Source organism: Gymnoscopelus microlampas, assembly GCF_963454915.1.
Source record: "Gymnoscopelus microlampas genome assembly, chromosome: 14".
Classification (NCBI taxonomy): domain Eukaryota; kingdom Metazoa; phylum Chordata; class Actinopteri; order Myctophiformes; family Myctophidae; genus Gymnoscopelus; species Gymnoscopelus microlampas.
In genome coordinates, this window is record NC_139951.1 from 8,826,314 (window position 1) to 8,898,402 (window position 72,089).

The 72,089-nt window shown below is 39.9% G+C and overlaps 1 protein-coding gene, 1 long non-coding RNA gene and 1 pseudogene across 4 annotated transcripts; all 3 read left to right on the forward strand.

Moving 5' to 3' along the window:
- The first annotated feature begins 7,582 nt into the window (after positions 1-7,582).
- Positions 7,583-8,852, forward strand: LOC311060019 (growth/differentiation factor 2-like; annotated as a pseudogene). The gene is made up of 2 exons: positions 7,583-7,665; positions 8,235-8,852. The product of its transcript is annotated as a growth/differentiation factor 2-like (transcript).
- Positions 8,853-9,982: 1,130 nt separating this feature from the next.
- On the forward strand, positions 9,983-14,589 carry LOC311060413. 2 transcript variants are annotated; one of them, XR_014602254.1, is made up of 5 exons: positions 9,983-10,066; positions 11,225-11,283; positions 13,719-13,924; positions 14,281-14,392; positions 14,535-14,589. It is a non-coding gene; the product is annotated as an uncharacterized lncRNA (long non-coding RNA). The 2 variants fall into 2 exon arrangements; XR_014602255.1 differs by lacking the exons at positions 9,983-10,066; positions 11,225-11,283 and having other exon boundaries at positions 12,129-13,924.
- Positions 14,590-26,283: 11,694 nt separating this feature from the next.
- LOC311060021 (uncharacterized protein) lies at positions 26,284-51,453 on the forward strand (the record flags this gene model as incomplete). Its single annotated transcript, XM_084078145.1, has 28 exons — positions 26,284-26,314; positions 26,409-26,573; positions 26,688-26,748; positions 26,923-27,119; positions 29,084-29,779; positions 35,252-35,953; positions 36,353-36,420; positions 36,517-36,595; positions 37,325-37,392; positions 37,905-38,040; positions 38,342-38,475; positions 38,948-39,049; positions 39,572-39,697; positions 39,938-40,079; positions 40,202-40,249; positions 44,087-44,137; positions 44,338-44,373; positions 44,620-44,669; positions 44,760-44,812; positions 45,016-45,242; positions 45,475-45,725; positions 46,451-46,570; positions 47,752-47,887; positions 48,009-48,101; positions 48,194-48,250; positions 50,155-50,196; positions 50,384-50,638; positions 50,736-51,453. 28 exons carry the CDS (start codon positions 26,284-26,286, stop codon positions 50,747-50,749), a joined length of 4,140 nt encoding a protein of 1,379 aa, XP_083934271.1. The 3' UTR covers positions 50,750-51,453.
- Between the last annotated feature and the right edge of the window lie 20,636 nt (positions 51,454-72,089).

Consider the following 72,089-nt stretch of genomic DNA (forward strand, 5'->3'; position numbering starts at 1 on the left):
ATTTCAATGGTCATATAAGAACTGTGTTCCAAAAATAAACAAATCCCCTCTGTGATTTTACTCATATGGATATGAAGCATCAACTGACGGTGAAAAACTGCTAATTTATCCAAAGTAAGATTATTAGTATGTTTTCTACAAACACAGATGTTATCAAATGTAAGTCAATATCATAAACGACACAAAGTCACATTCCTGACTAAATGTCTGAGGTGATATTTATTTATGGAACACAGTTCTTATGTGATGTGATCTAAGATTTCTCTATGGGATTTCCAATACAAACAACACCTCTGTGACCCAGGGGTAACGGGAGTGACGTCAGGACTTCAGTACTCTATGTCAGTGGTTCTCAACCTGTGGGTCGGGACCCCGAGGGGTGTCCCCATTATGTTAAACTAAATGTAATGCCTCAACTCCTACATTCAAGTGCTTATCAGGGTGGGGGGTCCCCAGTTGAAATATGATTATTTTGGGGGGTTACAGCCTGAAAAGGTTCAGAACCACTGCTCTAAGTAGATATTATTTAGTCACAAAAAGCTCTTGTTACAGTAATACTTTCCATGAATTGGATCAATACTTATAAAACCCACAGACAGACTATATTTTCACTAATAACATAAAATGTGTGTGTGTGTGTGTGTGTGTGTGTGTGTGTGTGTGTGTGTGTGTGTGTGTGTGTGTGTGTGTGTGTGTGTGTGTGTGTGTGTGTGTGTGTGTGTGTGTGTTTCAGAAGAATGGGTGGGTGAATTCTCATGAAACTGGGAGGGAATGATCAGTAGTCTGCTCTGAAAAGATGATACGAGTTTGTGTGTCAAAGGTCAAAGTGACATCATGGTTGATATGTGAGGAACAGAGACATGTAGAGATGTTGTGCTGGGCTGCAGGGTTTTCTCATCCAGGTGTGTTTTTATTATCATTGTAAATGTCTTGCTGTCTGTTGTCTTCTGTTCCAGTGAGTGGTGGAACACGCTCTTCAGGAGTTGGAACCATGAGTGAGGTTTCCAGCCTGGCAGACACTGATGTAAGTGTGAGAGAAGATGTTAATAGCATCTCCATAGATAAACAATGAAACACATTTTTTATCCTTTACTTTATGTTTTATTCTATTTTAAGTCTGTGGTGAAGGATCCAGTAGAATCAACCCTACCAGCTGTCAGGAGAAGGAACAGCATGCCGTGGCATGCCATTCCTCCAAGCAGTGAGTATATCCAGTTTAGTCACAAGCTCGTTAATACTTTTTATTTGTTCAATATTTATAAAACCAACGGACACACTATTTTCACTACTTATGCTGTGTTCACACCGAAGGATGCTGGACATAAAAAAAAAGCAGACATCCATTTGAATTCGCGTTTTTTGATCAAACTGGGCGTTTCCAAGTACCTGTCACTGAAGTCTCCGCAAGTGTGCTTGTTTGAGGCGAGACAAAACAGCGAGTTTGAACAGAAAAATGAAAAATAGCTGCTGTAGATGAGAAATAAGTCTATATTTACTTACTACTGTCAGGATCTGCATTTCTGTCTTGTTTTTGAAGTGTTTCTGGTTCTTATTTTGTAGTATCGTTCCAATTGTTTCCTGTCCGCCCCTGTAGTTCTGTACCTGCCTTGTCTAATCAGTCTTGTGATTTGTCTGTGTTTCCACCTGTGTCCTCTTAGTCCCCCAGCCTATGCCAGTGTTGATTGTCAGTTGAGTTCACCTGTGTCCTGTTATCCCTGTGTCTATTTAAACCCTGTGTGTGCGCGTGTTTTCTGTTAGTTCCTCATATGTCTTACATGTGTGTTCAGTGTACTTTTTCTGCCTCGTTTTTGAGTTTATTGATAAACTGCTGGATTTGACCTGCCTGCCTTCAGTGTCTGCATTTGGGTCCTCGTTCAACACTTAAAGGGACACTTCACCCCAAAAAAACTTTGTTTCAATGGATTAGTCACCCCATGGAGACTTGAATTCATGGATATTTTTAAATTTTTGTGTCATTCCTAAGACAATAATTTGATGACCAGCGGACCGGTAGGCAGTGGTTCCGGTAGGAGACACAACGACTTGTTGTGTCTCCTACCGGAACCTCTGCCGGTCATCAAATTATTGTCTTAGGAATGAGACAAAAAACAAAAAAAAATATCCATGAATTCAAGTCTCCATGGGGTGACTAATCCATTGAAACAAAGTTTTTCTGGGGTGAAGTGTCCCTTTAACGCTGACAACTACATAAGCTATTTATGGATACAAAAATCTATAGAATGTACATAACAAGGTCCTAAGACCATCGTTCCTGCATGGATCGCCCAGGCTTTTTTTCTTTTGTAACAAAAAAAAAAGCCATGGGTTTCCGAGGCTACTAAATAACTGAACGAGCCGTCTGGTCCGCTCCCCCCACTGCTGCTCTCCACTAGTCCGTCTTAGGAGACACTCTCACGGTGGTTCCCTATATATGCTAGAAATGACTTACAGTAACTTAATAATGTTAATAAAAAAGCACAAACTACTTCACAAGAACAATGTTGGTGTAATTAGGAGATTCAACAGGGAATCTATATTCTATATACACAAATTGACAAGTTAAGAGAAAAAATCATGTCGCAGTATTTCCTGTTTTTTGGCGGAGTGTCTGCCCCATCCTCCCCGTTCAGCTGCTGCTGTCTCACTGCAGAGATGACAACGGGAGCCCCGGTGCCGTCACTGCCGTGGTCCTCGCCTCTCCCCGGGGAGAGGGCTCGCAGGATTGATATACATGCATGTGCATAGCTAAAGTAGTAGCAGTTTATTTGCGGGGAGATCTCCACTTGCTCGCCGAGAGCAGAGCAGGTCAGAGCGATCTGTTGTGATTTGTCGGTGTCTCGGTGATAAAGGTTATAAAATCATGACAGTATGAAGTAACTTTAATATTCGTTTCATGTGGGGTCCACTGTGTAGTCCACTTCGGCCTCCGGCGTTCATCTACCCCGCTCCGCCCGGTGAGAACCGGGCAAGGGGGACCACGGCAGGCCGTGTGACAGTCCGCCCCCAGCGGGCTCTCCTCTCCCCCGGGTGAGCTGGTGGAGAGAGGGGCCTCACCGAACATAACCAGTTTGAACTGCTTTCACGACTTGTTGGTCACATATCCTTTTATTTCAGACCATACATATGCCACGAGCGTGCGTGCGTGCGTGCGTGCGTGCGTGCGTGCGTGCGTGCGTGTCTGTATGTGCGTTTGTGTGGATATATACAAATGACATAAGAATGGATGGGTGTATTTTCATGAAACTTAGGGAATGATCAGTAAGACAAACTTGTGTGTGGAGGTGAAGGTCAAAATGACATCATGTTTCGTATATAATTGTAAATGTCTTGCTGTCTGTTGTCTTCTGTTCCAGTGAGTGGTGGAACACGCTCTTCAGGAGTTGACGCCATGAGTGAAGTTTCCAGCCTGGCAGACACTGATGTAAGTGTGAGAGAGGAAGATGTTTCATAGATAGATTCATTTGACATCAATCACACTCATGTTTATTCTTATTTCTTTACCGTAAAGTTTTTATCATACATGATCCTTGTAACAGATTCATTTTGTATCGTTATTGTCTCCGCCAGGCCGTAAGGCATGGCGAGAGAGTATGTTTTACCCCCTGTCTGTCCGTCCGTCCGTCCGTCTGTCCGTCCGTCCGTCCGTGCGTCTGTCTGTCTGTCCGTCCGTCTGTGGACAACTAATCTCTGGCACCGTTGGCTTGATCGCAGCAAAACTGTGCACACACACTCCCTGGATGCCAATTCAGAACCTCTGCCCCAATTTTTTCACACGGCCACCAGGAGGCCGCTTTTTGAAAAACAAATTTTTGACAGTAATTATCTGTTGATAAATAAGAACTTTGGTTACAAATTATAATATATTTGATCGTATTTTTCCATTAGTGGTTTTATATAAAAGATCAATCAGATTTAAGTACAGATGATTGATATACCATCCAGCTGATATATCAGAGTGATATTTGTGTTTTTCAAGAATGTTGGCAGTGAATTTTCCCTCTCTTACTGTCGAAAAAAAATCACAAATCTGTCAGGCTCTGATCTAAACATATGTATGTCTAAATATATGAATTCCATATATCTATGTCTTTTTATATGCACTGCTGCTCTACTCTTAACACAAGGAACAATGTACAATGTACTAGGTCGATCAATCTGAGCGTTCTCTGTTTCGTGTTTTTACTGTTGTTCTACGTATGTCTTGTCATGGTGAGATCTGTAGAAACTGAATTGCCCCCCGGGGATAAATAAAGTCATCTGAATCTGAATCTGAATCTAAACATGTTATATTCAATACATTTACAACTTTGAGCTGAACTGAACATGTGCAGTATGTCAGCGTTATTACAATATTTGTACAAGCTTAAGTTTAGTGTTTTATGCAGTTTGATGGATCCTGTATTCATGTATACTGTTGTGTTTCAGTCTTCTTACAGAGGACACTTTGGACCTTCGTCTTCATCACATGAGACACGACAGAAGACACTGTTTAAAAGACGCACAGGAAAGAAAGCTTTAACACCAGAAGAATGGAAGAAGAGAGAGGAGGAGGTGATAGAGAGGATGTTGAAGTTTGTGATGATGGAGCCACAAGAACCAAGTAGTGAGTCTTGCTTTTTTCCTCTTATGTGGACATTAATTACTTACTAAAATAATATTTTATTGTATAATGTGTGGGTATGTGCGTGCATGCATGTGTCCTTGCATAAAATAACAAGCTGGAGGGAATGATCAGTATCCTGTCTTGAAGAGATGATTAACTTTTGGGTGTAAAAGGTCAAAGGTCAAAATGACATCATGGATCAACAGAGACATGTAGAGATGTTGTGCTGGGCTGCAGGGTTTTCACATCCAGGTGTGTTTTTATTATCATTGTAAATGTCTTGCTGTCTGTTGTCTTCTGTTCCAGTGAGTGGTGGAACACCGTCTGAAACAGGAAGTTTATACTTCTGGTCACCTGCCAAGGTCTCTGATTGGCTGAAGAAACATCCTGGACCGACAGCGCTCTCTTCAGGATATGACACCATGAGTATAGCTCCCAGCCAGGCAGACACTGATGTGATGAGTGTGAGAGATGAAGATGTTTCATAGATGAAACTTTAGGCTTGATTTATACTTTGATGCATGCCAGTGTCACACGCCAAAATAGTAGATCTACAAGCTTACACTATGTCATGTGCATTGTTGTTCTTCTCGGTTTATTGATTCCGTCGAATCAGGGGGGTCCCTGGAAACAAAATATTTTGAGCTGGAGGTCCGTGTCCAAATATATATAATTTTGGGGGTTCCTTGACATGACATTTTTTGTCAGAAAACTATTAGGATTTAGAAGACATTTGTAGAAGAGGCCTCAGATCGTAATGGGTTAATAAGAACATAATTATGTCTACATTGGTTGGTGTATATAATAATACTAAATTAGATGTAAGCACAAGTAGGACCACTTGCTGGGCATTGCTGCCTGACACACCTCCTCCAGTGCCATGGTGCTGCAGGGTCATCAGCCTTCACTGATGTTTCACTCCTTTCATCCTGGAACATCTCTGGGTGGTGGAGCAGAGACAGGGACGTCTGTCTGGTTCATGTTGATTTGGGCCTTTCTGATATCTAGATGTATCTGCTGATGACTAACACCTTTGTTTTCTCTTTGTTTTTCTATTTGTTTCTTTAAAAAAAGATATGTATACATTTATTTTATCATGTATATATTTCTATATGTTATATAGTAAAATAATCAGCTCTAAGTACGGAAGAAAATGTATCTAAACTAGAGCCCGACCGATACAGTATATCATCAGGCTGATGTTTGCTATTTCAGTGAAGGATGACATATTGCTGGTGAATTTTCCCTTTCTTATATCTCTATTGGTCTAAAAAAATCCCACATGGGTCACTGGGTCAGGCTCTGATCTAAACATGTTATAATTTATACATTTACAATTAGCTTTCATTGAAGAGATAAATGTATTTCAACATTATTACATTTGTACAAGCTCAAGTTTATCGTTTAATGTTCCAGCATCCTGTATATTAATGTACAGTGTTCTGTTTCTATCAGGAAATAAATCACTGCTTCATGTAAAAGTACAATACTGGAAATTATTTTGTTCTAATTCTAAGTTTCCTATCTATACCAATGATTAATAGACACATATATTTGGTCAATTAACAGACACAAAGGTGTGTGTTTTCATCAGGGTAATGTACATTACCCCTTCTGGTATAAAGGAGTTGTAGTTTGTAATAGGTGACATTTGCTTCAACCCAAAACGTCTTTAAACATGCTTTACTGCTACATTAACACCATAGTATTATTAACTATTACTGTATATGAGTTTATGGGGCTGCTGCTATGTTTGTTGTTGTGTTTACAGTTGGGAATAGTGTATTTACTAGATGAGTAGCTTTGATAGCACTGTTTTCAAGCATGGCATGTGTTTGCTAACACTTCAGATACAGATGTGTGCACAGCTGGGAGGGCCAGGAGTCAGGACATCTGTTCCAGTGCTGCCCGTCAAGCCAGCAGGCTCACACCTCAGTCTTTTAGCCTGGTGACTAGGTTACATATCCTACCTGGGATTGGAACCTGGGTCCCCCATGAGAGAGCTGACATTTTGACTGTTGAACTATAATGGAGAGCATGTCTGGGAATGCTAGTTTTCCTTTGAGTTGTATGCAGTACCTCTTGTCAACGAGTAGGTGTCCTACCTGACCACAGGATCTAAATGTCAGGGCAGGGAGTCCACCTCCAACCACTGCAGAAGTTCTGCAGTGTTAGATTGTATTATGATACAGATTGTTTAAAATAATGTGTTATGTAATGTGTGACAGTGTGACCACACACTGCCACTGTCAATGTTTTGTGCTGTACTTGGCACTTGCCTTTCAAGGGTACACACTTTCTGGGTAGTGTATAGACACAAACAGAAACATTTAAAGTTATTTATTCAAGAAAACAATAATACACAAATCACAATGAACTCTCTCACTGTGGCTCTGCTCTGGAACTTAAAAGAGTCAAGGTTCAGGTGATTATATAGATTTGCCCGTAAACACACCTGTAGCCAATCACTGATTGGGACCAAGTTGGGCCAAACCAACTGTCTGTGGACAAGGTTTTGAATGTGTCAAAGAGGGACACTGGACACTGAAAGTTCAAATATTTATGACTTAAATTATATCAAATGTATATAATGTATTTTTCGTGCCGGTTTATTTCTAGTGAACAGAAGTGACATATTGTAGATCACCCTGATTATTTGGTCTGTCTGGTGGGAGGGGCCATGGGGTATATAAAGGGTGAGCTGCTACAGTATACATCTGACAGTCTTCAGTGAAAAAAAACAAACAGTATATTGGGTTTGGTAACAAGACAAATAAGGGTGAGGGTTTATTTATGTATGGGCACTAAAAGAAGGATAATGGCAAAGGTGGCAGGTGGGAAAGGGAAAGTAAGGGAAGGCACAACTTTGGCATCCAGAGCAGTGTCAAGAGAGGGCGGTGTTACCTGGGGAAAGAAAGAAGGCAAACAGTGACAATGACAAGACTGGGACACTGCGGACTGGCATGGGACTTGGCAAAAATGGGGAAACATCCAGATGGACTCTGTAAGACATGTAGTAAGAAAGACCAAACTGTGAGACATGTCCTCATGGAGTGCAGCCGGTATGCGGAAGAAAGGAAAAGGATCTATGAAGCAGTGGCAAGTGAGCCAACAAGTAGTATAACACTCAAAAACCTCCTGAATCCCAATGAAAACCAGTCAAGGACGGTGAAAACAGTGCTGGAGTTCATCCCCACAAAATTAGTTCTACTCCTGACCGGTGGGAGTCAGCAAAGGCATCCAGTCTGTCGGAAATCACAAGAAGAAGAAGAAGAAGAAGAAGAAGAAGAAGAAGAAGAAGAAGAAGAAGAAGAAGAAGAAGAAGAAGAAGAAGAAGAATCTGACAGTCTGCTGCTGTCTGTCTACTGAGGTGCCCAGGAGCTGTCACTGTCTCCAAGGAGGTGAAGTTTTGTTTTGTTATATTTAGTTAAAACCATGGTTAAAATGCATTTCTGTTTCTTAGTATCGAATTGGGTTGGGCTATTCATTTGTTTTTATTTATTGTATTATAATAATACTTGATTTATTTTACATTTGATCGTTTGAAGTATTTGTTTTTGAATATTCTTTATTTTCTATTTACAGATATCTGATGGTCTCTTTTGTTTTTGCCACTTTATGATTCCACCAGAGCCGTTCTGAGCTGGGTGAAGTCGGGCCTCGTGGTGAACCAGTTTGAGGTGGTGGTGGACAGTAAGGACTGTGGCGCTTCTGGAGCTGACGGAGGATGTTCAGCCTGCGTGGACGTGAGCACGTCCATCGGAGACAACAGTTCGGCCGCTCTGATAGTCTTCTCGGACGCCCTGGGAAGCAGGAGGAGAGAGACGAGGAAGGAACTGAAAGAGATGATCCTCCACGAGGAGGCGGCCATCTTGTACTCGGGGGGCGACTGGCGAGAAGGGGGAGGGGAAGAAAGGGGTGGGGCGGAGGGAGGACAGCTCCCCAACGAGCTCCCGGAGGAGGCCCCGCCGCACCCGAGGAGACGGAGGAGGCGGAGGAAGGCGGAGCGGGAGTACTGCCGGAGGACCTCAAGGTCAACTTCAGGGACATCGGCTGGGACAGCTGGATCGTGGCGCCGCCCGAGTACGACGCCTTCGAGTGCCGCGGCCTGTGCTACCACCCGCTGACGGACGAGTCCACGCCGTCCAAGCACGCCCTCATCCAGACTCTGGTGAACATCTTGAACCCCAGGAAGGCCAACATGACGTGCTGCGTCCCCATCAAACTGGACCCTATCACCGTCATGTAGTAAATCTTGTAGTAAAATGACACGGATGCTTTCCCGGTTTTAATGAGTTAACAACAACAGGGTTGTAAAAGTATTTCCTGCTGGGAAACAACTGTTTAAATCATGTTTCATTCATAGCCTGTGCAGAATTATTATTATTTCAAAAACACTGAAGGGGCACTCCTCCTTGATGCCTAGACACAGCTGATGATCAGGAGCATGCTTCTGTGTGAAATGTGGTACAGCCTGTCAAAAAAACTGTTGTTGTCATTTGACAACCCCATTTTTATTTCAAACATCTGTAGGAAAATGTCATTGCTTTTCCGTACTTTGTATAATGTACAGTAGGTAGGTCAAAAATAACCTTTCGCCTTGCACTCCCAGTCCTGGATGACAGTGCTGCACAAGTTCCGAGCTACAGGGGAGAGATAGGGGAGGTCACAGATGGGGCTACGGGAGGGGTGGTAGCTGGGTTCAATGGTGATCATAAGTGTGGAACAGGGCTGAAACCTTACACAGTTAAATCCTGAGTGTTCATTTCACTCTTAGTGTGTACAAATATAACCAAATGGACCTATAAGGGTCCATTTGGTTACACTTGTACACTCTCATGAAGGCCTAGACTAGAGTATTGTCTCTCCTCATGCTAATGTTTAGTCTTGATGTACATTTTAGTTGTAAGTAGAATTTTGTTTTGTGTATTAACAAGTCAAGGCAAGTCAAACTTTTATTGTATAGCTGCACATTTCATACGCAGGATACTGACAGGAAATACATGTACAACAAGTGTGAGATGGCATCCCAGATAGCAAAAGTCATTAATTCAATGTTGGATTTTGGTCAGATTGGTTATTTTTGGTTAAGGTTGAAAAAGCTATATTGATTCAATGTTTAATTACAGATACCATTTCAACATTTGAAAAACTGTCATTGAATCAATTTAGTATAGATGATTGTTTTTCAATGTTGAAATGCCCAACATTGAAATGACATGGTTTCTACGTCTGATATTTACCCCCCCCCCCCCCCCCCCCCCCCCCCCCCCCCCGCCCGCCCGTCGCACCCCTCCCCCTCCCCCCCCTCCTTCGAGACGGTAGTCGCAAGCAACTCGCGAGACCAGCTAGATCTCACGGGACTTGAGGTCTTCAAATAAAACCTTGGCGCGAATTTCTGTCTTCACTGGCTTGACAAACACTACAGTACTGCTGTCCTAAGTCCTAGTGTGAGATAAACTGGTAAGTCCTTGACAATATAATAATATGATTGCCATTCACATATATGGCTGTCATGGTTTGACTACATCATGCTAAACTTTGTTAATTATTACCGTGGCAACTACAGTACAGAACGGAGCTTGTTAGCTTTTGTTATTAGCATTATTAGCTAGCATGCTAGATAATAGTTAACTGGTAAGTGAGTTCGTATATAATGTATTATCCCGTTCAGATACAATCACCTGGCTGTTATCATTTGACTAAATGTTAACTTTGTGCCGCCCGGAGTTTGTAGCTTGTGTTAATAAATGGCGTTGCATATTATTACAGTGGTAGCTAGCATGCTAGCTAACGTTAGGCCGCCATGTTGTTAGCTAGTTTCGCGATTAAAATGTACTTTCATTTGCTTATCTGTGTGTATAAAATTATACAGTATTAGCGTTTTTAATAGTTTCATAAACATTGTTGTAACCAGCACCACTGTGAAGTAGTTGGTTCATTTAATAATGGTGAATTAACAAGGCAGTGCATGGTTAGCTAAACTTGCTAGCCACACTGAAACGGATATCACTTTGCTGGAAGCACTTCCGGTCCAGACCGGATACGGAACTGCATCCGTGTTTGCACGCGTGTGTGTGAGAAAATGTACCGGATATAGGAGGCGGGATCTAGAGCATATGAACAGGCGTTCCAAGGCACAGTTAAGCTCTTATTACACTGAGGCTGTTTATTCTGGGGATAAATGTGAGGAAACAGTGGTGGAAGAAGTAATCCGATATTTTACTTAAGTAAAAGTAGCAATACCATAATATAAAAAATACTCTGTTAAAAGTAAAAAGCCTTTGTTCAAAATGTTACTCGAGTAAAAGTACAAAAGTATTGGCATCAAAATATACTTAAAGTACCCAAAGTAAAATGTTTGAAAATAGCAGATCTACAAGCTCACAACGCGTCACGATGTGACACGTGAGCTTGTAGATCTGCTATTTTCAAATGGCCTATGTCTAAAATATGGCTGAAGTGGTTAATCTCAGTTTTATATATATATACTTTTTTTTATGTTAATATATTTAAAAATATGCTGGAAGGACCTGATAAATTAATAATTTGGCATATAAATAAAATATATATATATTTTTTAATGCATATATATTTTTTATTGTTTTTCTCTATTTTCAGGGTTGTGCTACAAGAAGACTGGAGAGGAGGGTTCACTGCAGTACACAAGGCCTGGCCAAGTAACATAATTATAACAGCACCACCTCTTTTCTATTTAGACCTGTTGTAACCTATACGTTGTTATACCTTTCAATACGGGAGCCACCTCTGTGTCTCATTAGTTGTTGGTTTACATATGGCAACATAGATTTGTTTTGTTTTTTTGTAAGAATTTGAATATTTTCAGAGAACTTAGGTTAGGTTTTAGAAGGTGTTTTTAGAATTGGCCTAAGGTTAAGATGGCTTCTTATTGGGCTAAAAGACGTAGAGTCATTAGAACTGTAAGGGACATAGAGAAGGATATCCTTAAAGAATATGAGGAAACTCTGCATGTACAAAGGGACAATATTTACCCCTGTGTGACTAGGGAACCTGCCTTCACAATCTCACACTTTTCCCACCTAGATGCACTACCAGCTTCACATGTTGTCATAGAGAATGGTCATATAGATGGCAGTGTAGCTGGCAATGATGTAGTTGAGTCAGATCATGTGCAAATGGAAAATGATAATGCTGATGGTAGTGTAGTAGCTCAAAATGAAGTTGAATCAGATCATGTGCAAATGGAAAATGATGATGTAGATGATAGTGTAGCTGGCAATGATGAAGATGAATCAGATTGTCACTATGACAGCGATGAGGAGCATCTGCCTAGTCAGGATCTGCTTATAAGGAGCCTAAGATATTGGGCAACTTCATACTCCATTAGTCTTGTTGCTTTGTCTGCTCTGCTGTCCATCTTAAAGCTATTTCACCCTAAGCTCCCTAAAGATGGAAGGACTCTGCTTAGAACGCAATCTCATGTTGCAACCACTCAAATACAAGGTGGCGAGTACTATCATTTTGGATTGGCGCAAGGAATACTTTCACGATTAAAATGTTTGAGTTTACCAGTAAACCTCACAACTCTTACTTTACAGTTCAATATAGATGGTCTCCCCCTCTTTAGGAGTTCAAGACTTCAATTCTGGCCTATACTTGCAATCCTGAATTGTGATTACACTAAGTCCCCATTTATTGTCGGTATATTTTGTGGTTTGAGCAAGCCAAAGTGTGTTGTTGAGTATCTGCAGATATTTGTTAGCGACCTTAAAAATGTACTGGCTAATGGCATTGTTCATAATGGTAAGCAATTGATTGTACAGGTTTCCTCATTTGTGTGTGATGCTCCCGCCAGAGCCTACGTTAAGAATATTAAGTCACATAATGGATATTCAGGATGCGACAAGTGTGATCAAGAGGGTGTGTGGAGGAACAAAATGACATATCCTGAAACGAATGTCAGGCTGAGGACTGACTCGAGTTATTGTGATATGATTGATGAGGAACACCACTTGAAACAGAAACTCAGTCCTTTAACAGGCATAGTAAAGATGGTTTCTTCATTCCCAATAGATTATATGCACCTCTGTTGTCTTGGGTTGATGAGAAAACTGTTGCATATGTGGTTAAAGGGCAATCTAGCCATTAGGCTTCCTTCACAAACAGTTAACAGTATATCAAGCAAACTGCTGGTGTTACATTCCCACACCCCTGTTGAATTCAATCGCAAGCCAAGAGGTTTGAATGAGCTTGATCGTTGGAAAGCTACTGAGCTCCGATCCTTCATGTTATACTGGGGTCCTGTAGTTCTGAAGGATTGCCTTCCCAGTGAGTTTTATGACAACTTTATGTTGTTTTCAGTGGCCATGTATTTTTTTTTGTCTCCTGGAATTTCTGGCCAAATGGTTGAATTTGCACATAGATTGATGATTTCCTTTGTGGGACACTTTGGACAGTTGTATGGTAGGGATGAGATTGTGTTCAGTGTTCACCAGCTTATACATTTAGCAGATGAATACAAACAATTTGGACCTTTAGATAATGTTTCAGGATTCCCTTTTGAGAATTATCTTGGCCAAATAAAGCATCTTTTACGCAAGCCACACCAACCTCTACAACAGGTAGTCAAAAGGCTGTCAGAAATGCCACATGTTGAGGTTCCATTAGCAACAGATGAACCAGTTTTACAGCACATTCATACTGATGGTCCACTTCCTCAACATTTCAGTGTTGCTCTACAGTACAGAAAGGTCTCCAGTTGTCGTTTTACATTGTCTACAAAGCAGGGGGATAATTGTATTCAGGTGGGAGATACAATTGCAGTAGTGCAGAATATAGTCCAGGAAGAAGGTGAGGTCTATGTGATCTACAGAAAGTTCAGACACCAAGAATTATATTACACTTATCCCTGCGAGTCCTCCCTCATAGGTACATACAAGGTTAGAGAGTTGTGTGATGATATCGGGGTTGGTAAACTTAGCTGTATTAAACGTAAATGTGTTCTGTATCCAGAGTCGGAGGGAAATGGCCTCATAGCTATTCCAATAGCTCATCTGCAGTAGACATCTTATAATTCATGTTTTTTGTCATAATTATTTTTTATTAATATTCTTATTTCATTTATTGTACACAGAATGGAAAGTGAGGTGGTGCTCTGGGGCGTTGTACTGTTTCCAAATGGCGGAACTGCAACAGTTCTTGCCAGCTGGTTCAATCCAACGGAAGGTACATTGTTATGGCCCCCAAAAAACACAAATTATTCAAAGGCCCTTAAAGAACACATGGTGCCCCGTAAAGGATGGACGACATATGAGAATATTCGGCTCTTAATTACTTGTGGTAAGTATAGTCACTGCATCGCTATTGTTGTCTGATGTGAATTGTTCCTCATACTTCTTAAAAATGTCATGCTGTATTTTCTAATTTTGAATTTTTATCCCACCATTTTGTAACTCCATTTTTTACACCCAGTGCCAATTGTCTATGTAATCCTGGGGGCTACTCTCCCTCTGCCAAACTAGGGAGGCCAGGGCCGAGCTCATGCCTCCTTCAGTGCATGAGAGCCAACTGCCCTTCTTGTCACCTGACAGGGGAGAGTTTCCCTGGTTGGACGTAGCGCATGGAAGGAACACGTTATTCCAACCAGTTCCCTTCCCCTCATCAGCATGCTGTATTTTCTGCTTGTTCTTTTACAGACTCATTTGAAAAGGCCAAGCAACATGAAGAGAAGTATGTGAATACTGGATGTCTAACCACTGATTTGGAATCTGAGGAGGAAGCAGATGTACGTCGGAAAAGAAGAGCAAGGTACAGTTGAATTCCCTGTGATGTGGTTTTTGGTTAAACAGAAACGGGCCATGGGTTCCTGAACAGTGTCTCTCTCAAGGCTTGCTCAATGAATTTAATTATCCTGGGAGCCTGGGAATGTTAAATGTTGTTATTTTTTTAGGGCAAATCCTGTGCACGCAGTAGAGTCAGATGAGGAGGCAGAAAACAGCAGTGTGAAATGAAGATTTGCCAAGCCACCCGATGTGCATTTTCCAGGTACAGACACTTGTCAGTTATGACACTAACTGCTACACCTACTTTAAGTATCGCCATGTATAATTCCACTTATTTATTAATACAGTGCTGCCAGAATCAAGCCAGTACCCCTTGGTGCCAACACTAAATGCAAGCAGTGGTATGTCATTATTTACTAATATGGCAGAACAAAATGTAATTGCATGATGAGAGCTTTACAAGCATTTAGTTCCTCTGTCAATACATGCAAACATATCAGTTTATGTGTTCAAAAGTTACAGTGTCCACTATTCATGTCTTGTGTTCCCTTCTTTTAGTCTCTGGAGGAAGCTGCTCCGCCGCTGGAGGAAGCTGCTCCGCCTCGGGAGGAAGCTGCTCGGAGGATAACATGCCTAATAATGGTAAGTGAACCACTTCACACTAATAAGTCAGGGTGGACAGATTGTAAATGTGCTTTTGATAGCGTTCATGTTTTGTGTTCTCTCATTTTAGGCTTTGGTGGAAGCTTCTTGGCACAGTTGGAGTCAATGGACCCCTGCAATGATGGTGAGTAGACAGGCTAGATATAGCTATGTGATTCTCTCAGCCACACTTATTGTGTCTCTAGTATGTTTCAATAGGTGGCGGTTGGATTACTAGTCCTGCCTTACTTACACTTACACTGACTGAAAATGTTAGTTAAATGGGTGGAAATGTAAAGTTGAGTGCATATGAGTAGCTTATTCAGTGTCTCACTATTTTGCAATGAGCTGTTAATTTTGGCATGATATTATATGAGAACTTCTATTTTACAGTGACTAATTACGGTCATTTTAATCCATTTCAGGAGGGAACCACACTGGACAAGTAAGAAATGGTATGTCTGTTGTCCCTGTGTCAACTAGAGCCTTTTTATGCATTTGTGACTTTTATTAGCCATCACTAAACAGTTGCTGTGCCTTGGCTATAGTGCCATGACATACTGTAACTTAGGAAAGACTGACATATTTGAACATTTTGATTGTCCTCTTTTTAGACTTCGCTGGCAATCATCACCACCCCCAAGGCTATCAAGGTGAGTTAACTAACACATTCTCAAATCATGTTTTGTTAATACCACCAGTGCACTAGGTATATGGAGGTAGGTACACTTGCTACTGTATATGGTGCTCATTGAGAACTACTTTGATGGTGCTTATTTGCCTTATTTTGTTCTGTCTGTCTTTCCCTAGGAATGCCAATGTATAACTCCAGCCCCTACCACACTGTGCCATCAGAGCAAGCAAGGAATGGTATGCATTTCTCATCTTAAATGTTGTTTTTTTTGTGCAAAATTCCATAATTGTTCCATGTTCAATTTAAACAATTTTGTGTCTTTTCTCTTTCTGTTAGACTTCGATGCCAACAACGCACGTGGCTCCAGATCAGCTGACTTCAGATCACCTGGCCTGGGTAAAGATGCCTCTATTCCACTTTACCCCCCGCCTCCCCCATACACAATGACCTAATGTGCAATGCTGATGCCATGTTGTTGATTCTTCAGGATCAGGTCCTGAAACGCCACGGGGAAGATTCCATGGAGGAGAGCCCAGTCAAATGTTACAAGGCAAGTATCATTTTCTGATCAACTTCTTAACCTTACTGATGCATTGAGAAACATGTCCCTTGTGACTTTACAGTCTTTGTCACCGTTTTTTTTTCATGTAATTTGTCATGGTGTTTAAGCTTAATATTTAAGCGCTTAATGGTTACTATAAGTTAGGGGTGCAAAGACTTCACGCTATCACAGAGTTGCTTAGTGTCATTCTAAATTATTGAAAATGGTGAATCTATCCTTGAAATTTAATGTAAAACCAATTGTTTTTCTTCAAGACATTGCTGCCAACAAAAACACCAGGATGCTTACAGAGCTACTCATGGAGGTGAAGCAAATGTCACGGGACATTCAGTTTATTAAGACTGAAATGGCTAAATCCACCTTTAATAATCACGGAGCTGGACCTGAATCGCAGAGAGAAGATAACTTCCCCATCGTGCTGCCACTCACCAATGAGGAGCAGTTTGATGAGGCTGAAGCTGCACTGAAGGAGGAAACAGTCCGTCGAAAGATGGTGAACATTTTTGTACTTTCTTAAATGTATTGTATTGTTTGAAAACTGTTTAAAATGTCTGGAATTGTAGGAGTGGACACACTGTACACTTTAGCACACTAACCATTTTCTCTCTAATCTGTTAAGACAACTCGCCTGGCCTTAGTCGGAGGGACCAATCCAGAAAATATGATCCGGCGAATGCTATCCACTACGATGACGAACAGTCTAGCCAGCATCTTTAACTGGGCAGGAAAGGGACAGAAGAGGGCCTTCAAGGACACGCTGATGCAGGACTGCATGTTTGGTGAGTCAATTTGCACCCCAAAATACTAGGTTTACTACAGTGTACTACAGTGTATTTGGTAATTTTGATGATGGATATTTAATGAAGTAATCTCAAGTAAATAAGAATGGATGCATTTTTCTCACCATGGAATGAGCCTGATGGAACATGCATCCACTCTTAAAGAAATACTTCACCCATTTCCAACCTTAACGTCATTTAAGTGGTCCTCTGTAATGCTCACAATAAGATGGCACCGTTTCTGTCTCACTCACTCTGTGTCTCAGAGGTGGTCTTTGCCTGTGGACAGTTCAGAAACCTGCCTACCAGTGGCATCATTTCAAGCTAATGGACATTGAACATGATGTCACTGGCAGATTTCTGAGCTGTCCACTGCCCTCTGACTGAGACAGAGTAGACAATGGTGGCATTTTTTACGAGCATTAGTGTGAATCAATTATATGACTATGGGGTTGAAAATGGGTGAAGTACTCCTAAGGCCACCTGGCAATCTGGCACACTAAAAAGGACACTGGACATGTATGTCACTTTGGAATGGAACGTGCCCACTGCAGCTTTCTTATGTCTTTATAACAAGTATTCTTTTTTTTCTTTTTTTCCCAGCGGCTGCTCGTCAATTTGACCGCAAGTTGACTGAATTGCTGTACAGAGATGCACTGCAGAAGTGGCTGCGTTATGCACCAGAGAGGAATGGCGGGGTACCAAGAAAAGAAAAGCCAAAGAGTTAAAAGGACAAATGGTTTGGAGTTGGAGGACAGTGGGTTTCATGGGAGTTGGATCATTGGAAACCTGTTTTGTTCATGTTGAACTGGGGTCCGTATAGTTCTGAATGATTACTTTATTTGAGTATGACAACCCTGTTTGTGTTTGCCAGGCTTATGTGTGCTGCCATGTTGTTGATAATTTCTGTTCACAAATCTGGCTCTCCTGGGATCCTTCTCATCGAACACTTGTCCGGTGTGAGTGATCACCTCTCCGGTGCTGGAGACCTCCAGGCTGACTTTCAAGGCAAATAAATGACCAGATAATTCTGTTTAAGGCACTTCCTCCACCAGAAACCCTAACCCATTAGGTCCGAGGTCGGTTCTAAAAAATGTTTAATGAAACGTTCAAATTCTTACTCAAAAGATTTAAAAAGAAATGATGTAACTATGTAGCAACAACTAATGAGACACAGAGGTGTGTGCTAAAATGTGCAAAGATTTTTGTAAAGTCTTTAATAAATAACTAAATGAATAAATTGTCTCTTTCTTTGTTCATAGAGCATGGTGTAAAGCAGTTGTTAAACATATTTTCGAATATTCACCTAGAATGGCATAATTATAATCAAGTTTGGGGTCCCCAAATGTTTTTCCTGTAATGTGAGGTCTTTGTATAAAAAGGTTGAGAACAGCAGTAAAATTCTTAATGGACCATTTCAGCATTTTCAACCTTCCTCTGTATGTTTTTAATGTCTCATTTAAGCCAAAAATCACTTTACTCTATTTGGTGTTTTAAAGTTCTGCAGGGGTTGCTCCAAACCTGTGATGTGATGTCATGAGTTGACAACTTTTAGCATGCTCCCGGTGGAAATGCACCAAATAATACAATTTTGATTAAAAGTGATTATTTTATTATTCATGAGGCATAAAAAACATACAGAGGAAGGTTGAAAAAGTGTTGAAATGGTCCTTTGATAATGACATTGTGTCAATGTATAATGCAATGTATATATATAGTTGAATCAACGTTGATGCAATTCTACATCATTTCAATGTTGATCATATCCTAGTTGAATCAAGGTTGATTCATTGTCAGGATTGATTGAAAATTCAATGTTCATTCCATGTTGATCATAGCGAGCACTTTCAATGTTATTTTCTATGTCAGACATCAATGTTGATTCCACTCTTCAGCCTGACAAAAACACAATGTTGATTCAATCACTTTTTGCTATCTGGGATGGGATCATCATGAAATCCCACACAGTTCATACAAACACAGTTCATGTTGTTCTTCATAGAATGTACAGGTGGTATTTGTGAAATGTTCGACTTTTTATACGGTTGCTACAGCTGCTGCATTGCTGCTCCACCCTTGAGAGGAAATGTTTGGAAAATCCCATGTTACTAAAGCAGGATATTTACTGTATAGGAGGTGTATGTATCTTAAGTAATCTAAACCTAGAAACTATGTGTAGGTGTTCCAGAGAGTGGTTGAATTTTGTGGTATTTGATTTATTATTTTTCTGAAAATATGAAAAGTGAATATTGTTTATTTTGGGTAATATGCTATACTGTATTATTGTATGTGCATGGAGTATGGTGATATAGTGCCTTTTCTCAGCATTGTGGCCTGCTGTAGCAGATATCACGTGACAGCAATCATGGCAGCATTGGGTTCACCTGTGTGAGCTTAGGTGCTGGTAATCAGAACAAACAAAGTTTCAGAGCTGTGAGAAGCTCTGTCTGTGTCAAGAAGAAAATATATAAAATGATAAAAAGTACTAACACTCCTGAGCATATCTGGGCAGAAGGCGCACACGGTATGTCACTTGTTTATTTTGTTGGTCTGTACAATGATTGTTATTGTTGTTTTGTTTTGTTGTGTGTGTTTATGCAACTAAAGATGGACATTTCATTTGTTATGTGGACATTTCATGGACATTTAAAAAGAATACAGCATGGCTGTCAACAAGGACATAATTCATGTGTATAATTCATTGTGGTTAAAAAAATTAATTTGTTTTATGTCATTTCATTTACAGTTTTTCACGTTGTCTACATTGGGGTTACGATAAAAAGCCCTCGTGAACATCAGTTGGAGCGTGGTCTACTCTGCCTCAGAAAAATACAGTTTAGGAGCAGTTATACTATGAAAAATGATGTACATATATGAAGCTTTTTGGTCTGTGTGCGTGCGTGTGCGTGTGTGTGTGCGCGTGTGCGTGTGTTGTGAACTCCTGGGTTATTTGTAGGAAGAAACGTTTTGTTTGGTGTTTTTTTACTGTTTCACACAGAATTCTCAAATTATGCACACCACTTGTGTATGTAACTTCTCTATGATTGTTATTTATCTTAATGTATGTTTTCTTTGAAGTACAGTAAAAAAAATGATTATGAATAATGTCTACAGTACATGTATGTTATTCTTTCATTCATTTAGATTTTCTTTCATTCAGTATAGCTCTTATTTTACCAGTAACTCAGATTCTAGACCACCTAGGTCATGATTCAGTGTCTATTTTCAAGGATAGAGAATACAGTGGTACTATTTACTCCATGCTGGCAGTTACAGTACTTAGCTGCATGTATCTGGTATCCAGGGAACTAAATAAGAGTAAAAACATAACATTTTAGCGAGCATAATTACATGCATACATACATATATACATATTATACACATTTTCATTAATTACAGAATCAGCCAATGACGTGTGCGGATGTAGTACCCCCAAGTTGTGGCCAGAGTGCCCATGGCCTCCCTGACAGAATTACTGACCACCTAAATGGCCAACCATGCCAGTCACAGACTTCTGTGTAATAGTCAGGACTGAAAATGGAAAAATGTTTTTATGGTAAAGTGCACAATATAACGCTTAGCCACCGTACCATAAATAGTGGACCAGAGGTGGACTTACCCATTAGGCAAGGCCTGGACCCCCAGCAGTCATGGGCCCCATTAGAGTGGACAGTAACAAAGTACATTTACTTGAATACTGCACTTAAGTAAAAAAAGAAAAAATTGTATCTGTACTTGAGTATATGTATTGATGACTTTCACTCCACTACATTTCAAAGTCAAATATTGTATTTTTTACTCCACTACATTTGTAGGAAGTGGAAAAGCACATGAATAAACCATTTAAGCCCTAAGTTCAAATAGTGAAAATGACAGATCTACAAGCTCACAACACATTGTGAGCTTGTAGATCTGCTATTTTCACTATTATTTTTTGGGAAAATGTCTGGGGGAAAAAGACAACTCACTTTGTGATTTGTACTTTTGAATACTTAAAGGCATTGTAGGGAGTTCAGACATAATCAAAGAAAAAAACTGTTGTCAAACACCGCCCCTCCAGCAGTTCTTTTCCCCGACCACCAGGGGGTGACGCAGGGTGGACTTTTTAAATGAGTCATGCCCAAAATAGGTTGCCTTATGTGGATACAATTCGCGGAAATGCCCGACCCTACGGTTCTCTGAATTTATATTTTTAAATAGGCTCTTTCATGATAAATTGACCACATATATGAAGCTAAACAACTAAATTCTATCCAAACGATTTTTTAAAAGTAAATTATGTGCCTCAAAAAAGAAGTTTGAGAGCGTTTTAAAACCGAAAGTAAAAAGTTGATACGGGCACGGACGCGCACGGACACGCACGGACACGCACATGCGTGCGTTAATTTACGACCCGGACATAAACAACATGAACATAAACAGAAGGGAAAATACGGATTTCAGACAGAGGACTGTGTTTCAATGAAGGAAAACACCCCAGCATCATTATATAGTGGCTGATAGAGGGGAGACAATGCAAAAAAAATATATATACATATTTTTTAAATTTAGGCTTAATGTTCCCTACAATGCCTTTAAGTATTTTTAGGACACATTTTTGTACAAAGCACAAAATTACAAAGTGCAAATTTGGCAGAGCAACTTTTTCCATGTAGTTGAGTAATATTTGACCAGGAGTAGAGTACTGTGATTGAGTACTTCTTCCACCACTGATGAAAACAACATGGCCACAATGCAGACGACACAGAGACAGGGACACACATGATGAAAGCAGTGTCCAGACAAGCTCTGGAGATATATAATTATCGTCACCTTGCTGAACTAATGGCCTAAGTCATTTTTTGAGGAAAATTATATTTTTGCCTGAGTCAGCTGCTCATGACTCTGGCCACCTCTGGTAAAATCTCCTAATTGTAAAGGATCATGTTGTTCCCTCCCCTTCTAATATAATGGCCTAACTCCCCAGTGTGACTTAGGCCAAAAAAATTGCTAAAGTCTGGAGAAAAGTCAGGTGTAATCCTATTTAAACCTATTTAAATCTCTTATGTTACATAACTGACAGACAGTGTTATTTTTATGTTAATAGTCATAATTTGTTATAAACGTTTTGGGTGAAATGATTAAGAAATATCATATAGTTTTATTTTAGATACATTTTTTTTCTTTTCTGAAAACTTAAGAAAATTACTTAGGCCATTAGTTTAGCAGGGTGACGTTATGATCAGGTGACACAGTTATACGTGAAGAACAATTTAGAGCATATGAAGAGTAACCGTGAGTATTTTGCTAAATAGGTAGCTTTGTAAGACAATACAATGTAAAACAGTGTTCTAAAAATGTGTTAATCAAAATATATTTAGCTTGGTTTTCATGTAAACACGATGTTGTGTCAGTTGTAGAAATGATCAGTTGTTTAATCTTATGTGGGTAGGAAACCAGTTTGACAACCTCTCTCTGTCTCCTCTCCCCTTTGTATTATCAAGAATCAACTTGCATCTACTCCTGTACACATACCTGTACAGCCGCACACACAGCTCTCTCTCTCTCTCTCTCTCTCTCTCTCTCTCTCTCTCTCTCTCTCTCTCTCTCTCTCTCTCTCTCTCTCTCTCTCTCTCTCTCTCTCTCTCTGCCCAACCCGTGACTTATTCCAAACAGGGAAATGAAAGTTGTATCTGACGCAGTGTGACTACAGTTCAACTACAAGACATTCAACAACTAGACTAGATCTCAATCTACAGACCAGAACCGTGGACAGACAGAACTCATTGACAGGTAAGAAAACCAGAAAATCAAACACACATTTGTTGGTGTTATAATGTACAATAGAACTGTAGGTGACTTGATATGACTGTATACCATGATGCTGATAAACTCTTTTAAAATGTCTTCATCAAATACAAATGTAGTCTATTGGAAGCAGTTTGTGAAGACAAATAATATATATCAGGTGTTTCACTGGGATGGGTGTGTGTGATACTGAATAATATAGACTGGGAACAGTTTGCTCTGCAGGGAGCTGATCCACTCTGGGTCTGTAGAACGGATACGGAAACAGTGATGCATGTAGTGTGTGTGTGTGTGTGTGTGTGTGTGTGTGTGTGTGTGTGTGTGTGTGTGTGTGTGTGTGTGTGTGTGTGTGTGTGTGTGTGTGTGTGTGTGTGTGTGTGTGTGTGTGTGTGCGCGCGCAAATTACCGGATACAGTAGGCGGGCTCTAGACCGGATCAGAGCTCTGAACAGTAAATAGAAACTAGTCTTTCCACAACACTGCAGAAAGCCTGGTGACATGAGGTTAGAACAACAAGGCAGACATCGAGGCCTTGAGGCCTGTGAGGCACAACCCAGTGAGCTGCTGTCTGAGTTACATACTGATGGGTGGCAGAATCACTTATAATATAACTTTTAAATTGCATCATACTGTAGTATACTTGAATATTGCTAAATGTATTTTTGGTTGAACACATCAACAATGTAGCTAACTTAGCTTCTAGATGGATCAATGGGAGCCAATGGGAATGCATATCACTGTGTGTGAGGGGCGGTCCCCTGGGTGAAACACCTGTTTTTTTTTAGGCAAGTCACACCTGGTGGTAGATCAGATCTGTGTTAAGTGGTTTCAGTGTGATCTGTGTACAGTGATTACATTCAGCTGGTTCATGTTTGTATGTGGAGTAAATGACAGACAGTGAGGAATGTGTACTGACTATCAGCAGTTTAGTTATTAGTTATGTTTATGGTTTATGTACTTATTTTATTAACTAATGGTTGGTGAAATCTGCAGGACAGTGAACTTAACATGTTGATGAAGTTGTACATCTGAGCTTTGAAGTGTAGTACCTACTGTAGTATGTTACAAGAAAATGTGTTGATTATATGATTGGTTTGAGGCCAATATATGCTATATCAATTATAGTGCTCAGTTTTTTTCATGTCAAGGACCCCCAAAATGATATGTATTTGGCCGCAGACCCCCTTCTCAAAATATGTTTTTCCAGGGACTCCCAAAAGCAAAGAGTTGAGTAAAACATTTTCAACAAATTCAATATATTTAAAATGGCAGATGTACAAGCTAGCGTGGCATGAAATGATGCACTATGAGCACTATCAGATAGCACATCATCTTCTCCAAAAGTAAGGCGGCTGCAGATGTACAGTACAAAGCATGTGTGTGTGTGTGTGTGTGTGTGTGTGTGTGTGTGTGTGTGTGTGTGTGTGTGTGTGTGTGTGTGTGTGTGTGTGTGTGTGTGTGTGTGTGTGTGTGTGTGTGTGTGTGTGTGTGTGTGTGTGTGTGTGTGTGTAACGCAGTGAAACTAGTTTGATAACGTATCCAGAGAGAGAGAGAGAGAGAGAGAGAGTTTGTATTGTTGAGCTGTATCATTCTTTTCTCTCTTAAAATGTAAGACAGCGCAGAAATAACAACAGTCAGCAGACTTTATCCATTCAATAGAGTAGAGTTGTTAGAGGGAGATAACGACTAGGTCAGCAAGTAAGTTTGGCCTCGGGCCAATTTCTTTCTAAGTCATTAGATGATGGACCAGAACACAATCAAAGACTAATTTAAGATCTGACACTTTGACAGACTGTCTTATACAATAATCAATATATGAATTGCTATTTATTGCTATAAAAGTTACTAAAGAAATATGTGTGTGTGTTAACTGCATACTGACTGATAGAACTGTGTGTGTAATGTCACAGGTACAGATAGAAATACTTGTGGTAATCATTTAGTGAAGGACACACCCTTGAATGAGGATGTTTAGCTAATTAACCATTTTATTTCTATAGCTATTCAAAAATAGCAGATCTAAAAGCTCATAGTGCAGAGTGCACAGAGTGCAGCGCTATGTATGAGCTTGTAGATCTGCTATTTTTTTTAAATTTATTTTTAGCGGTGCCAGCCGCTCTACATTTGACCGTGTCTGGGTGTTATGTCCGAGCACGAGAAGTGAGCGCGACCTCCTCATGACCTCACCAGCTGCACACACTCATCAAAGGCACCGCTTCCTTCACACAGGGTGTGATTTTTGAAAATGTGTGCAAATCTTTGAATATGTATTTTTTAAAGCGAACATTTGTAACTCAAATCTTTGTTTCTGGGGGGTCCCTGGAACAAAACATTTTGAGATGGGGGTCCGCGGCCAAATACATATCTAAAAATGTTTTCTAAATCCTAACAGTATGTTGCTATATGCAGTGGTGCTCCAACTTATCCATGGAAATGATATGTATTTGGCCACGGACCCCCATCTCAAAATATGTTGTTCCAGGGACCCCCAGAAGCACAGATCGGAGTTAAAAATGTTCGCTTTAAAAACAAATATCAAAGATTTGCAAAAAATATCTAATGATTTTTTTAAAAGATAGCAGATATACAAGCTCATAGCGCGGCACCGAGTGCCGCGCTATGAGCTTGTATATCTGCTATTTTTGAATAGCCAAAGAAATCTTAAAATGACACAGCGTTCCCGGTCTTAATGGATTAATTACCACAAAAAAAGGAACACCTGGGTAGACAGACATACTCTTAAACAAAGTTAAATAAAGTTATTTTACAATCTGTCCTAATCTCTCTCTCATGTTCATGTTCACCACATATTGTATCTTAGGGGGAACGATTTACATATTTGTGTACTTTATTTACATACTGTAATATCACATAAATGTACAGTAAGGTGCTCTAAAGTAACAATGTAATTCAGGGGTGCTGTGGATGAAAAAGTTATTTACAGGGGTGTCCTGAGACAAAACAAGTTTGAGAACCAATGTGTTATCAAACGTTTTAATTTGAAAGACCCCTATAACCCTGAGAGTGTACAAATGGAACCAAATGGATCCACAAGGGTCCATTTGGTTCCATTTGTACACTCTCAGAGTTACACACCTGTAGGGGTCCATTTAGAAGCTCTCAAGGAACCCAGAGGGTCCCTGGACCCCACTTTGAGAACCACTGGTCTAATAGTATTCATTATATTGTCAACAAAACTTTTTTTTTTAACAAATATTTTTATAAGCTTCACAGTTTTTACATGAAATCAGTTAGACATTTTGTATTTTTTCATTTTCTCCCTTTTCCCATCCCTCCCCCCATATTGTTATTACTGTCACATTTTCCTTTTCAAAAAATAAAGACAAAAAAAATCTGTATCAAATGCAGTGGAACAAAGAAACGTACCTGACAAAAACAACAAAACATGATTTAAATTCAATATAGACAATGAAATGTAACAGAAATAACAGCAGATTATTGTGACTTACTGTATGTTACTGTTTTACAGTTCAAACAACAGCTGTAGACAGGATGGCCAGTGGAACCTCAGCTTCCATCAGAGGTGAGTTCTATTAAAACACATGAAACCAGCAAAATGACACTGGTTTAGTTACATCTGTGATCTTTATTAATATTATATTTATTTTTCCAACCAGGGAAGAACAGTGAACCAACAGAATTGAGAATTGTTCTGATCGGGGGAAGAGATGATGATATACCCAGTGGAAAGAGTTCAGTAGGAAACATCATCCTGGGCAGAGATGTTTTTGAAACAAACAGTAGAACAGTCAAGAGTGTCATGAGACAAGAGGTAGTGTCTGGTAGACAGGTCACTGTGGTTGACACTCCAGGATGGAGGTCTTTTTTACCCCTAGATCTGACCCCAAAACTGACTCAGATAGAAATCCAACAGAGTGTGAATCTGTGTCCTCCAGGAGGACCCCATGCCTTTGTCCTAGTGATGCCATTAGACATCCCATATGCAGGAACAGATATGTCAGTAGAGGAGCATTTGAGTCTTCTCCTCAGTGACCGAGTGTGGAAACACACTATTGTAGTGTTCACTGTAGCTGATAAAAACAAAATGAGACCTGATCTCATTAGATCTAACTCTCACTTAAGATATCTTATTGAGAAATGTGAAGGCCGCTTCCATGTTCTTAACATTAGTGACAGAGGAGATAGAAGTCAGGTCACAGAGCTGATGGAGAAGATAGATCAGATGGTGACTAGTAATGGTTGTCACTATGAGACAGAAAAACACGTCTCAGAGGAACTGAAGGAGATGGAGAGAACTATCAGCAGAAGAGCAGAACAAAGGAGGGCAGACGCTCAGAAACAAACAACTGGACTTCCAAAAGATACTGGTATGTTTTGATTTACTATTAATTAATAATGATAATATTTCATTAATCTCTGCCAGGATGTTTATGAGTTCATGTCTGTCTGCTTTAACCCATTAAGACCGGGAACGCATCTGTGTAAACACTTTAACCATTATTTTATACTTTGGTTAATTTTTTTCCAAAAATATACTGTAGCAGATCTAAAAGCTCATAGCGCGGCACCGAGTGCCGCGCTATGAGCTTTTAGATCTGCTATATTTTTGGAAAAATCATGAACATTTGTGCAAATCTTTGAATATATATTTTTAAGCGAACATTTTTAACTCAAATCTTTGCTTCTGGGGGTCCCTGGAACAAAATATTTTGAGATTGGGGGGGGGGTCCGCAGACAAATACATATTATTTTGGGTGGTCCTTGACATGAAAAAAGTTTGAGAACCACTGATATATAGCAACATAAGTAAAAGAAAAAACTGTTAGGATTTAGAACACGTGTAGAATTCACAGAAGCAAAGATTTGAGTTACAAATGATTGCTTTAAAAATATGTATATATATTCAAAGAGTTGCACAAATGTAATGTTCACGATAAAAAAAAATAGCAGATATACAAGCTCATATGAGCTTTTATATCTGCTATTTTTTAATAGCCAAAGAAATCTTAAAATGACAGATGCGTTCCCGGTCTTAATGGGTTAACAAGAGCTTGTGACTAAATAATAATTACATTACAGTAAATACATTGGAACACAGGCTGTTTTTTCTATTTCATATCAAGCAGTGTTCATTTTGTCGACTAAAACTATGACGAAAAATGTTCATCCACTACCTTTTTACACTGACGAAAAAAAGAAAAAAAAACATTAAATAAAAACTAAGCTATGATGACTAAAACTAGGACCAAGTATATTTACAATTTAGTCAACAAAAAAATAAATAAAAAGACTACTATGTTAGATGGAGGGACTGGTGTTCTTTCATGTCATTTTATTATGTCATTCTACAAGCTCACAACACATCACAGACTTGTTGTGAGCTTGTAAATCGGCTATTTTCAGCACACAGCTAAGTATAAATCAGGCATTACAACGCTATCACAGCCCGCTAAAATACATATTTTGGTCGTCTAAATTAACTGTAGATCTAGTTGACTAAAATCCTATGATACTAAAACTAAAACTAGACTAAAACTAAAACATTTCAAATGACTTAAATATGACTAAAACTAAATGGAATTTTATTCAAAAGACTATGACTAAAACTACAAACTAAAACTGATGACAAGTAATGGTTTTGGACATACAAGGTTTCCACCCGACAATGAGGATATGTGAAAATAAATGGAGGTACTTCCTGGTTCTACTGGCAGTGTGTACTAGATAGATGAAGCTGATCAGTCCTGCACGCACGCACGCACGCACGCACGCACGCACGCACGCACGCACGCACGCACGCACGCACACACACACACACACACAAAAACACACACACACACACACACACACACACACACACACACACACACACACACACACACACACACACACACACACACACACACACACACACACACACACACACACACACACACAGTTGCATGAGTGGTCTAGGTATTAATGTACATTATTATTATTCTATGATGTCTCCTGGTGGATATTTGTTCTGAACTGTACACTGAACACACCTTTCTGCTGTTAATATGTTCAGCACTTTCATTATTAGATATTAAGAACAACATATAGACCTGGACATTTTAGCCTTGTTTCTTAATCACATAAATCCTGGCATGCCTAATTTGCGCATGTTGTTATGCTGTAGGTGATCATTTCCATACAAATGTACAAGCTCACAACACATTGTGTTGTGAGCTTATAGATCTGCTATTTTCGCTATTTGTTGTGTGATGAATTGTGAAATAATTAAATGTCTTAAGTGGTTAAATAAGAAGCTGTCAAAGTGAAAGTAAACAATCTTTTTCTCTGACAGGACTGACTGACCTCAGGATTGTGTTGTTGGGAAGGTGGGTGTCTGGGAAGACTTCAGCAGGAAACACCATTCTGGGAGGAAGTGGTTTTAAAGTCAGTCAGAGGTCAGTGCAGTGTGAGGTGAGACATGGTGAAGTAGAAGGGAGACATGTGACAGTGGTGGACTCACCAGGCTGGTGGTACAACAGTCCACTACAGGACACCTCAGAGATGGACAAACTGGAGATCCAGAACAGTGTGTCTCTCTGTCCTCCTGGACCACATGCTGTTATTGTGACGGTTCCTCTTGATAAATCATTCACCAAAACACAGAGAGTAGCATTAGAGGAACACATGACACTTTTGTCACAGAGCGTGTGGAGTCATGCTATAGTACTGTTCAACTATGGAGACTGTCTGGGAGACAGAAGCATTGAGCAGCACATTGAGGCTGAAGGAGAAGACCTCCGCTGGCTTGTTGACAAATGTGGGAACAGGTATCATTTCTTCAACAATCAGAAGACAGATGACACTCAGGTCACAGAGTTGCTGGAGAAGATAGAGGAGATGGTGACAGGAAACAGAGGTGGACACTATGAAGATGATGGAGATGTTTCAGAGACTTTGTCAGAGAGGAAGAAGATCACAGAGGAACATGTCCAGACATTCCTGACCAAGACACAGAGACAAAGAACTGCTCTGAAAGCTCTGTTTGAAGGTGATGTTTATCGTGTGTGTGTGTGTGTGTGTGTGTGTGTGTGTGTGTGTGTGTGTGTGTGTGTGTGTGTGTGTGTGTGTGTGTGTGTGTGTGTGTGTGTGTGTGTGTGTGTGTGTGTGTGTGTGTGTGTGTGTGTGTGTGTGTCAGTGTGTGTGTGTCAGTGTGTGTCAGTTTGTGTCTCTCTCTCCTTGACCTTGATTGTTATATTCATTAATAATGTATCTTCTCAATATTGCGCCATATTCTATATAAAAAGATGCTGTAAAAATTAAAAGCTTAATAATATAAAGCATGGGTCTTCAACAGGGGGTCTGGGACCCCCAGGGGGTCCTCAGAGTTACTACAGGGAATCTTTCTGTGGTTGGAACAGTTTTTTTTTTACATTAACCACTTGAACCCTAGCATCCCTATTCTGAGGGGAACATTAGCCAAAAACAGCAGATCTACAAGCTTGTAGATCGGCTATTTTCGGCAAAGAGGTTTGGTGTAGACAGAGGAGGGAAAAAGAGAAGACCATGTACAGAGTCACAGGTCAAGTTTACTCAGTATTGAGGGTTTAAGTGGTTAAATGTCTGAAAATACACATTAATATGAATCCACACAACATTGATGATAGTGCTGTCAAACTAATCTATGAAGAAAAAAAAAAAGTTTAATCTGCAGCATAATTGTATCATGTATTGGGGGTCCCTGCTTCATTTCTCTATCAGCTAAGGGGTCCTTGGCCTGAAAAACGTTGAAGAGCCCTGTTATAACGGATGGTCGAAAGTAACTAATTACATTTACTCAAGTACTGTATGCAAATTGAGATAAATAATACATGATAAGCAATACATACATTAGGAGCATTATTAGATTAAGACGAGTGCCGCGCTATGAGCTTGTATATCTGCTATTTTATAAAAATCGTGAAAATGTTTTCCAATCGTTTACTCAAATCTTTTTGCTTCTGGGGGGTCCCTGGAACAACATATTTTGAGATGGGGGTCCGCGGCCAAATACATATGTTGTGGTCCTTGACATGAAAACCACTGATATTTTTTTAACATTTTTTTTCTTCGAATTTTTGTTATAGGATTTAGACAATTGTAGAATCCCCAGAAGCAAAGATTTGAGTTAAAAATGTTTGCTTTAACAATATATATATTCAAAGATTTGCAAAAAAATCCCATGATTTTTCAAAACATCGCAGATCTACAAGATAGCGCGGCACTCGGTACCGTGCTATGAGCTTGTATATCTGCTATTTTTGAATAGCCCAATGAAATCTTAAAATGACAGAGATGCGTCCCAGGTCTTATTGGGTTAAGTGAAAATATCTGAGTACTTCTTCCTCCATTGAACTGATCTAATGACCAACATATTGACACATTGGTGATTTAATTCAGTTATTTTCAACTCATTTGCATAATTGATAAATTATTGATTCATTATTTTTACTGTTCTGTGGTTAGTGTTGTTGCAGAATTGTTATACAGGTATATAATAACTCATTTATCTGAATCTCTGAATCCAATCCTAAATCAGTGTAAAGTGAACTAATGCTGTGTGTGTGTGTGTGTGTGTGTGTGTGTGTGTGTGTGTGTGTGTGTGTGTGTGTGTGTGTGTGTGTGTGTGTGTGTGTGTGTGTGTGTGTGTGTGTGTGTGTGTGTGTGTGTGTGTGTGTCAGGAGAACATCAGAGTCTACTAGATGTGAAGGTGATGTTGGTTGGTGGAGAACAGGATCAGAGGAGCAGAGCTGGAAATCACATACTGCAGAAGAATGTGTTTAAACGAACTTGATACAAGGTGAGTAATATTATATGAATGTGATGTTATAATGAATGACTTCACTTAAAGTAAGTAAACAGTAAAGTGATCAAATATGTTTTCTGAAGATAATGTAAAAGTATCTGCTGTCATGAATGTTCATTGATCATGTGATCAATGAACTGTCAGTGATCAAAACACACAGATGTTCATTTTCAAATGAACATGGAGTCCAACACATGTAGATTCTCATCATGTCTGTAATCTTTAATGCAAACCATGACTGTGTGTTAGCTCGGTGGTTCTCAAACTTTTTCATGTCAAGGACCCCCAAAGCAATACATATTAGTCCGTGGACCCCCTTTGAAAAGATATGGCAGGCACCCCCAGAAGGGAAGATTATTATAGCTATAGCAGTGATTCTCAACCATTTTAACTTCAAGCAAACTTCATGCATTAAACCACTGTCCCCTGTTTATCTCTGGAACCCCATCTACACAGTAAAATCATCAGTGTTTATTTAACTCTGAGAGTGTACAAATGGAACTAAATGGACCCGTGAGGGTTCATTTGGTTGCATTTGTACACTCTCTGAGTTAAAGACCCATAAGGTCCCATTTGGTTCCTAACTATCAATCATTTGGCTGGGTACCCCCTAGAACCCCCTCAAGGACCCCTGGGGGTCCCCGGACCCCACTTTGAGAACCACTGTGTTGGCTAACTTTATAGGAGTACACAGTAACAACAACACACTAATCAATTTATTTAAAAAAGGAAAAATCGATAATCGATTATTAAATAAAATAATACATTAAAGGGACATTTCACCCCTGGAAGAAAATGACCCAATGGTAATGAAGTTTAGGACTCAATTATTATTATTTTTGTGTATGATCTGTGTTTTGAGATATCTAGTAATCTTCTACCTTCTCGTGACGTTATTTACGTCACGAAATGTTATGTCATTCCTTTTCCGCACTACATGTTGTCTCGACGCGTCTCACACAGACCAGCTCCAAAGACCGCCCCAATGGGGTGTCCCCACACAGTCACTCCCATTAGCTGCGCCCCCCGTTGCAGAGTGAGACTTTACTTTACCTGAGTTATCTTCTGATAGTTGTACTTGAATGTTGACATGAAATAATAATCCTGTGTAGTGTTTCATAAGCTCAAGCGTGAAAAAAAAAAGACAGCGTGGAGAGGCAGCTGGTAAACAAACCGTCGCGAAAGGCTAGGATAAAAATACCAAGGATTCGACAGTGATGTCACTACTATGCGACACGGAAGTAGAACTGCATGAAGATAGCAAGGATTTGACAGTGATATGACATCACTAACGAATCCTTGGACATATATGTAACTAGATGAACATGTGCTAGGTTGACGTTCTTCAGTCAGTGTTGCCAGATATTGTGAGAGAAATAAGCAACCAGGTCTAAGAAAACAAACCCAAAAGAGGATAACTAGGCCAACTTTACCTAGACATGTACATGGGATATTATATATTTGAAAATTGCCGATCTACAAGCTCACAACGCTTCGCTGCCCATTGTGAGCTTGTAGATCTGCTATTTACAAAAACATCTTGAGGGGGAAAAAGTGCAAAATGTGGAATATTTTTGACAAATATCTGTTAGGGGCTCCCTGGCACAAATTATAATTTCAGATGGGGGACTGTGGAAAAATACATGAACATGTTTGAGAACCACTGGTTTAAACAACAATCAAAACATTTGGAAACAAGCCCAAATATCAACTACATTTTAGAAAGAAGCCGCTTATAATAAGCAGACATGGCAACACTACCATGCTGTTTCAACGTCGTTGTTGGAGATCACACCCACACAGAATCTCCCCTGCCACAAGGAGGGGCAGTAAACCAAAAGCATTATGGTCATTGTAGTAATAAGCAGTCCAGTCAAAACCTAGTCAAACACACAGATTTAATTATTTTTATGGCCATAGGGTGCAAATTTTAAATTGTGCTACTGTTATCTACTACAAATACTATTACCATTGAGTGATTGCAGTTTCTTCCAGGGGTGAAATGCTCCTTTAATGATCATGACCTATTTTGAGCATATCATGGTTTAACCCATTAAGACCTCGAACGCAGGTTGTCACTTTTTATTTGTCACTGTGTCACTTTTTGATTTGAGCTAAAAGCATAATTTTACACTTTGGCTAATCTAAAATAGCAGATATACAAGCTCGTAGCGCGGCACCGAGTGCCGCGCTACGAGCTTGTAGATCTGCTATATTTGAAAAAATTTAAAGCAAACATTTTTAACTAAAATCTTTGCTTCTGGGGGTCCCTGGAACAAAATATTTTGAGATGGGGGTCGGTGGCCGAATAAATATAATTTTGAGGGTCCTTGAGATGAAAAAGTTTAAGCACCACATATAGCAACATACGTTTTTCAGAGAACTGTAGGGATGTAGAAGACATTTGTAGAATCTGCTTCAGGTCTTATTGGGTTAAAGTCTCAAAAACGTTTTAAAAAACTTAAAAGTTTTAAAATAGCCGATCTTCAAGGTCACAACGCGTCGCATCACGACGTGTTGTGAGGTTGTAGAATTGATATTTTCACTGTCTTTGCATGATATTGTTGTCTGACGAAGTATGAAATAACCCTTAAATGGTTAATCAATGTGGTAATAAATAACATTTTCTTATAAGAAAAATACCTGCACAACTCGATTATCTGATTAATTGAAAAAGTAATCGATAAAGTAAATCTGTCACTGTTAGTTATTCTGTTTACTTCCATACAGTAGCTCTTTGCTGGTACTGATCAATAACCTGTGTGGACAAAGTAGGCTACCCAACCTCAATATTTGAGTCGAAATACTCCTGTTCAAATATTTACTCAACTACAAATGAAAGTTGAATAATGATGCTCTCTGTTTCAGTGGTTTAAAGTAACTAAGTACATTTACTCAAGTACTCAAAGTATAGTTTTTAGGAATTTTTACTTAGTAGTTAGTAGTAGCTTACTAGAGTATTTCCCATTTTCAGTACTTTTACTTCTACTCCACTACATCTCGGAGGCAAATATTGTACTTTTACTCCACTACAATTATTTGAAAATGTTACAATAGTTACTTTTCAGATATAAATTATGATATTATGAAACATACATTAATCACTCTTGCCCTATTTTATACATAGGCTATTTGAAAATAGCCGATGTACAAGCTCACAACGCGTTGTGAGCTTGTAGATCTGCTCTTTTCTTTTTTTATCTGCTCTTTTCAAACATTTGAGTACTTTTAATGTAGGTTCTTTAAGTATATTTTGATGCCAATACTTTTGTACTTTTACTCAAGTAACATTTAGAAAACAAGCATTTTACTTGTAACAGAGTATTTTTATATTGTGATATTGCTACTTTTACTTAAGTAATATATCTGAGTACTTCTTCCACCACTGCTCTGTTTAATAAAGTGCTCAGAACATATTCTGTGGAGAGGATAGAATGTCAAATTGACTTATACACACCTGTACTACTTCAAGCTTTCAAACACAGAGTTTCAACTTTTAGAGCTTTTTCAGTTTCAGAAGTCATTATGACATGACATTAATCCCATATTACTGTAGCATTGTTAGACAAAGTGATGGAGAATAATACATTCAGTGAGTTCATTTCTGGTAAGCTTGAAGAGGAACTCCAGTGAAGACAGAATAGAGTGAATGTTTTGATTATTATGACTAACATACAGTAAACTTCATATTCCAGGAGTTTAAAACCCAGACTAAACTGACAGAATGTGTCAGAGAACAGAGACGAGTTGCTGGAAGAAAAGTGAGTGTGGTGAACTGTCCAGACTGGTCGACTACACCTCCATCACAGAAGATCAAAGACGTCCTTCTACACGGTGTGACTCTGTGTTCTCCTGAACTCCATGCTGTCCTGTTGACTGTTGATGTCAGGTCCAGTTTCTCTGAAGCTGACAGGAGATCAGTGGAGGAACACATGGAGCTGCTGGGGGACAGAGTCTGGAGACACATTCTGGTTCTGTTCACATGGGGATGGTGGCTGGGAGGGAGACGTGTTGAGGAGTACATAGAGTCTGAAGGAGAACCTCTGAGGTGGATCCTGGAGAAATGTGGATACAGATACCATGTTGTAAACTCCATCAAGTGGGACATTTCAGAAGTCACAGAGCTGATGGTGAAAATAGAAGACATGGTGATGAGGGACAGAGGACATTTTGGACCTTCGAGACAGATGACGCTGATTGAAAAACTGAAAGGACAGAAAACCTTATCAGAAAAAGAATGGAAGAAGAGAGAGCAGGAGATGGTAGAGAGGATGTTGAAGTCTGTGGTGACGGAGCCAGAAGAATCAACCCTTCCAGCTGTCAGGAGAAGGAACAACATGGACCAAGAGGATGCACGGAGCATGGAATTTCCTCCCCATAGTGAGTGTGTGTGTGTGTGTGTGTGTGTGTGTGTGTGTGTGTGTGTGTGTGTGTGTGTGTGTGTGTGTGTGTGTGTGTGTGTGTGTGTGTGTGTGTGTGTGTGTGCGTGCGTGCGTGCGTGCGTGCGTGTGTTTGTGATGTTGGAGCCTCAAGAGTCTTACAAGTAAAATATCATTAGATGGGTCCATTTTCATGAAACTAGGAGGGAATGATCAGTAGTGTGCTCTGAAGAGATGATGAACTTTTGTGTGTAAGAGTTCAAGGTCAAAATGACATCATGGTTCATATGTGAGGAACAGAGACATGTAGAGATGTTGTGCTGGGCTGCAGGGTTTTCACATCCAGGTGTGTTTTTATTATCATTGTAAATGTCTTGCTGTCTGTTGTCTTCTGTTCCAGTGAGTGGTGGAACACGCTCTTCAGGATATGACACCATGAGTGAAGCTCCTACCCAGACTGATGCTGATGTAAGAGTGAGAGATGAAGATGTTTCATAGAATCTTCATAGATGTTTCAACAAAACACATTTTAATTCTTTATTTTACGTTATATATTATTGTAAGTCTGTGGTGAAGGAGCCAGTAGAATCAACTCTACCAGCTGTCAGGAGAAGGAACAGAAAGGACCTGATTAATCCAAGCAGTGAGTATCAATATCAAGTACAGCATATCATCATATCAGGTGAAAACCTTGTATGTTCAATACTGTTACTTATAAGGAAATGGAGGAGAAAAAAAAAGAACCTGTTTTAATGGGTAGTTATTATTTAGTCACAAGCTTGTTTATACTTTTTATTGGTTAAATATTTATAAAAACCAACGGAAACACTATTTGTACTACTTAGGGCATTAAAGGGATAGTTCACCCCCAAATTACTTGTTTCTATCAATTAGTCACCCCATGGATACTTGAATTCATGGATATTGTTTTGTTTTTGTCACATTCCTAAGCCAACAATTTGATGACCGGCAGCGGTTACGGTAGGAGACACAAAGAGCCTCCTAACTACCCCTAACTATCTCTTTGATCTAGGAAAAAAGTTGAAATATGGAGATACAGCTTCTGCCCGACAGCGATGATTTTGTAATTCACGATTACGATGACACTGTGTGTGTGTGTGTGTGTGTGTGTGTGTGTGTGTGTGTGTGTGTGTGTGTGTGTGTGTGTGTGTGTGTGTGTGTGTGTGTGTGTGTGTGTGTGTGTGTGTGTGTGTGTGAGTGAGTGTAAAAATGACATAAGAATGGATGGGTGTATTTTCATGAAACTTGTAGGGAATGACTAACTTTTGTGTGGAAGAGGTCACGGTCAAAATGACATAATGTTTCATATTATCATTGTAAATGTCTTGCTGTCTGTTGTCTTCTGTTCCAGTGAGTGGTGGAACACGCTCTTCAGAATTTGACACCATGAGTGTAGTTTCCAGCCTGGCAGACACTGATGTAAGTCTGAGAGAGGAAGATGTTTCATAGATTAAACTTAATTTGATCAATCATACTCATTTGAATTCTTATTTCTTCACCGTTTATTGTTTTTCATACAGTATGACATCGTAACGGATTTATTTTGTATTATTATTGATGTTATTTCTCCATCATACATGATCATTATAAGAACAGTATTTGTTCCCTTTTCCTCCCTGGCTCCTATGTCTTTATTAATATTACATTACATTTAGTTAAACATGTGTGTGATGTTTCTTTTTATGTAACTACTGTATCATTATTTTTTTTGGCTGATTGAATACTTTATTAGTCAGAAATGTAAACACAAACAGCACAGAGGTACAGTAAGACAATTAGGCTAAAAGGATAACACAAAAAGGGTCCTGGGGAGTTGTTTCCATTGTGGGCCTATGTATTCAATTCATCAACATAGCATAACAAATGCATACAAACACTATTTTGTTGTTGTAGTGAATTTTTCCTCTCTTACCTGTCAATATTGTGACAAGGAGACACGACCGATGACCCTGTTTGAAAGACTGACAGGAAGGAGAACTTTAACACCAGAAGAATGGAAGAAGAGAGAGGAGGAGGTGATAGAGAGGATGTTGAAGTTTGTGATGATGGAGCCACAAGAACCAAGTAGTGAGTCTTACTTTTATCCTCTTATGTGGATATAAATACATTATTAAAATGTGCCTGTGTGCATAAAATAACAAGAATAGATGGTGCATTTTCATGAAACTGGTAGAGAATGATCAGTAGTGTGCTCTGAAGAGATAATGAACTTTTGAGTGTAAAAGGTCAAAGGTCAAAATGACATCATGGTTGATATGTGAGGAACAGAGACATGTAGAGATGTTGTGCTGGGCTGCAGGGTTTTCACATCCAGGTGTGTTTTTATTATCATTGTAAATGTCTTGCTGTCTGTTGTCTTCTGTTCCAGTGAGTGAAACATACTGCTGGTCACCTGCCAAGGTCTCTGATTGGCTGACTACACATTTTGGACCCATAGCGCCCTCTTCAGGATATGACACCATGAGTATAGCTCCCAGCCAGGCAGACACTGATGTGATGAGTGTGAGAGATGAAGATGTTTCATAGATTAAACTTTAGTTTGACATCAGTCTCACACATGTGAATTCTTATTTATTTAATTAAGAGAAACATTAGCACATTTTATAACTAATTCTTAGTTATAAAAATATAACCCAACACACGTCTCATAACAACACATTAATGTCACATTAATTCTGACCATTCCAAAAAGCTCACAAGTCAACTCTTTTAACAACAATCTCAACAATCTACTATATTAAATGTTGTTATTATAGTGCTTGTATAGCAGACTCCCTACTTCCCTTTAATGTACACAAGCGGTGTGTACATTAAAGGGAAACCTGGCCGATCCTCAGTCCATAACCCACCAACTCCGATGTGAGGAGAACAACAACTCAGTGCAGCAAGAAAGACCCAATGCATTTACTCAGCATGATACACTTACTGTATGTATTGCTGTTGGTGATCCTAAATGATCTTGTTTTTTTTTTAGATGGAATACCAAGGAGCGGTGCTGATCTACGAGGATCTGCAGAGTAGTGATGGTCACACTTTCCGCATCTACCTCACCCACAGCTGCAGTTCAGACTATGAAGTGAGTATGGCACCAAGATGAAGAAAGAAGGATTTCATGTGTGCTTCCACTATAGCATTGGGCCCAAAAATCGGGATATTCTTTTCTATCATAATCACAAGATTACACACACACACACACGCACACACACACACACACACACACACACACACACACACACACACACACACACACACACACACACACACACACACACACACACACACACACACACACACACTGTATATACAGTGGTGGGCAGGTGTTATCTGTCTCTGTCTGTGGCGGTCATGCAGATAGCCATATGACTGATGCAAAGCATTGTCAATGCAATAACCCATCAAGGACGGGCACACTTGACTTTATTAATTTCAACTATTTCAACATGGTATTATGATAACCTGTCAATCTACAGTATCTTCTAATTGGCTAGGATCTACAGTACTGTTTTTTTCTTCCCTACTCTTTCTACCCTGACTCCTGTCTTCCCTCCTTGTTCCGTTCTGCCATCACCTTGTCCATCTGTTGCCCTTATGTGTGCAGGACATAAAGAGGGAGTTGGAATCAGAGAAGGGGCGTTTCAGCAGAGTTCAAACGAATGCCAATTGTACACTGGTAGATGGGAAGTACCAACTCACCAGTGAGCCAAGAGGGGAAATTGACCCCAAGGTGTGTTTGTCTCTATGGTAATTCAGCTAGGACCACAGATAGGACCACAATGGAAGTGTTTTACTACTTTGCTGTTTGCATTTTTGTCTAGTAAAGTTATCAATCAATCAAAAGCTTACCATAATGCATGGCAGCGCCATGTATTGCAAGGGTGGAGATAGGTGTAGCTATTGACATGTATGTATTTATTGAAAATGCTTGATACAAGTTCATTATTAATAATACCTGTAATATGTGCAGGTCTTGCCTTTCACCGTGGAACAAACAGAGTTCAAAGGCTACTTTGAAGTACACTATGACTATGAGCTGTCACCTCCCTTCACATTTAATCTGAAAGCGAGTGGTACTGATGATCCTGCCTGGACTGCAACCATTCAAGAAGGTACCTATGTACACAGTTGCCTGTCTACTTGCATGTCTGTTTATTCATTCTTGATCATCATATATGTGTAACTTTGCAGTGCATTTCTGAATGATGATGCCTGTCTTTTGTTCTCGTATCAGGTGACCTGGGTATTAAGGAGAAAAACACAAGCAAAAGGGAAAACAAGTGTAAGTAGGATTATTTTAGTTTACTTTGTGTGATATCAAGATTGTCAGCATTATAGAACCAGACAATAATTACGGGGCCAGGCTTCCAGCATGGACCCGTTTTGTTATTGGCATTATTCCGTTTCTTCTTCTTCTTCTGCCACTTTTGGCAGTTCTGGCTGAACCGTGCTGTCGCTTTTTATGAAACTCGGCCATATGGTAGATGGTCATGAAAAACGATCAAGAAATAATTCTCACAATCTTTCGTCAAAAGGTGGCGCTATAGCACTCAATTGAAAAATGCCAACTTTGAACAGGTACAACTCATGCCCTATTTGACCTACAGCCATGAAACTTCAATACACATATGCGTCTCCTGATGCTGAACAACTTTCACACTCTGACTTTTGACCTCTGACCTTTAGATCTCCCACCATTTTGAATTATATGAAAAACAGTTAAACCTATCTCCTCCTGGGATTTTTGAGCAATCTGCACGAAACGTTTTACACATGAACTTTGGACCTATGCCGACAAACGTGTGCAAAATATTTTCCATAAGTGAAAAAATGAAGCTTTAATGAGCCAATGAATATTGCAGTTTTATGACAATTATTCATCTGCCCCTAACACATACATGCAGACTTACCATTCTTTGAAACTTTGCAGAAATGTAAAGGGCCATTCCAAATATCACTGAAACCAATCTTACTCCAATTGGTCAAACGGGGGCGCTATAGCAATTTTTTGAAAATTGAAACTTTAAACAGGCAAAGGTCATGCCTTGTTTGGCCGACAGCCATTAGACCTGCTTACACATGTGCCTTGACTAATGAGGAACACATCTATCACGTTGACCAGTAAGCACCGCCCTTAGATTGTCCGCAATCTTGAGCAGTTTGAAAAACACTTAAACCCAGGATTTTTCAGCTATTTGCGTGAAACTGTATGATCAGTGTGATCTCTTTTTCAGAGGTTTGTCTGTTGGTTTAATAGCTTCCCGCTTAAGTGTATGTGTCACAACCACAAGGTCACAGGTTCAAGCCTCACTTGGTGCAGACTTCATCTAAGTTGCATTTCACACAACATGACTATCAATGAATACATCTGCAATTGTTAAAGATAACATGAAATACTTAATTGAGTGTTTTTTTTACATACTTCATTGTGAAAATAGCTGATGTACAATCTGACAACTTTTAATGGTTTGTGAGCTTGTAGATCAGCTACTTTCACTAGTTTTGTTCTACTTTCACAGTTCTGAGGAGATGTACAATTTCTTCATTGGTAAATGGTTTGTGAACGAGTGATCTTAGTGTTAGTGAAACAGGGGCTTGGGTCATGACAGAAGGCAAGTCTTTGTGATCCTCAACAGACAATATCAGCCTGGACAAAGCTATAGCACTATAGGTAGTGTTGCAGCTACCTAAGAATGCCTCACGACCGCAAGGTTGCCGGTTCTCTCTCTCTCTCTCTCTGTGTCTGTCTCTCTCTCTCTCTCTCTCTCTCTCTCTCTCTCTCTCTCTCTCTCTCTCTCTCTCTCTCTCTCTCTCTCTCTCTCTGAGGGGTGGCCATAGCTGAGTGGTTAATTAGGGAGCCAGAGACTCTGGTTGCTCCAGGTACGATTCCAGGCCAGGTCAGCAAATGTGTCAATGAAATTTGTCCCTGAGCAAGACTCTTAACCCCTAATTGCTCACAGGCCCTCATTGGAAACAAGACCGCAAGGACTTTCATGATCTGACCTGTTAAAGGAATTATCATTTTTCTCTCTCCTGGCGCCGTATTATCGCTGCTTGCAGCTATATTTTCCAGTTGATTTTGCATTCATGAGATACAGTCATAAAGCATTAAGCCACTAGAGGTTGCCATTTAACGTTGATTTGTTTTTGGCTCAGAGGCGTAGTGTTAGAGAAGATTCCACGTTACCAGAATGACCACATTAGATCGTCATGATTACACCAAAGGTTAGGCTGATGTGACCTGTGTTGAAGAGGGTTTGTCCTGTCTGATAGAGATGCCTAACCGTTAGCTCTGGAACTCTACGATAAAGACCATGTACAAGATACCCATAAATGGAGCCGGCCGAGATACCCATCCAAGGTGCCGGGATAAATTTCAATTGAATTCAGGAGCCAAGAAGGAGAGTAAAAACTCAGGAGTCTCCTGCTAAAATCAGGAGTGTTAGCAGTGATCTGCTCTCAGCCATTTGTAAAACGGTTACAAATATGGCACCATGAAAATCATGGACAAATCCCAATTAAAACACTACTAAACACTACTATTCACTACTAAAACAATTGCAGAAAGTAGTTGTACACACTTCCCATGTGGTATCATTTTTAATTCCACAAAAAGTTCCATCGTGCGACGCGCGACTGACAACTTCCTGGTTTGATCCAAAGTATGTTAAAATACTTGATTACCGTACCGTAAAGGTACGGTAATCAATCATCTTCGGCTTCGCCCTCAGTGCCTTTCATGTGACGAACGCTTCCGCCTTCAAGCGCCTTGGTGGTCATTCCTTCTTTATCATTAGATATAAGCTGATATAAGGTGTAGAGTATTTTATCGCAGGATTCAGCCAATTAGAATCAAGGATTGGAACTATCCATTTTAGAATTTGGGATAACTGTAGCCTTTAAAAAAGATCAATTATTGGCCTTTAAAGTTGAGGAAATTCCACCTTGTTTAGGAGTTGCTACTTGTTATCGCTGATGTGTTATACGACTTATGATGACACTTGGGCTAAAGAGACGACCAGACAAAAAGCATACTGTATGTCATTGGCATGGCAGCTCATTTACAAACAAAAGATTGCTCCTCAAGTACACCAACCTTTTGTTGACACATACACACAGTGTCTGTCTGTCTGTGTCTGTCTGTCTGTCTGTCTGTCTGTCTGACCCAGTAGGGCTCATTTAAGGCCGGGCTTTAATTTTCAGGCCCGTTGAGAACTATAAGCACAAAACATTTTCGGTAAATACAATATGTGGACTTGACTGTCTGTTGAGTACAGTGGACTCTATGTACTGTACGTGTGTACAGTATGCTTGGTTCACATCATTGAACATCACATCATGCGCCACGGATAAAGAATCAATAATAAATATGTTTGATTTAATTTGATTGAGTTTTATAATCACCTTACACCAAATGATCGCGATGACTGTAGTGTACATAATACACAGGAACCAAGATGTAATTTGATACCACTGACTAAAATGACTCAATATTTATTTCTTGCTAACATTTTATCAGACACTGTGGAGAGCATCAATCTTTGCATTGAAATAGTAGCTCTCTTCTGCCACATACTGACCATGGCTTTCAAGCCATGGTCAAGACAGGATTAGACTTCCTGTTAGAGACATCCTTCTTTTACCCTATAGACGGGTTTCCGCGCGACGTCATCACAGAGTAGAATGCGCAATCTGCACATGCCCGGGTAGAACGAACCGGAAGCGCCCTTCACTCTGTTGTTGTGTTCGGGATTTAGATAGGCATAATGCTGCTATTATAGGCATAATAGGCATAATGCTGCTATTATATACAAACAGATCCAACTTCCGACAAATCATTTTTATTGAGTAAACAAGATATTACAAACTGCATAATTTAATCTACTTTCATTAAACCCGGTGAAGACCAATTTTTTATGAATGGACATTTGACCAGAGCTGCTGCGGGTAATGGGGCCCTCTATAGGCTCACTTTAGAAATTGCATGCAAATCCCTCTCTTGCGCGCGCAGCATCCTCTCATGTTTACTAACAGGAAACCCGTCTATAAGCCTCCAAGCTGCCTCTGATTAGCCTCCAAGCTGCCTCCACTAACTATCCACTGTCTTTTTTCTTCACAGACGCCTGGGTGCAGTGGCAGGAGATGATGAAGATAGAAAGTGGAGAGGAAGGTAAAAACACACGCACACACGCACGCACGCACGCACGCACACACACACACACACACACACACACACACACACACACACACACACACACACACACACACACACACACACACTTAATTAATTATACGATGAACTCTAAGTCTTGGTATGCCTACAAACTGAAGAAAATATTACATTTGTTTCTCTTTAATGTCTTCCTGCAGAGCTCAAGAAACCTGATCTGGATGATTATGATAATGGTAAGTGAGAGATGAATGAATGTATAAATCTACAAATCACACATCTAAATCTACAGCTGGACAAACTCTGGAATGCATCGCCTCTCAGCCTTTTGTCTCGTTTCACATCACGATAACTTGGCTTGATGTCACTTATGTTGCTGCCCATGATTATTAACCTGTGGTCCTGAGGCTGAACTTTTCAATGTGAATCATACTGAAATCACCAATATCTTGTGTGCCTAACTAGTGTTATTTGTCCCGCAGATGAGGTGTACTCACGATCATGCTGTGAAAAATGCAAGCACGTCCAGCAGGTCAGTTTGCATAAAGCAGATACTATTCTTGATATAAGCATATGAACTGTAGGTAATCCTAGATGATCTCCTGTGTTTGTTTGCATATAGAGCTATGCCAATGAGATGATCATTCCTGAGAAGCTCTCTAGAGGACGTTTGCAGTGAGTCTGGACACTTTGACATCATCTGCCATTCAATTCTTATTCCTAATTTGTGCGCTGGCAGTGTCTATGTCCTTTGTACACCTTGTATGTGGACATAAATAAATAGTGTGTGTGTGTGTGTGTGTGTGTGTGTGTGTGTGTGTGTGTGTGTGTGTGTGTGTGTGTGTGTGTGTGTGTGTGCACGCGTGCACATGCTTTAGGGTTCAGCTGAAAGCGGAGGGGACATATGAGTGTGTGTTCACAGGCTTGATATTTGAGGTGACAGCGCGAGTTCAGGTGCGTTATTGCGTCCTGTCCTGGTCCAAGTTTGGCAAGTTCCTCCAGAACCCCTGGATGATTGCTGGCCCCATATTCAACGTACAAACAGTCGACAAGGATGCATCTGCCCTCAAGTTCATCCAGTTCCCCCACTCCCTGTGCCTGGCTGGTGAGAATATATGCTGCCTCTGGACCATTGGTGGACCAGAGATATTTATTATTGACTGTACAGCTAAACATTCTTCCATGTCTAATATTTTACAATACGGTAAATCAAACCACAGTATCCTATATTCTTGTTACACTGTTGTCTGTATTCAGACACTTTTGGCTTCAATGTATTTTGTCTTTGTCTCTACAAAACTGTCTCTCCCTCCTTAATTCCCATTGTCTTTACACAGGCAAGGGAAATGAAATGACATTTGGTGTCCTACACATCACTGGAAAGCATCCCATCATTGAGAGAGTCCAGTACTCTGGTAGTCACATAAAGTGGCCGGTGTCCTCCCTGTCACCTGGCGGTTCAGCCGTCATCCTGGACGCACAGCAGGAACACCACGGAGCGGTGCTGATCTACCAAAATCTGCGGAGCAGTGAAGACAGTCTCACTTTCCGCATCTACCTCGCCCTCAGCTGCAGCTCATGGCGTAAAGTGAGGATATGACACCAAGATGTAGACAGAAAGAGTTCATGTGTGCTCCAGTTTAGCATTGGACTACAAATAAGGGAGTGTTGTGTAATGATGATATTCATTTTAAAACAATTTAAATGAAAGCTTCTCAAATGCAGCAAAACATGTATTAAAGATACAAAGCACTGCACTGTTCATCAAGCACACAGGCAACACATCTAAACTAGTAGTTATATGTCTACCAATAAAGTTAGACCGTAGAACACAGGAGCATCCCGAAAGCTGAATGGTTAGGGCACATCCCACATGGTCCAAATTGTTCTCAAACTTTTCAGGCCGCAACGCCCCAAACTAATCATATTTGAACTGGGGACCCCCCCCCCCCCCCTGCCTTGGGGACCTGGGGACCTGGTTCCACAGGTAAATATTGTGGAAAATAGCCAATCTACAAGCTCAAAGCGCCTCGCAAAGCAAGGCGTTGTGAGCTTGTAGATCTGCAATTTTTCAAATATATAAATATTGCAAATAATGCTATAGACTAGTTAAAACACATAAGCAGGTTCTCATACCAATACTTTGATATGGTTTTCAATATTCATTATTGAAAACATTACACCTGTCAATCTACCTTCTAATCGGCAAGTTTTGTTGTTGTTGTTTTCTTTACCTTCCCGACTCCCCCAACTTCTTGTCCTCCTCTCCCTTTGTCCATCACCTTGTCCTCCTTTTTTCCTTGTGTGTGGCAGGAAATAAAAAAGGAGTTGAAGAAGGGGCGTTACAGTAGAGTTGACAAGAATACCCTCTGTCCACTGGTACAGAGGAAGTACCATCTCACGAGTGAAGAATGTGACAACATTCACCCTGAGGTGTGTTTGTGTTTTCATTCAGCTTACCATATGTGTGTGTGTGTGTGTGTGTGTGTGTGTGTGTGTGTGTGTGTGTGTGTGTGTGTGTGTGTGTGTGTGTGTGTGTGTGTGCGCGCACACGCGTGTGTGTGAGTGTGCGTGGTGTGCGCTTTTTGATTGTTTTCAATGGGAGTAATAACAATTGTATTTACATTCTTGCAAATCTAAGTACTATCAGGGTTAAAAGCATGGCATATAAACAGCATGGGCAACCAAACAATTACATGGGACCCAACTAGGCTAGACTAACGGGTCAAATTAAAACTAGGTAAAAAAAAAAACAAAGGCCCAGGAAAAATTAAGAAAACACTTTGTTAAAAAGGTAGGTTTTTAGTCAATTTTTAAAAGCATCAGTGGACTGTGGTGCTCTCAGGTGTTTGGTAGGGTATTCCACAGACATAGGGCTGTTTAGCAGTGCCACATATTTATGCTATGCTGAAAACTCCAGCAGTGTGATCTATTCTGTACAGTGTATTCACATCTGCCATTCTTTATCTAGTCGCCAAGAGTTGAAATATTTTAAACTCTGGCCGTTTGGACGAGAGTGCCATACATGCGTTTTCAGCTGGGAAAAAAATGCTTCGGTAGGTTCTTAGGTCAACGTTATCTATATTTCCATGAATCTGTTTGCCATGCAACAGGTATAAACTTGCCGAATTGAACACCACAGGAAAACAAGGAGTAAAAACGTGTCATGACAGAAACTCTGTCTCTCATCTAAATAGGTGTGTGAGGATGGCAAATTTACAAAACATGTTTGTAGTCACATCGACATAGTTGTGAGTTATTAGTTAATTATGTGTCTGAATGTAGATCACTGGCTTCCTTTAAAACAGGCCTGAAATTCCACCTTTCAGGTGGCCAAAGAGGGAGGTAAATAAATATAACTTCTCCCTTTGAAAGGCACTTTTACCCCTACCCCCCCCCTTTTCTACTCTGTACACATAGTGTTTTATATTTGTGATGATATTGTATTTTGGTGTTATTTTTTGTGCTATGTTGATGAATTGAATATATAGGACCACAATGAAAACAAGTCCACAGGATTTTTTTTGTGGGATCCTTTTAGACCAAGTGTTTGTCTGTACTCGTGCTGTTTGCATTTCTGTCTGATAAAATATTCAATCAATCAATCTGTGTAGGACTTGATATTCACCCTGGTACCAACTATGTACAAAGGATTCTTTGAAGCATGCTTCAAGCAGCCACCTCCCTTCACATTTTATCTGAAAGCAAGTGGCACTGAAGTTAAAGCATGGTCTGCAAACATTCAACAAGGTACTGTAGTACACGGTCACCTGTCTACTTAAATGTGTGTGTTTATTCATGCTTGATCTTATGTTTGTAACTTTGCAGTGTACTTCTGAATGATGATGCCTATCTTTTGTTCTCCTGTCAGGTGACTTGGTGGGCAGCCTAGAGAAAAGGCCAGGCAAACCACAGTTTGGTCTATTTGGTCGGTTTCGGTCAGGCTCGATCAAAACGACTATGTGTAAGCATTATTAATTTGGTTTACCGTACTTTGTATGATATCAGGATTTTCAGTGTTGTAGAACCAGACAGTAATTTCCATCTCTCTTACAGTGGGAAAGGAGAGACACGATGCAACAGGGGAGGGAAGTTCTTGCCTGCATGAGCTAGGTAATTATCCATTTCCTTAAGCCCATGCAGTACATGTAATGTATGCACCTTCCGACAAATTGATGTCATTCTAAACTTCTGATGGGCGGTCTCAGAATGTTTTCTCTATATATACAAACATACCATTTACTCACAAGATACAATCATTTGGCATAACTGCAACCTTTAAGTAAAGAACAATCCATGGCCTCTTGGAAATATCCCCCTCATTTAGGAGTTGCTACTTGTTTTCACATGTGATGATTGAATGGTGATGACACTATAGTAAGGCCAGCAAAAGCAGAGATCTATTTCCATATACGCAGGTGTCATTGGCATATGGCAGCTCATTTACAAATATAATTTCTCCCCACATAAGTACACCAGGTTCAAGGTGTTAATGGTCAAATCCTATATTAAAATGTAATGGGCTAATTGGACGGCGGGCGGTTGGGCGGACCTCTGACGTAATTCTGACTCAGCCATAAACCAACCATGGCCACATCACTATGACAACATAAACAAACCACGGGTCAGCTCCATACTGTATATGGGCACAAAAGGAGTGACATTGGTTTGAAGGCCCGAACCTCTAGTACACATACAATACCGCTGGTAGCAGCATTATAGGCAGTAACATTTTGTATTAAAGCTTCCCCAAAGGAGAGTTTATAATAAAATAGATTTTACTGTATTTACTGTATACTATTAGAATACAGCATACCACTATCAACAATCCTATATAATGGTTGTTTAAATACACTTGATCCAGTCCTATATTGCGCTGATCAGAGAAATAGTCATGGTATGGCCATTTTAAGTGTGACACTGCTGTAGTGCCCCATATGTGTATAATTTAGTTTTTTTGGTGTGACCATGACTAGGATCTTTGATGATCTGGACTTTCCTCTGGAACTTCACCCTACTTATTATTGACTGTTATGTCACACTATTTATAATACAGCACTTTAGTACAACAAGAGTTGTTTTTAAATGTGTTATACATTTTCAGCACCAGGCAGTGATGCAGGCCAATAATGGTGGTTGTGCTGTCCGGTGTCTCAAACCATTAATCAACAGCCAGCCAAACTCCCTTAAAACAACAGGCGAGAGTCAGGATGTAGTTTTCTAGCTCCAGCTTTTCATGACTCATGATTGTATATGAACAAGGAGTAAACTGAAATACAGGAACAAAAAACTGAAATACAGTAAATAACAGGTAATGCATGCAATGGTGAAATCAGCGAATAGCAACATAATAGTGGTACAAACTCTGATGTGCTCTCTAGAAGTGTGCTTTTAAAATGACTGAGCTTTTTGGCCATGTGCTTTAATACACAACAGACAGTTTTGCATGCAAGGTGTGACTTTCTAAATCAACCCATCCCCCAGTCCTACTGCAATGCCACATGAGCAACTCAAAGCATGAAAATAACAGCCCGGAGGGCAGAACAGTGGTATCGTGACAGAGTTCTATAAGGGTAGGTGTGCAGGGTGTGCTGCTGGTGCCATTCCATACCAACTGGGGTCTGTCTGTCAGGAAGTCCAGGATTTAGTTACACAGGGTGGTGCTGAGTCCTTGGTCACTGAGTTTGAGCTGAGTTTTTAAAATGCTTTGAGTACATGGGACTATAAAATAGTCAGGGAAATATGTAACAAAAAAGGCTCAGTTGTTCACTTCTGGCAGAAAGTGTGTACATTTGCATAATGGAATCTTTGAAGTATGCTGATTTCAAATGTCAAAGCACTTTTCCCGTGGGATCTGGTCTTAAAATGAGAATTAAATATTTTTGGTTCAATTAGGTTTTGTATTCCAATCTTTGACACCTCATCACTTTTTATGATCTCATGTATTTTTTCACATGAGATCATATTATTACTACTATCATCAAATGGACAAATATCACAATATGTTTTTCTCTTAGATGCCTCGGGTGTGGAACAACCTCAGATTACCCAGACAACAGGTAAGACCCTTACTTCTCTCTGACCTGTATATTTGACCCTGAAATCAAAACAATCTTCAGTATAATGAAAATGACAATGAACTCATGTTTGACATCCTATTTTCCTCATTCATCACTGCCATTAAACTTGAACTTCAGTACAGAATTGTGTAAGTAACATACGTAAGTTCTTGTTTCTTTTTTACAGGCATGAAAGCTAACTTTGTGAAGCACAACATGAGGGCCCTAATTCAGCGCGTCACAGCTGTAATGCCTATAGCAGATGACCTGCGTGACAAAGGCATTGTCACATTTGAGATGTATAACACAATCAGGGAAACAAAACCCAGGCAGGAGCAAATGAGAATGCTGCTTGATGTTACCTGTCCAAAAGGAAAAAGAGCAATGTCAGAATTCTACGATGCTCTGCAGGAGCATGAGCGGTGGCTTGTCCAAGATCTGGGTAAGAGCCAACATCGACCTTCAAATCCCTCTTTTAGTCCATTCTGTTGGAGTTCTCTCTGACATGCTTTTTCTTTGTGTTTCTTTTCAAATTTCAGAACATCCCAGCTGATTATCATGCACCTCACAGGTGAGGAGACAACAACTAGTCCACTGAGAAGTCTCATTGATTTCAACACAGAAACTCACATAAACAGTAAAACATAAACAGTAGTGTACTAAACACATCAACTTAAAGACTGCTGAACAGCCTGTCGTCAGGCTGGTCTTAGACTTTTTCTCTTCGTCTTGGACCTACCTGTGGATTATACCAGGGACAGTGACTTGGACTCATCATGGACCTGTCAGCGGATTATGCCAGTGTCAGTTTACTTTATGTGGATTATGCGGTCGACACACACTGGCATTTTGCACCTTAATCCCATGTACAACGCTCTGACTTTTGTTTTTATGTTTTTCTCGCACCTTAGCTAATGTCCATATTGTATATCATGTACAGTACAGTATACATATGCTGCTATGCTCACACACCTTTATGTGTTACTTCAGGTTTTACCGCACCTTATGTCTAACTCAGGTACTATGTGTAAATATGTAGATAAATGTGTTAGTTTTCTTAGATTGATCCCTTGCTCCCTCTTCTTCTTCTTCCCTTTCTTTTCTTATGGAAATAACAAAAAATGATGGAGCTTGCACAAAAACAAATATAACCCACTGTTTTACACCTGTAAACCTGTGATGTGACAATAAAGCTGATTCTGATCCTGATAAAGGCAATACATTCCAGGACATTTTCATAAAGTCGATAAAGATAATATTGACAATGATATCATTTGCAATCTTATGTGCTTTATTTTTTAAATCATGTTATAGCCATATCTGGTGCTTTTATTTGCACAGACTGAGGAAATCAGTAACTTTTGGTCTTTATTACACAGTTCATAATGTATATTTGTTTCGATATCATATATTTTTACACTTTTACACTCTCATTCAAAATGTAACTGCAATTTGTGGATAGCTTGCACAAACATGTTTACACCTGTAAATGTGTGATTTGATTATAAAGTGAAGTTTTATATTTGTCAGAGAAAGTATTCAAATATAATTGTGTGGGTCGCTGTTAATCACTGACTGTCTATTTACTGTAGCTGTGAGACAGCATGCCCGTCTATCTACTGTAGCTGTGTCACAGAATGCAGAGAGACAGACGGTGTCTATCTACTGTAGTTGTGAGACAGCATGCAGAGAGATAGACATTGTGACTATCTACTGTAGATGTGAAACAGCATGTAGAGGGATGGGGTGAGGATGGATGTTGGTAAAGACCATTACGTGGGTCTTTACCGACACTAAATGTAAAGGTATAGGCTAAGCTTGTAGATTATTAGTGCCTATACTTTATAGTTTATACATGTTATTTTTTAACAAGAAAAATGAATTGTGAAGAACAAACACACATAACAAACAAAACAAAAACATAAATCCATGATGTACATAAATAGAACGTAAATATGTCAATCCAACATTTGATCAATTAACAAGTTTGGTCAATAAATCCATCAATCACTCAATTAGGTATTTGTCCAGAATAGTCTGTTTGAACTATTGTTTTTGAATTGCATTACATGTACTACGTATGTTTCACAATATCAGGCAAACCATTCCACAGCTTCACACCACAGACAGAAATACACATACTTTTCAAAGTAGTACAAACTACTTCAATTTAGTTCCCCTCTCAACTCATACCTACCCTTCCTATCCTTAAACATTTTTTGTATGTTGCCAGGAAGCCGATTATATCTATTATAAATGATTTGTGCAATTTTAAAATACACAAAATCTAAAAACTTTAATGTATATGTGAGTTTACTGTTGCATTGCGCACACGTGCCACACTTATAATTCCCATCTGGTATCGGGCTAAGAGTGCGTTGTGGTTTAATGTCTGGAGAGGGAGGTCAGAATGGACCAACGAATCTCTCACATTTCTGCCCCAGGAAAAAAACACTGTGGGTCAGTAAATACATTGGGAAGCTGAGGGTCAGATTGTAATATAATGCCAGTACCTGTTTAGAATGGGATTGATACATTCAGCAGCTCTGTAGTATTTTGTAATGAACAATGGGACCTCTTTGACTTTTAGAAAGTCAGCTCTGGAGCTCTGATTAATTAGATCAACAGCAGTATGAAGTAGTTTTTCTGTATAACCTCGTCTGAATTTATCAATCATTGTATACAAGTGTTTGGTGAAATCATTCGGGTTTTTGTAGATGTGTTTTTTTTGTTATTACATTTTTATTGATTTTCACATAAAATCAATTATGCATTCAGAATACAAAACCAACAACATTGAACTCAGTATTCAATGCCATGCAAAAGTTTCAGAGAGCTAGCTTCAGAAAAGGGGAACTGGACAAAGTGTAGAAATTAGAATATGTGAGCGAGACTCATTCAAATGGATGAGAAGTGATCTGTGATCTGACGCTTATATGAATGATGGAATTCGTTGTTGATTATGCTAGAAGTGTGGAATTAATCATTAAAACTGATTGTTTTATGTTGACAAAATGAATCTGTATTGTGGTTTGTTTAAAACATTAGCCTTTAAAGTGATGATGGGAGATAATTAGACTACAGGTTATTTGGATATGGGATATCAGCCCAAAAGGTATGACAAACAGACATCCCACCCTGGGAAAAAAATCATTTTAGGGAGGTCAAGAAAATATATGAACATACATATGTTATATATATATATATATATATATATATATATATATATATATATATATATATATATATATATATATATATATATATATATATATATGTGACGAGGGTGAAATGAGGGGTTCTTAAAAGTTTTGTAATTGTTTTATTGGTGGCTAATGTGTAACTGTTTCCTCATTTAACCCCATCATCTTATTATTTGTGTGTCCTTATATTTGCACTGTATTATATGTTACAACCGTTTTCCCCCCGGCTCACTCATTGAGAGACATTCACTGGCCGAGCGGCAGACACGTGGTCACGCCCAAGGCCACGGTCATGGCCAATGTCCCGAGACGGCACGTCACCACGGGCGAATGACAGGCGAGGAGGAGTGGTTTCCCAGGTACAAGAGAGGAGGCGGGACAGTTGAAGGGAAGACGCAGAGCCCAAGAGAGAAAAGAGTGTCACTAGGGAGAGGGACAGCAACGGGAGAGGTTGGATACGGAGACACGGAGCAGTGAGACGAATAACCGAGCGTAGACACACCAGCCACCTGGGAGTTTGGAAGCCGAGGTGTGCCTACCTACGAGGAACAGAAGGAGCAGCGATTGAACCGAAGGGGAGGAAGAGAGCGAGACCAGACCATAAGCGGATGACCATATAAGGAGCGCTGAGACAAAAAGTGGCGATAACGTTGCACACGCAACCTACTCAGCGCCAGGTGTAAAAAGCCTGGCTGCTAGTAAGTACCGGTCCACGCAACGTATATCCTTGTATAAACCACTACCTGTGAACACGCGCATGTACGTTGTAAATGCACAGTAAACTGGTCCAAGTTTCCATTGATTGCAGGCGGAGAGAAGAAGAAAAGAAGACAAAGACGACTGGCCTCAAATCCCCTTCCCTTACCCCCATATATGGACATACAGAGGTTCCCCTGAACCAACCCGTGTTGAGTATCCCAAAAGCACTTTATTGGCACAGCACTTTACTTTTGAAGTAGTTGTTGCATAGAACCCCTGGTGACCCAGCCTGCACATTTTGCACAACTTTATAATTCGTTTTATAGTTGTTGTGTAGATTGTTGTTTTGTGTTTTAGATAGGTTTTATTAGTATAGTTGTTTATTTTTGATTGTTTTTATGGCGCAGATGCCACCTGTTAGGGCTAATAAATGATTTACTTACCTTGATCCATTGTATCCGTGTCCAGTTCCTCAAGGGATTTCTAAGTGTGTGTTCTCAAAAAAACCAAAGTATTGAACTTACCAGTAACTCGAACCTGTGAAGCCTGTGAAATAAGTAAAGTGTATTCAAAAGGGGACTTTCCCTCTATAACAAAAGTGGCGTAGTCGACAAACAAACAAATTTAGATTAGACTCACAATAATCACGCACCCAGCACTTTATTGTGTATTTATATTTTATTGTTGTGAGTTTGATTTGAATTATTTATTAAATAGAAGAGTGTAACAGCACAAGCTGATTGCAAGTCAAATGTGATACAATTACGGCCTTGTTCACATATTTATATATATATATATATATATTCCACATATATGTTTAGCATATATGTGAATATATATATGAGCTATATATGACACATATATATCAAATAAATCCACATATATGAACCTAAATATGACATATATGCAGCATATATGCCATATTCAGGTTCATATGCAGTGACACCTGCCACTGTATCACCTTCTATGTGACGCTTCCTCTTTCAATGACAACTTCCCTGTTCTGTAGTCTTAGTAACTTGAACATCAGTACTGCAGCATGGTGGTCTCTCTCTCTCTCTCTCTCTCTCTCTCTCTCTCTCTCTCTCTCTCTCTCTCTCTCTCTCTCTCTCTCTCTCTCTCTCTCTCTCTCTCTCTCTCTCTCTCTCTCTCTCTCTCTCTCTCTCTCTCTCTCTCTCTCTCTCTCTCTCTCTCTCTGATTCTTTCTGAATAGAGAAATGAAACGTGTATCTGATGCTGTGTGACTACAGTTCATCTACTAAAAAACTAGACTAAATCTCAACCTAGAGACAACGATTGTTGACAGACAGAACTCATTGACATGTAAGGACTGAACCAGTCAATATAACTGTACATTATATAGTATAAGATGATGCTGATGAAATCTTTTAAAATGTCTTCATTAATTACAAATGTAAAGTATTTTGAAAGCAGTTTGTGTAGACAGCTGTTTCACTAGGATGGGCATGGCAGTGCTCCATACTGAACAATTTAGAATGGGATCAGTTTGCTGATCCGGTCTGAGTCTAGAGTTCATACAGAAAAGGTGCAGCATGTACAGTATGTGTGTTTGAAAAAATACAGTAGGTGGGCTCTATGGTAGTTTCTAGTATTTTCTAATAAATAATAAACTAGTCTTTCCACAGGTACTGTGGGAAGCCTGGTGACACCCATAGTAGTTATTATGAGACAATGGGCCCCTGGGCAGTGGGCTTATAAAGACCCCCCCACACACACAATTAACTGCAAAAGCATATTAAATAAATCATAATATACTCCATTGTATGATGGTGTCGCATGCCAAAAATAGTGTTGTGTATGCAACTCCTTGTGAGCTTGTAGATCAGTTACTTTTGATATGTGACCATCGTAGGACAAAGTATGAATCAGGCTTAATACAATACACACTTGCTTAAATGGTATCATGGTTGTTTGTTTCTTGTGCTGTGACATCTTTAAAGTGAATGTTTAGGCTATTCCTTAAGTTTTCAGTAGGACTCTGTTATCAACATTTAACAAAGCATATTGTATTGCTGTCCGATAGGGACATTGTATTGCTGTACACGACAGTACTTTTATTTTCCTTACGCTTTACCTGTAACTCTGTAACCTTAACTGCTGTGCCGGCTCTGGGCGAAATCCCCCCCGCAAGATAATAAAAGTATCTATCTATCTATGAATGACTAACAATTAAGAAACGTCACACAAAGGATCCCTGGTGACATGAGGTTAGAACAACAAGGCAGGCTGCGGACGACAGTGAGGCTTTGAGGATGATGATGCACACCTGAGTGAGAGACAGAGTTGCATAAGTTATTACATCATTTTGTAGCAGATCTGATCACCTGCTGGTAGATCAGATCTGTGTCAACATGTCAGTGTGATCTGTGTACAGTGATTACATGACAGCTTGTTCATGTTTGTATGTGGACTAAATGACAGTGAGGAATGTGTACTGACTATCACTGTAACAGTTTTGTTATTAGTTATGTTTATGGTTTATGTACTTATTTGTATTAATTAATGTTGGTTGGTGCAATCTGCAGGACAGTGAACTTAACATGTTGATGAAGTTTTAAATCTGATTTTTGTGAAGTGTATAGGCCCTACTGTATGTTACAAGCAAATGTGTTGATTATTAAAAAAATATGATTTATGAAAAATAAACATGAATGAGTCACTTGCGTCTAAATATTGACCCAAAAGGTTCATACTGCATGTAAAAGAGTTCTTTCTGATGAGGTCTAGGTAGACAGAATGACAAACCAAATGTTACAATAATCCAGATTTATTACTCTTAAGGTGCACAAAAAATGATGTTCAAAAAAATATAATAAAAAATAAAAAATACAACACAATAAACTTACATGCTTCAAACAAGCAACAGTCCAGAGAACAAACTGACTCTGTCAGACTGATAGAAAGGGCAGAGCTTTAGCAGCAGCATGGTCCACCTTTACTGACCCAGGCTGACTCATCATCTCTACCTGTATCGTATGGCCTCTACCTAGTGGCCTCAACCATGTCTTAAAAGGACAGGTAACCTCAACACATTCACCTACAATACTAGTGAACTCAAACAAAGAAAACATTTTCCAAACTTTACAAAAATTACAAAAAATTACTTTGGGATTATTAATGATTTACAAAAATCATTAATAATCCCAAAAGGTAAGTATTAAACATGTTTTAGCAACACCACTCTTTCAATCATAATATACCTTACACAGAAAAATCCCACACTCCCCTGTCAAATGGTATGTCCCAATTCCCATACTCCTTCATATAAGGAGCACTGTGGTCATGTGTTACTCTTTCAGATCCTCAGACCAGGATGAGGACATGGCAAGTATGTGTTTGTTTGGTGTGGTGAGGAGCTTTAAACTGTTGATAAAATAAAGTGGTTATGTTTTAAACAAACAATTGTCTTGCCTCTGTGTTTGTATACATGTAATGTATATGAAATGAGTAGTATGATAAATGCATGTTAAACAGAAAATAATATGAGGAACATGTGAGGCTATAAAGGTAAAGTGAGAAAGGCAGGGTCTGTCTTTACCACACTGCATTGTTATATATTGTATATACTGTAACACACTACACCAGTGGTTCTCAAACGTTTTCGTGCCAAGGACAAATGTCCATTTTCAAAAATAGCAGATGTACAAGCTCGCAGCGTGGCAAGAAGTGACGCGCTGTGAGCCTGTAGATCTGCTATTTTTGTATAGCAAACAAATAATGGATAAAGTGGTTAAGATGATTGTCGTCACCTTATTAAACTAATGGCCTAAGTCATTTTTTGAGGAAAATTATATTTTTGCCTAAGTCAGGTCCTTATGACACTGGCCACCTCTGGTAAAATGGCCCATCTCCTAATTGAAAAGGATCATGCTGTTCACGCCCCTTTTAGTATAATGGCCTAACTCCCTAGTCTAGTGTGACTTAGGACAAAATAGGCCTTTTGTTTGGCCTAAGTCACACGGTTTTGTGACTTAAGCCAAATTATTTACTGATTTAGGCCATTTTGTAATTTGTTTTGCTTTTTATTTTGGCCTAAGTCAGATTTAATCCTATTTAAACCTATTTAAATCTCTTATGTTACATAACTGACAGACAGTGTTATTTCTATTTAAATAGTCATAATTTGTTATAAACATTTTGGGTGAAATGATTAAGAAATATCATATAGTTTTGTTCTGGATCAGTTTTTTATTTTTCCTGAAAACCTTGAAAAAATGACTTGGGCCATTAGTTTAATAAGGTGACGTTGTGATGCTATTAACTACTTTTGCTGGGGACCCCCTCATACCCCTCCAAGTACCCCTGGTGGTCCCCGAACCCCACTTTGAGGACCAATGCACTACAGGACATGTTTGTGAGCAGCCAAGAATCTGACTGCATAGGCCCAGATTTGTAACTAATACAAAATTATGACTTTTTTGGCATAACCCCAAGCTTTGTTTTATAGTAAAGTACTCATTTATGTTTTATGTTCTAATACTTCATTTACCTGAACTACTTGTGCATCTGAAGAAAGAAACAACCTGTCTATCAGGTGCATTTGCCACCTTGTGGCGAAAAGTGGGATAGGTCTGTTCCTAAAATATAAATTCTCTGCTTATTCCAAGACACAATAAGGCTCTTAAACATACAAGATTACATTAATAATAAAACAAATATGTGACTATACGTTTGTGTATGTCACACATGCTTCTGTGCGAAGTTTGGTACAGGCTGTCTAAAAACAAATTTAAACAGTTATTTCACAGTGTAATGTCATTTTACGACCCCATGTTTACTTCAGATATCCGTACTCAAGTATATTTTGATGTCAATACTTTTGTACTTTAATCAAGTAACATTTTGAATACCGGCCTCTTTTTCTTTACTTTTTTTAATGACAGTATTTTTATATTGCATTGCTTTTTTGCCTCCCGGTGTGAATGAAGGATTCTTGTACTGCGACTACTTATGTTTTATTTCTTTTTATTCTGTAACGGATTCCCAAACCAACTGGTTTGTGTTCTCTGACCAGCTGCAAAATGAATGTTAACGAGTTATTTTAACTCCACAGGTTGTGCACAGACTGAAGCAGACAGAAGCCCAGGCTGATCCTCCTGAATGCCTTGTTGGAGCTGCAGACGTGGCCAGTGACCTATATGCACCAGTATGAAACTGAAGGCTTTGAAAACCTGTCTCCAGTGTCTGCTGTCATATTGTGACGGCCATCTCCAGTCTCACCATCAGCTGCCTGCCTTCAACACACACCAGCTGGTCCAAGCCTCCGCGTCTCAGGAGCACATCTGCCCACGTCACCACCACATCAGGAAAGTGTTCTGCCGCACCGACCAGCAGTGTGTCTGCTGTCTTATTTCCATTGTGGACCTGGGTTTCCCCATTATTTTCTTCAAAACAAGAAATAATGGGGGAAATGCATACAAAGACATTAGACTAACTTTTCATAAAAAGGTGTTTTTATCTGGGGGGGGGCATTATTCCAGTTTGAGGCTCCACTGAATGTGTGTCCCCACCACATAATATAACATCAACATAACCATTTTTACTTCTACAATTGAAACATAGCAGATCCACAAGCTCAAAACTGTGTTTCTTGCGATGCGTTGTGAGCTTGTAGATTGGCTATTTTTGGGAATGCTGATAAATTTGAAAATGTTTTACCACACAAATGTCTCTGGCACAATCTTTTCAAATGGGGGTCCGCAGCCAAATATTAATTTGAAAACATTTAAAACATTTAAAACATGCGTTTTTAATCAGGTATAAACGGGTGGGCATGCAGCACTGGCTCTGGTGTTGCCCACTCTCTGAAAGAGATGTGAGTTACTGGTGGTTGTAAATGTTGTGGACCATTATGATACAGATTGGTTAAAATGTTTTATTCACACAAGTTATGGATTGCAGCTTTACGCACATAGCCCATTACTTAAAACCACTAAAACCTGGCCTGGCGTCCATATTTTGCCCATTAGGTGAAAATCTTAAAAAAAAATGTCTTCCATCTCATAATCTTTAAAACAGTGATACATGCTGGAGTCGACATTGTCTTCCACCTCGGTTCCAGCAGCGACAGCAGCAGTGAACGCATGTGTATTGTCTCTTTGGTAACGTGCAACAAGTGGAGCATGTTAGGGACTGTTCGTTATTTAGTTACCGGGGGAGGGTGGTCCTGATGTGATTTCTTTTTTTCTCTCCTTATTACTATAATTAGTGCTTTGCAATTAGCCTATTATTATTAGAGCCGGTTGGCACGGGGAAAGTGCTAATCATCATTGTAAGCCCTCTGCACCACACATCAGCTGTCACATTCTTTCAGAAAGCACTGCAGTCGACGATGTCCAACCATACGTTACATGAAGGCCAAACACAGCATGCAGGGTATATATAAATATAGCACTGCACATTGACTATTTGACTTGTATACCAATTTGATTTGTGCTTTCTTTTAAGGCAAAGTCCTTTATAAGGTCGGAAAAAATCCAATTAATGCAACAGGTGATTCAATGGACAAGTTAGATGGTTCAGTCTGTTGTCATGAATCGATGCAGTCCCTATTCATTTCCAGTTTGCAAAATGTCCCTGCTACTGAGACAGGGGAGAGATCCATTCTGAGAGCAGTGTCTACATTGGAAAACGCACAACCTGTCGCTCTTTCAGTGGTAGGATGTGTCCGATGTGAGCAGCTCTCATATTTACATTTGATGAGGAAACTGTCTGTGTGACATCTTTGCTCTGTCTAGACACAAGACAGTCTTTAAAGAAAGTCTTGGTAGCCTGCTTACTTCATTTTGAAATGCTGCTGCATGCTGGCGCTGCTACATGTACCTCAGTGTTTTTAGGCTCCACTAAACATTGAGGCTGCCGGTGCGTCCGTGTCCTCATGCCCGGTGAGTCCACCTCCACCTACCCGGTGTTCATTTCCATATAACTGCATCCCACTGTTAGTTTTGCTATATAGATTTTGGGCACGGCTGAGATATTTCCGCATACTCATTTTGAATCATCCGCCAGATACAGTATGTTAAAAAGCAAGCAAAACTTTTATGTGACCGCCCAATGCTATTTTTTCCAGCCCAATAAAAAAAAAAAAGAGATACCATGTCAAGTTACCATACAGGGTTATTACGCGATATAGATAGGGGAGTATAAAAAGACAGGCTGTGTGTCCAGAGTCATTCAGCAGGTTAATGATTACAGTTTATATACTGTTGATTTAGGAATATTAAACTTCTCAGTGCATGCTGACACAGGAGGACTGAAGGCTATTCAGGACTTGTAACTTCACAACAGCACACCTTGTAGGCAGGTAAGCATCCTCAATATGAGAAATGGTCATATTTTAACAACATTTAACAATTACAAATCTAATTATATGAAGTTACATACTGTAGGTGTTTTAAAAGTGGACAGCAGGTGAAGAGCCATGTATTAAAATGTTTTGGATTAAACCACTTCATCCCTCGCCACTGCATTTAAAATGCATGAACAGATTATACATTTTCACTTTATAGGCTAGTCTCTATATTTCTCACTTACTGTACTGTACGTACAGTCGAGCAAGCAACAGTTTAGGGCATCAGCTACATTTAACCACTTAAACCCCAGCATCCGTATTGTGGAGAAAGATTTAACTGAAAATAGCAGATCGACAAGCTCACAACGCGACTCTTGTCGATCTGCTATTTTCAGCTAAAGCTTTCCCCACAACAACAGAAAACAAAAAAGACACTAGTATTAAGCCCTGGGGACTCCGGTTACCCATATGGGGTTTAAGTGGTTAAGGTTGTCAAAACACTATCTCTCAGATTTTCTTGATTGTTTTTTTTCTTTTTTCTTTTCTTTAAACCTGGGCCCTATGATTTGGACCCGGAACGAAGGGTGAATGCAAAAACTATTTGAATAGGTCCATTCGATCGCCTTGGTTTGCATACTGTGATTCTTGTATGGTTGTCTTCCACCTCATAATCTTTTAAACAGAACAATATAATTGCTGGAGTCGACATTTTCTTCCAGCTGCAACGGCAGTGAGCAGTGAACGCATGTGTGTTGTCTGTTTGGTAACGTGCAACAAGTTAAGCATGTTACTACATTATGCAGGGTATGGAGAAGTGTGGGATTTAATTTGAGTAATTTCCAGGTCTGGATAAGTATGGAAAAAAGAAAAGAGAGCATGGGAAAACATGTATGGTTCCAAACAAACAAGCTGTGCTTTTCCTGCCGTTGCAGAACTGCATACATAGCATCACAAATAATCTAAAACTTGTTTGAACATTGATTGATTGATTGAATATTTTATTAGACAGAAATGTAAAACAGCGCGCGTATGACAGTCTCACTTCCCCAAATAGTGTTTGGAGTTCCTTGTTTAAGGCCCGTACATCTCCATAAATAATAAAAAGTGCTTACCCGGTAAGCACTTTGTATTATTTATGGAGATGTACAGGCCTTAAACAGGGAACTCCAAACATTATTTGAGGAAGTGTCTAAGGCTGTCATAGATAAATTCATGTCAAAATTGATAAAATAAATTATGACCGTCTTGATAAGGAAACCATACCTTTATGAGAGCACAGACTTTTTCCCCAATAAATGTTCGCTTCTTATTTATAAAAGGGACAAAAAGTAACATAAATATTTGTATTCAATAGATCATGGGACAATGAGTATACTATAAGTAGCACTGCAGTTAGTTTGCGTCCTTGTTGGGCATAATAGATGATAGAGAGTGGAAACTCGTAAAAGTTTCTGTGTAGGAGTGACTTTATTTATAGTCATTTAATAAACAGTGTTGATATGATTTACCTAATCTAACAGCCAATAAAGCAAAGTCAATAGACTTTAGTTCTCCTTTCTAGTTCACTTGTGAATTGTACATGAACATCCCTTCTGTTACTGTAGGGGTTGAAGGTATACCGTCAGTTAGAATTTACATGACAAAATCTCAATATCATTTCTCTGTTTTAGCATTGCCTGGGTTTAGTGTTAACCACTTCCAATGTGGAGTCCTTATTTTGGTCATGTCATTATACGCGAACATATTAAAAAAAATTCAAATCATTTCTCATAATAATTTTAATTTCTGCGTTTAAAATCAATAAACAGATTGTACATTTTCATTTTATAGGCTTGTCTCTATATTTCTCACTAACTGTACGTACAGTAGAGCAAGCAATAGTTTAGGGCATCAGCTTCATCCATGGGATATCAGAGTACAGTAGAGTTACTGTATACCCCCAGACACCACTGGAATAATGTTCTCACACACATTGAACGTGTGTGAGCCTGTATTGGGAGCAAAATTACACCTCCTGATGAGACGATTGAAAGAAACAATTCCAAAATATGTATTTTTTTTTAACTCACCCTTTTTTTGGGGTCAGAATCATCTTTGAATCATCTTTTGATCATCTTCCGCTTGGATGGATTTTAGGTGTCGGTAGTTCATTTCAATGTGTGAATTAATGGACCTGAGAGTGACTCTCTGTCTCTGACTCAACAACTTAGAATAGTTTAGCAAGGGCACATAAATGATCGCATTTGGAAACTTATCCCTGGCGTTGAGATGTAAAATGTCCAACAGTGTGTTGTTCAGCAGAAGATTGGGTTGATCTCTGGAATTAATGCCTAGAGATGACACTAAAATCTCTGCATATTTATCCCTAGGTGACCGGGACAACATATTGCAAACATTTAGAAAGTCTGCGCTTTCTACCTGTAAGTTAGAATACGGAAAGCCCGATATCCGAGCCAAATTACAGTACTATCCCCGATAATCAGGATGGGTTTCTGTCAATTGAACGCCCAAGCTCTCTTGTTATCCCCTGCATGTTTCAATGGAACCGAATAATTACGCACGGGAGTCGCTGATGTTTGAGCCCCCACGTGTCTAGATGGGGCCGCATGACTGCGCATCCCTGGGATTGAAGCCTGCGGGGTCCAATTGAGGGGTTTATATGGTAAAGAAGGATTAGGGTTCGGACAGGCGGGATATTTATGGTTAAATTGACCACATCCCCAACATTTTACATGATGAAATGTGCTTCTAGCCGTGTGGAGATGTTGGACCAGCTGGCTAGGCATGGTACGCGCTTGAGAGCGCGCTAATGTGCAGACAGATGTTGGCCTATGATTTGTGGGGGACCCGGGGGTACGGCGAAGGGAAACGTATGACATTATGTTATCAAAATTAAAGAAAGACCCTGGGAAGTGTAATTCTGAATCTAATAAGATCAATGATTTTAATTATGAAAATAAAATTAGCTTTAGGATGGTTAAAGTTAACAGTTTAAATTATGACAATTTTATAGCTCCAAATGATAAGTAAACAGTTTAATTATGGCAATTTTATAGCTCCAAATGATAAGTAGACAGTTTAATTATGGCAATTTATAGTTATAATGATATAACTGTAAATGGTCACAATGCCTCGTTTTGTGCAAAGTCAATGAAACATACCCCAAGTCGACTGGTGCCGAGATCCAGATTCCGCCAAGAGTTAAAAAAAAATCCCACCCTGTGTGAAGGAAGCGGTGCCTTTGATGAGTGGCCTCCTGGTGGCGCTATAATAGGGCGGGGCGGGGCTTCAGAAATTAATGCTCGTCCCTATTGGTGGTGTAAGTCCACATACCAAATTGGGACTTGCTGGCATGCTGCGAACTGGAGTTATAGCTGTGTAAAGCGCTGTTTAAAGCCAGTGGCCTCCTGGTGGCGCTATAATAGGGCGGGGCGGGGCTTCATCAATCAATGCTCGTCCCAATTGGTGGTGTAAGTCCACATACCAAATTTGGACTTGCTGGCATGCTGCGAACTGGAGTTATAGCTGTTTAAAGCCCGTGCTCAAACGGACATAACGGACAAACGGACAAACGGACAAACGGACAAACGGACAAACGGACATACGGACGGACATAGTCAAGAGTAGAGCGGCTGGCACCGCTAAAAATCCCACCCTGTGTGAAGGAAGCGGTGCCTTTGATGAGTGGCCTCCTGGTGGCGCTATAATAGGGCGGGGCGGGGCTTCAGCAATTAATGCTCGTCCCTATTGGTGGTGTAAGTCCACATACCAAATTGGGACTTGCTGGCATGCTGCGAACTGGAGTTATAGCTGTGTAAAGCGCTGTTTAAAGCCAGTGGCCTCCTGGTGGCGCTATAATAGGGCGGGGCGGGGCTTCAGCAATCAATGCTCGTCCCAATTGGTGGTGTAAGTCCACATACCAAATTTGGACTTGCTGGCATGCTGCGAACTGGAGTTATAGCTGTTTAAAGCCCGTGCTCAAACGGACATAACGGACATAACGGACAAACGGACAAACGGACAAACGGACATACGGACGGACATAGTCAAGAGTAGAGCGGCTGGCACCGCTAAAAATATATATATATTCCCTAGTATATCAAAATTCCTAGTATTTTGCTGTTATCAAGCAAAATCCGGCTTCGATTGGACCAATTGATAGATTAGGAAAAATATGCAATTCTGCAATAATTAACCCAATCTATCGTTCGGAACCAGGACCTTGGCAAAATATAATTAAAAAGGTGAGAGTTATAAAAAAGGTATGTGTAAAAAGAAGACATGACACGACTGGTTATAAGAGGTGGTTATATTACAATTAACTTGGCACAAAATATGAAGAGAGATGAGGCAGGTACAAACAATTAGATCTAAAAGCGACCTGGTTGCCTGTAATAAAAGTCTCTTCTGCTGCAATGGCACCAAAATGCATGATATAAAGTGGTTTGTTTTAGAGTCTGGACCAAGGGGGAGTTGAACCGTTATCACAAGGAGCCAAGGGGGGTGACCTCGCCTGGATGTCTTCAAAACCATATCTCCTATGGTTCTCGGCAAATGTCTTTCAGGCAATCTTGATAGCAGGTTTTAGGAATCCACAACATTATAGTTCTCGTCGATGTTTAGTCAAAACTCCAGGTTGTATGCAGTCTGGGGCAAATGGTTGTGGCCTTTTATGTATGTCCATGACGGTTAAACACAATACAATATATGTATATGTCCTATACAATAAAATCATTAATACATAGACATGAAAATATATCTATCAATCCTCCCTACCGGGACGTCCTCCGACAGGAAAGAAGCTGCTTTCCATTGTTGGAGGGACTGCCTGCATGCTGCGGACACCGTCACACGGCGACACAAGGCATGCCAGCGAAGTGGCCGAAGCCATGGGCCCCGCCGCAGACCTTTGTACTGGACCTTGCGTTCAGTTGAAAACACGGCCAGACATCTCAGGGAGGAATCTATCCTCCCCTGAGACAGACGAGCCTTGAGAGAGACCGCATCCAGTGCGATACCTATAAGGTAGCGTGATGGGACTGGGTGAGCACGCACTTCTCGAAGTTCAGTGTGAATCCCAGGGAGGTCAGGTGCGACACCACCAGTCTGTGGTGATGACATGCATCCTGACGCAAGTCCGCACTCAGCAACCAATTGTTCTATGTAGGTCGCGATGCGGACTCCCCTCTGTCTCAGAGGAGCTATCGCTTGAGTGTATTTCATGAACATCCTGGGACTCAAGACATTTCAAACGAGAGGACCAGGTACCCGTACACACAACCCTCGAACTCGAAGCGTAGGATTTTCCTGTGCGGCGGGTAGATAGGGATGTGGAGAAGGGCGTCCTTGAGATCTAGTGAGCTCCACCAGTCGCCCTGACGGACGGAGCGCAGTAACGCCGTCGCCGCCAACATTTGAACTGGAAGGTTTTTAGATACCTGTTGAGCGCCCTTAGATCCAAGAAGGACGTAGCCCCCCCTTTCTTCTTGACCAGGAAGTATCTCGAGTAGAAAACAAGCCGGCTTTCTCCTGGTGACACTTTCCTTACGGCGTTCTTGCGTAAAGGGAGGCAGTCTCCTCTCGCAATGTCACCGCCGCTTGACCACTAGCGTGTAACAACAGTGCTCTGTTGGACATGGGGCGGCAGTGGCTCAGGGGTAGAGTGGCCGGGTAGAGTGAACTGGAAAACCGCAAGGTTCCCAGTTCGATCCCGGGCTGGGGCGCTCCCCTAGAGTTAGTGTCGAAGCACTAGACGCTGAACCCCTAATTGCTCCCGATGAGCAGGTTGGTGCCTTGCATGGTTTCCTCCGCCATCGGTGTATGAATGTGTGTGTGAATGTGTTAATGGCACAATCAATGTAAAGCGCCTCGGATAGAAGCGCTATATAAATTCACCATTTACCATTTACATGGGTGGTCTGGTGGAAAAAGCAGTATGTACCGCCAAACAGTTCATTTCAGTGAACAAACGATTTATTTCACGTTCACGGCAATGATTTGTTCAAAAAATTAGTTCAAAGATTTGTTCAAATGATTTGTTAAAACGATTTGTTCAAACGATTTGTTCAAACGATTCGTTCAAACGATTCGTTCAAACGATTCGTTCATGTTCGGTAGCGCCTCCGGTCCCGGTGGGGCATAAGGGGCTACTATGTGCATGCAACCGTGTGCATCTGATCCCACTAACATGACTGTACAGTGCACATTCGCAGGAGGAGAAGCAGTCCGCCTGTCGTGTGTGCGCGGGGGGGGGGGGGGGGCATGAACGAAATCGTGAACGTAACGGTTCCAAAGTGTGAAGAGTGTCCGTTCGTTCACATCAAGAACTAGTTCTTGTGAAGGAATCGATCATAACCGACACGTCACTACTGCCCACTCGTGTGTGACAACAATACTCTGTTAGTAGATCGGCTATTTTTCAAGTGGTTCAAGTGGTTAAACAAAGTTAAATAAAGTTATTTACAATCTGTCCTAATCTCTCAAGTTCACCTTGTGACATACTGTATCTTAGGGGGAAAGATTTACATATTTGCATACTTTATTTACATACTGTAATATCACATAAATGTACAGCAAGGTGCTCTAAAGTAACAATGTAATTCAGGGGTGCCGTGGATGAAAAAGTTATTTACAGGGGTGTCCTGAGCAAAAACAAGTTTGAGAACCAATGTGATATCAAACGTTTTAATTTTAAGGACCCCTAAACCCTGAGAGTGTACAAATGGTTCCATTTGTACACTCTCAGAGTTACAGACCTGTAAGGGTCCATTTAGAACCTCTCAAGGAACCCAGAGGGTCCCTGGACCCCACTTTGAGAACCACTGGTCAAATAGTATTCATTATATTGTCAAATGTGTGATATAACAGTAATAACAACAAAACTATAATAACAGCAGATTATTGTGACTTACTGTATGTTACTGTTTTACAGTTCAAACAACAGCTGTAGATAGGATGGCCAGTGGAACCTCAGCTTCCATCAGAGGTGAGTTCTATTAACCCATTTTGGGCAGGAACCCCTTTTTGTAACTATACCTTTCAGGACGGGCTATGTACAGTATATAGCAACATATTTTGTTTGTATTTTTTGAATAAATATTTTAAGTTTTTCAGAAAACTTAGGTCAGTATTTAGAAGGCGTTTTCAGAATCGGCCTCAGGTCTACATGGTTTAAAACCAGCAACATGACACTGGTTTAGTTACATCTGTGATCTTTATTAAAATTATATTTATTTTTCTAACCAGGAAAGAACAGTGAACCAACAGAACTGAGAATTGTTCTGATCGGGGGAAGACGTGGATATAATAAACCCAGTGGAAAGAGTTCAGCAGGAAACATCATCCTGGGCAGAGATGTTTTTGAAACAAACAGAAGAACAGTCAAGAGTGTCATGAGACAAGAGGTAGTGTCTGGTAGACAGGTCACTGTGGTTGACACTCCAGGATGGGAGTCTTCTTTACCCCTAGATCTGACCCCAAAACTGACTCAGTTAGAAATCCAACAGAGTGTGTATCTGTGTCCTCCAGGAGGACCCAATGCCTTTGTCCTAGTGATGCCATTGGACATCCCATATGTAGGAACAGATATGTCAGTAGAGGAGCATTTGAGTCTTCTCCTCAGTGACCGAGTGTGGAAACACACTATTGTGGTGTTCACTGTAGCTGATAAAAACAAAATGAGACCTGACCTCATTAGATCTGACTCTGACTTAAGATATCTTACTGAGAAATGTGAAGGCCGCTTCCATGTTCTTAACATTACTGACAGAGGAGATGGAAGTCAGGTCACAGAGCTGATGGAGAAGATAGATCAGATGGTGACTAGTAATGGTTGTCACTATGAGACAGAAAAACACGTCTCAGAGGAACTGAAGGAGATGGAGAGAACTATCAGCAGAAGAGCAGAACAAAGGAGGGCAGACGCTCAGAAACAAACAACTGGACTTCCAAAAGATACTGGTATGTTTTGTTTTACTTTAATAATGATAATATTTCATTAATCTCTGCCAGAAGAGTTCATGTCCGTCTGTCTGTCTGTCTGTCTGTCTGTCTGTCTGTCTGTCTGTCTGTCTGTCTGTCAAAGAAATGTGAATGACAAAATTGAAAATCTAGTGTTACCGAGACAGATTTTTCATACTGTGTGTGTGTGTGTGTGTGTGTGTGTGTGTGTGTGTGTGTGTGTGTGTGTGTGTGTGTGTGTGTGTGTGTGTGTGTGTGTGTGTGTGTGTGCAACATATCGCTACCGTTGGGCAGAAACCTCATATCTCCATATTTCAACTTACTCCTTAAATGAATGCCTTGTCACACTACAGTTTCACACAAAAGTAGCAAAAATATCAGATCTACAAGCTCACAACACGTTGCATCGTGACTAGAGGAAAGTGGTTAATTCTGTCTGAGGGTTTTATAAATATTTAACCAGTGGAAAGCTTTAACCCATTAAGACCGGGAACGCATCTGTGTAAACACTTTAACCATTATTTTATACTATTGTATACCTGGTTAAAAAAAATAGCAGATCTAAAAGCTCATATCATGGCACCGAGTGCCGCGCTATGAGCTTTTAGATCTGTTATTCTTTTTGAAAAAATCATGAAGATTTGTGCGAATCTTTGAATATATATTTTTAAGCGAACATTTTTAACTCAAATCTTTAAGTCTGGGGGTCCCTGGAACAAAATATTTTGAGATGGGGGGGGGGGGGGGGGGGGGGTCCGCAGACAAATACATATTATTTTGGGTGGTCCTTGACATAAAAAAGTTTGAGAACCACTGATATATAGCAACATATGTAAAAGAAAAAACTGTTAGGATTTAGAAGACACGTGTAGAATTCCCAGAAGCAAAGATTTGAGTTACAAATGTTTGCTTTAAAATATTTATATAAAAATAGAATATATATATATATATGTTTATTTAGCGCGGCACCGAGTGCTATGAGCTTGTATATCTGCTATTTTTTAATAGCCAAAGAAATCTTAAAATGACAGATGCGTTCCCGGTCTTAATGGGTTAACAAGAGCTTGTGACTAAATAATAATTACATTAGGCCTACAGTAAATACATTGGAACACAGGCTGTTTTTTCTATTTCATATCAAGCGGTGTTCATTTTGTCGACTAAAACTATGACGAAAAATGTTCATCCACTACCTTTTTACACTGACGAAAAAACAAAAAAACAAAACATGAAATTAAAACTAAGCTATGATGACTAAAACTAGGACCAAATATATTTACAATTTTGTCCACAAAAAAATAAAATAAAATGACTACAATGTTAGATGGAGGTACTGGGGTTCTTTCATGTCATTTTATTATGTCATTCTACAAGCTCACAACACGTCACAGACTTGTTTTGAGCTTGTAAATCGGCTATTTTCGGCACACAGCCAAGTATAAATCAGGCATTACAACGCTATCACAGCCCGCTAAAATACATATTTTTGTCGTCTAAATTAACTGTAGATCTAGTTGACTAAAATCCTATGATACTAAAACTAAACAAACACACACATTGTTGCATGAGTTTAGTCTAGTCTAGGTAGTAATGTACATTATTATTATTATTATTATTCTATAATGTCTCCTGGTGGAAATTTGTTCTGAACTGTACACTGAAGACACCTTTCTGCTGTTAATTTCTTTCTTAAAGCAATTTCATTTTAGATATTGAGATCATTCTAGCCTTGTTTTGTTTCTGAATTATATCAATCCTGGGAAGCTTAATGTGGGCATGTTGTTATATTGATGGTGAAAATTTCCAAACATATCTACAAGCTCACTACACAAATGGTATGAGCTTTCAGATCTGCTATTTTCACTATTTTGTCGTGTTATGATTTATGAAAAAATCATATGTCTAAAGTGGTTAAATAAGAAGCTGTCAAAGTGAAAATAAACAATGTTTTCTTTGACAGGACTGACTGACCTCAGGATTGTGTTGTTGGGAGAGCAGTGTTCTGGGAAGAGTTCAGCAGGAAACACCATTCTGGGAGGAAGTGTTTTTAAAGTTAATAAGGGACGTCAGAGGTCAGAGCAGTGTGTGAGACATGGTGAAGTAGCAGGGAGCCATGTGACAGTGGTGGAGTCACTAGGCTGGCTCTACAACAGTCCACTACAGGACACCTCAGAGATGGACAAACTGGAGATCCAGAACAGTGTGTCTCTCTGTCCTCCTGGACCACATGCTATTCTTCTGACAGTTCCTCTTGATGAAGCATTCACCAAAACAAAGAGAGTAGCATTAGAGGAACACATGACATTTCTGTCACAGAGCGTGTGGAGTCATGCTATAGTACTGTTCAACCATGGAGACTGGCTGGGAGACAGAAGCATTGAGCAGCACATTGAGGCTGAAGGAGAAGACCTCCGCTGGCTTGTTGACAAATGTGGGAACAGGTATCATGTCTTCAACAATCAGAAGACAGATGACACTCAGGTCACAGAGTTGCTGTGGAAGATAGAGGAGATGGTGACAGGAAACAGAGGTGGCCACTATGAAGATGATGGAGATGTTTCAGAGACGTTGTCAGAGAGGAAGAAGATCACAGAGGAACATGTCCAGACATTCCTGACCAAGACACAGAGACAAAGAACTGCTCTGACAGCTCTGTTTGAAGGTGATGTTTATCAAATGTGTGTGTGTGTGTGTGTGTGTGTGTGTGTGTGTGTGTGTGT